The sequence below is a fragment of the Mus musculus genome, chromosome 15 (assembly GCF_000001635.26).
Source record: "Mus musculus strain C57BL/6J chromosome 15, GRCm38.p6 C57BL/6J".
Taxonomy (NCBI): domain Eukaryota; kingdom Metazoa; phylum Chordata; class Mammalia; order Rodentia; family Muridae; genus Mus; species Mus musculus.
The window spans coordinates 96666826-96738201 of NC_000081.6; the positions used below are offsets into that span (position 1 = coordinate 96666826).

The 71376-nt window shown below is 45.8% G+C and overlaps 1 protein-coding gene and 1 non-coding gene across 3 annotated transcripts; one reads left to right on the forward strand and one right to left on the reverse strand.

The window, feature by feature from the left end:
* Positions 1-4967: 4967 nt before the first annotated feature.
* On the forward strand, positions 4968-5075 carry Gm22045. Its single transcript, XR_003951725.1, has one exon. It is a non-coding gene; the product is annotated as a U6 spliceosomal RNA (small nuclear RNA).
* A 15491-nt stretch (positions 5076-20566) lies between these two features.
* Slc38a2 (solute carrier family 38, member 2) lies at positions 20567-32903 on the reverse strand. Of its 2 annotated transcripts, NM_175121.4 has the most exons (16): positions 32583-32903; positions 31790-31992; positions 31357-31438; positions 31097-31212; positions 28611-28684; positions 28391-28483; positions 28188-28269; positions 26731-26813; positions 26456-26514; positions 26192-26350; positions 25693-25772; positions 25489-25589; positions 24854-24978; positions 24472-24616; positions 24284-24381; positions 20567-23403 (listed from the first exon to the last, which is right to left on the reverse strand). In NM_175121.4, exons 2-16 carry the CDS (start codon positions 31903-31905, stop codon positions 23302-23304), a joined length of 1515 nt encoding a protein of 504 aa, NP_780330.2. In that variant the 5' UTR covers positions 31906-31992; positions 32583-32903; the 3' UTR covers positions 20567-23301. The 2 variants fall into 2 exon arrangements, with proteins under 2 accessions (NP_780330.2, NP_001342562.1); NM_001355633.1 differs by lacking the exon at positions 31097-31212.
* Between the last annotated feature and the right edge of the window lie 38473 nt (positions 32904-71376).

A 71376-nucleotide genomic window follows, 5' to 3' on the forward strand; every position in this document is an offset into this window, starting at 1 on the left:
AGGATTGTACAAACAAAACCAGAACAGCGGCATTATCGATGGACCTGGACAGGGACGTTTCACAGGGTGCCCCCTAGCGGAGAATTACAGGAACAAGAAAGGCTGAGAAAGACAGAATTAGCCTCTCAGGGAAGAGTGCCCTAATTGGTTGTCTAGTACAGAGTGAACATCACTGGCAAACAACATAAACGGACACAACAGGTTATTTCTATATATTTATGTATACATATACACATATGTGCATGTGTGTAACAATAATAAAGAGAAAGAGAAAAGAAGCTAGCGATTTGAGAGTGGGAGGGACATAGGAGGGGGTTAGAGGAAGGCAAAGGAAGGGGAGAAAGTGATGTAATGTTATTTTAATCGAAAAAAATATATAAAGAAGTAGAAAAACCAGATTCTCCAATCTGCAAAAAGGTTTAACGGTAAAAGAGAGAGTCTCTCATAAAAAGAAAAAGAAAGGAAGTTTGAAGAAAATTTCTCTTTGATTAGAGATGTAATCTAGTGAGAGGTTCAAGAGTGGAAGAAGCCAGCATTTTCCTGGATTATTAAGATGCCGCTAGTGGAGTAGAAGCCCTTGATGGTGTGGGGCAGGACTCATCTGTGGCAGCCTTTTCCTACAAGAGCTCCTTGGAAGAGCAGGTGTGCCCAGCCTACTGAGAGTGAGGAGATGACCTAGAGCAGGGGGTGCTCAGTGGGCAGCAGAGTGATGGCTTTGGTGGACCAGGAATGGCTGAGGTGATAGCCAGGGAGGTGAGGAAGCTCTTCTGGGGCACCACTTACAACATGGGGGCCAGCGGGTTAGCCTCTTCCACCCCCTCCCTAACCCCTCCCAACCGTCTTCCTTTGGATTGCTCCTCCCAGATGATCTGTGGTCATGGGAACCAGAATTCTCTGTAACACAGCACCACCAGCCTTTAGGAAGAAGGTTCTGGAGAGGAGAGATGAGACTAGGAAGCACCAGGAAGCTGTCTCCTGGTTCAGACAGCCGGCCTCATGGAAGAATCATTTGAAGCCAGGCTTGGGCAGAAATTTGCAGGTAGCTTTGCTGACTCTGAGCTCTAACGTGAGCCATCATGTGGTTGCTGGGATTTGAACTCATGGCCTTCAGAAGAGTAGTCGGAGCTCTTAACCACTGAGCTCACCAGCTCTCTGAGCTCTAATGTAACAGCAGTTTCACCCCCAACTTACTTCCACCCCTTAGCTTCTGGCAGGAAGTTGTGTTTTTATTCCCAAAGAAGTGTATACACACTGGGGGAGGGGATGAAGAGAGGCAAATTAATAGTGATAGTCAATAAATTAACAAACCAGTATTGGGATGTGCTTGGTGACTGCTGCCCATCAGCACATAGGTACAAGGAAGCAGGCAGGATTGTGGCGCACCCCTTTCCTTACTGTGGGTCTCCCTACTTCTGGCTGAAGGAACTTCTAGAACATTAGAGAGTCCAGGGCTTTTTCCTCCCTTTGTTTCTCCTTCTTCTTCTGGGATCGGACACGAAGACTAGAGCGTTCTAATGGGGGCGTTGGGACATCTGCATGTCCAGGGCAGGATACGTGCTCAGAAGAAAACCTAGGAAGGCTGTACACGTTCACCGGGAGCAATGCTCTCGGCGCAGAAGTAGCCACTGCAACCAAAGCCAACAAGCCAAGGGAGGCAAAAAGCCTAACAGTGCTGAAGGGAGGAGGGTGTGCGGTGCAGCTTACCACACAGTCGGGCTGAAGCCCTAGGTTCCAACACCAACGAGAAAAGCACAAAGTATGCAGAGAACTAAGCATGCAAGATCTATTGGCTGGGTGTGACTGCACACTCGTGATCCCAGTCCTTGGGAGGCCGAGTCAGGACGGCAGGATTTCAAAATTACCCCCTGCTGTGTTAAGTTCCAGGCCAGGCTGGGCCTCACAAGACTGTTTCAAAAAAAAAAAAAAAACCAAACAAACAGAAAACTCATGTGTGTGGGGGGTGGATGAACCAAAAAAAATGTCTCTGAAAAACATTTAATGGTGGATCTTCTAGACTCAGACGTTAGAACCCTTGCCTTATAGGCAGGCACAGTATTGGTAGGTGCTCAAAGGACTGAGAGAGGATATGCAGAATATCACACACTAAACACACACACACCAGAAATACTTGAGACAAGGAAAGCTATTAATAAAGAGCTAGAAACTTAAAAATAAATGCCGGAGCAGAAAAATACAATAAATAATTTTTTTTAAATCACAAAAGGAATCAAAACCACGTTTGGGCAAGCAGAAGAAAGCCTTGGGAAACTTGAAGATAGGAGAAGGGAAATTGCAGAGACCTGCACTTAGAAAGGAAACATTGAAGAAATCCCTAATGAGGTCAGAAATAAAATCTGGAGTCGAAGGACCCAACCAATACCACACAAAGAACACAAAGGCACAGCTGAAGTAAGCTGGCCAGGCAGCTGAGCTTCTGCCAAAGGCCGTGCTGGTTGTCACTGCAGCAAGCACACAGAGCCAGAAACGCAGTGGTCTTTTATCCTAAGGTGAAGAAACTGTGTCTTACATATTTTTTTTGAGGCTGACTAGTGCTTTCTTTCTCTTTCTTTCTTTCTTTCTTTCTTTCTTTCTTTCTTTCTTTCTTTCTTTCTTTCTTTCTTTCTTTCCTTTTTTTTAATCCAAGAAAAGGAAATGAAGGAGATGAAGCAAGGGATTGGCTGCTCTTGATCACTCCTGGCCATCAAGTGTCAGTAATGGGTGGGAACACAGCAGGGCCATCATAGACAATAAGCTTGACACGGTGGGAGAGGCAAAGTAGTATCTGAAGTCACATTTCCTGGGGTCCTTCTTTTGATATAAAAATTTAGATTCCTTGTAACTATGTCCCTCAATTATCCCCTCTTTACTACACCAGCAAACTCTTCTTCAAATTTTACCATCAATTTTAGAATAAACTTTTTTTTTGTCTCTTTAAAAATAGGTCATTTTGATAAGGAACAGAAAAGAGATGGCTCAGAAAAGACTGTTTCTGTAAGTCTCTGGGCTGAGTCTGGAACACAGGTGATTGTGTTCCGTCCTGCAGAATCATGACTCAAACGTTACAGACAAGGATAGTAAAATGACGTCACTTTCCTCTTCCGGTGGCTGGACCATTGTGCAATGAGATTGTAAAGCGGTCTTCTGTCCCTGAATTTTCAGCTAGTTCATTAGGGAGGCCGTTGGACCTTGGAGAGCTTCCATAATGGTCCCTTCTTGGTTGAGGCACATGGTGTCCTCCCAACATTACACAGACTCCTCCACATTTCTTATATTTTTAGTTGTGAGCCTAGCCTCTAACAGCTGAGCCATCTCTACAGCCCAACTCCACATTTCTTATCTCAAGTTGTATCTAACATTAACGTACTCTCCCAAGCCATTTTGCCCACAGGGCTAAGTTGTTCAGCTATCCCTTCAACAGCATCCCAAGTATAGTTAATAAACCTTTTTTTGTGATAAGTATAGCTAATACAATCTACATATTTAAAAATGGTAACCACTCAAACAAGGTCTGTTCAAAACCAGCTGCTACTTGGTTTCTGACTTTGAATCCATTTGGGGCCATCTGGGGTGCTCCTATAGTATCTATGTATACATGGTGATCCAATGAGCTTGCTGGAGCCAGTCCCTCTCCTGAGTGGTGTTGGAATGTCTACATGCTTAGTGAAAAGGATGACCAAATGGATTAAAGCTCAAGCCATGCTCCAACCTCCAGGCAAGACTTCAGAGAAGCAACCTCCACAACACCTCCAGATGCCTGCTCCTGTGACCCACCAGGGCTACCTGTTAGTCATCATATTGGATAACTATGCTTCTCTGTACCCAGTTACAACGTCCACTGAGTCAGTTACTCCCCCCACCAAGGGAGCGTATGAGAAGTAATTAGACCTGGGAGAGGATGGCTCTATCAGGGAGAACAGAATGGACAAGCCCTAGGCGTCTTGGTCTTGGAAGAGTGACCATGCGGTACATGCCATTCCCGTAGTCCCATTCCAATGGAAAGAGGACTACGTGATCCTCGGGTCTCCATGCTCACATGCACAACAGTTGCTTTGTTGAGTGAAGGGAATGTGTTTCCCATTCAGCCAAACATTTGCCTCCATACCCTGTCTCGGGTCTATTTTAGGTCTATAATTATAGTGATTGTCACCTAGGTGGGGTCATTCCTAAAAGGCTTGGGAACATTGACTGGTATGGGGGAGGGGGAAGGAGTCAGAAGTAGAAGAGGAGAAACTGGGGACAAGATAGGATCATTGATTATCTCCTTATTCACCAAGTTCTGGCCTTTGTTGCCAATGAGACTTCACTCTTCCCAGATTTTTTCCAAAGATGTGGACCACTCTAAGGGTGTATTTGAAGTCAGATAGATAGTTCCTTCCTTTTCTTTCAGGTGTTTCAGGGCCTGGTGAAGAGTGAATGATTCACACTTGTGCTGATCAATTATTAGGCAATTTCCACGACTCACAGAGGACTAAGTCTCCATCCATCATGGGGTGGCCATTATGACTCTTTCTCTTGATTACTCAGGAGGATCCAGCTATGAAGAGCTGGAGTCCTTCCTGGACTCGAGCTTCTCCAAGATCAGACTGGACTAGGGTCTGATGTTCTATCAGTTCTAAGCAGGAATGTTCCAAGGGGCTCACTTCCTACAGAGAATTCACCGAACGGAGGAAATTGTTGGCTGTAAAAGATCAGGTCATCTTTTCTACAAGGACAACATCATATCTGAGAACTCCGCGGTCAGCTGACATTTTTCTGCCCTCTGGTTGAGGATAAAACTAACCCGGTAGGAGACACGAAGTGTCAGGGAACCTCAAAAGACAAATTTCTCTTTTCTTTGGCTAACGAGATGATGGCTGCCATTGACTGGGTACATTCAGTCCATCTTCTCAGGACAGGGTCTAGGAGTTTAGACAGGAAAGTTATAGGCTTTCCTCCATCCCATGTTCCTGAATTAAGATCGCAGAGTCATGCTCCCTTTGGCAGCACATATACTAAAATTTGGAATGATACAGAGAAGATTAGCATGGCCCCTGAGCAAGGATGACATGCAAATTTGTGAAGCGTTCCATATTTTTTCCAAGGCCCCAGGCACATATGTAGCAGAGGACTGACTGCTTAGTCTAGCCCCAGTGGGAGAGGATGGGTCTAATCCTGTAGAGACTTGATGCCCCAGGGAAGGGGGATGTCAGGGGGGAGATGGGGTGAAGAACTCTGGAATGGGGAGACCGGGAGGGGGGGCAACATTTGGGATCTAAATAAATACAATAATTAATTTTTAAAAATCTCAGGGCCAAAAAATAAGAAAAGGTTTTTCAAGTGGAGGTAGCAGTAACATTGGAGCTGAAATAAGAGATTGCTAAAGATCTTGGGTAGGCAGGCCTGATCTCCTCTGGGTGCCAAAAGAGACAACTGGATTTGCTTTCTAATATCTTAAGATAGAAATCCTTGGTTCTAAGGACATAAAAGTCTATCCAGCATCTGGAGAGATATCTCAGTGTGTAAGAGTATTTACCCTTCTTACAGAGGACCCAACTTCAGCTCCTGACCCTTACCTTCCTTTACTGATTAAGTGTCCCAAACAGTAAGCTGCATTCTCAACAAATTACAACTCTTAACCACTGTTGATTTGAAAATTAAGGAGCGCAAAGGTAGTCCAAGTAAGCTCTTTCCGGGAGGTCTCTCACAATAACAGATCATCTGTATATTGGATGACGTGAACTGGAAAGGGGGATTCTATTCTGTCTGACAGTTGTTCTAGAATTTGTCCACATGGGTTGGGACAGTCAGTAAGTCCCTGGGGAAAGAACTGTCCATCTATGTTGCTTCTTTCCTGGGGATCTTCCACTCAGGGGCAAAGGGCATGCTGGTATAAAGCCTAGGTTGGATCCAGAGACCTAGACAGCTGGTGGTGAGGCATATGAGGTCATCGAACACCCACACAACTGAGGATTGGGTCTCCATCAGTTGAGCATCTCATTCACTTTCAGCTTCTGGAGTGGACAAGGCAATAATTGTCATTCCCATGGACACCTTCTTCCTCTTCCTCTTCTTTTCATCTCTTTCCCCTTCTCCTCTCTTTCTTCTTCTTCTTCTTCTTCTTCTTCTTCTTCTTCTTCTTCTTCTTCTTCTTCTTCTTCTTCTTCTTCTTCTTCTTCTTCTTCTTCTTCTTCTTCTTCTCCTCCTCCTCCTCCTCCTCCTCCTCCTCCTCCTCCTCCTCCTCCTCTTCTTCTCCTCCTCCTCCTCCTCCTCCTCCTCCTCCTCCTCCTCCTCCTCCTCCTCCTCCTCCTCCTCCTCCTTCTTCTTCTCCTTCTCCTCAACCTTATCCCCATTTTCCTCCTTCCTTTTTTTGGTTTATTGAGAAAAAACCTTTCTGTGCAGCCCTGGCTATCCTTAAATTCACTGAGATCTACCTACCTCTGCCTCCCAAGTGCTGCGATTAAAGGCGTGTGCTACTACCCTGGAGCCGTGGCTTTTTCTTACCTTGGCCTGTGCGTAAAGTCACCTAGTACATGCTTGCTTGGGCTCTGGCCTACATTGCTGACAGACTTTCTGTCTCTGGACCATTACTGATCTAGGAAGTACTGACTGCCTATACCATGGACCCACCATGATAAGATCCTGGGACATGTCTCCCCAAGGTTAGGGTTCTTGAATTCTTTCCAGACCGAATTAGAATCCTGGATGAAGCTCCAAATTGTTAGAAATAAAACCTGAGTGTCAAGCACCCTACATGCAAAGAACGTAAGTGCACTGTTTAGGTTTGGTCAGCTTGACCCAAGTTAGAGCCACCTGGGAAGAGGACCTGGGAAGAGGACCTGGGAAAAGGACCTGGGAAGAGGGGTTGCCTCCATCAGATTGTCCTTCGTGCATGTGTATGGGCTGATTAATTGATTAATTAATCAATTAATCTTGATTAATGCTTGATGTGGGAAGGCCCAGCCCACTGTTGTCAAAGCTACCCTTGGACAGGGAGGTCGTTGGCTGTGTAAGAAAGCAAGCTGAGCAAGCCACAAGAGCAAGCCAGTTAGCAACACCTCTCTATGCTTTCTCCTTCAAGCTCCTTCCTTGGATGATGGACCATGACCTGGAATGTGTAATATCCTCTTTCCTCCCCAACTTGGTTGGTGTTTATGCAGCAACAGAGGGTGAACTGAAATGAACTGGATAAAGCGAGAGTGAGCCTGGAAGGCAGCTTCTGTCTTTGCAATGGGCTGGGTGCTTCCCTCAGGTAGCAGGCGCACTGAGCAGGGAAGAGACACATTTTCATCCTGGCCTCTCTGTATGTATCTCTGTGCTGTATTCTCTCTGGCTGGCATCTGATCTCACAATCTTCCAAAACGGACTAACTTTTTTTTTGGGGGGGGGGGTTGCTCAAAGGAGAAACTGATATGTGGGTTGGTTGCTCCTGGCCACTGAGTTTTGGAACTGCAGTAGTTGTGTAATCAGAAAGTTTTTACAAGGTGGGGAAGGTTTCAAAATAGCATTACAAAGGTTACATTCCAGGGATCAATCTCAGGTTTAAAAAAAAAAAAGTAAATATTTCCCTCACAAGCCAGGCTCAGCCACCATTCTTCAGTAAGGTATTTAAAAGAATCAAATTGACAGCAACAAGCACAAGCAGACATGGGGATTCAGTCTACTTTGTCATGTTGGGAAGAGGGACAAAGAGATGGACTGACCACCTCCTTCCCTGCCCCAGTTTGCTTTTGGTGTCCTGACGTGAGATTTGGGCTGAAATAGAAGGCAAGTCATATGGGAAGGTAGGGTTACAGTCAGGTTCTGCTCCCATTCACCGCACTGTCTCAGTCCAGTCTCTTCTACAAGGCAATCAGACAAGGTGCAAGTATTTCCTGCAGGCCAGTTCACTGCTGTCTGGGCCCTGGCCTTGTGTGAGATTGCTGGTGAAATTCCAGTTTCTTGGAGTCCATTCTTTCAATGGCCTGAGAGCCAAAGGGCAGGTTCAAGTATCTCTACAGAAGATACCAACAGATATATTGGGGATTTGTAATGGATTTTATAAAAGAAATAATGCTTTTGAAAATTAAACGTGGAAAATACTCGAATTTCACTCAAGTTTACCCTAGTGTCTCAAACTGAGCGCATAGGCAACTTCTCCAAAATAGGTGGATGGAGTTAGAGGCTTTGTTGTTGTTGTTTTTGTTGTTTGTTTGTTTGTTTTAAAAACCCAGAAATGAGATAATCAAAAGACACACCCCGGTGTATGTGCACGTGTGCACGCACGTGCGTGTGTTCCTATGTGTAGGTATGGGTATATGTGTGTCACGGCAGACATGTAGAGATCAGAGGATGGCCTTAGGTACCAGTCTTTACTTTCTGACTTTGGAGACAAGGTCTCTTGTTCACCTCTGTGTGTGACAGACTAACTGGCCAATGAGCTTCTGGGGATTCTTTTGTCTCCGCCCACCCGCATCTCCCATAGGGCCACAGTCCTTTCCCTCTCGTTGGTGAAGCATCTGAAGCAATGTGTGTTCCTTAAACATGATGGATGGAAGTGAGAATTCTCCTTACTAAGCGTTATGCTGCTGGGTGGAGCTGGTGCACACTTTTGATCGCAGCACTTGGGAGGCAGAGGCAGACGGATCTCTGTGAGTTCGAGGCCAGCCTGGTCTACAGAGTAAGTTCCAGGACAGCCAAAGCTACACAGAGAAACCCTGTCACAAAAAAAAAAAAAAAAAAAAAAAAAAAAAAAAAAACCAACCAACCAATCAACTAACCTACCAAATAAAATGAAAGATGTGGCTCTTGAACTTAAATTAGTCCCTAAGTAATTGCTACTAAAAGGGAGTGGGGTGGGGTGGGAAGGCGAAACCAAAGGGAGATTGGGGAAATCCGTGAATCCCTGGGGAGAATGATATGATGGCTGTACTTTAATTCCTAAACGAGTAAATCATGTAAACACGTAACAAGCAGAAGGAAAGATAACCAGCAGGTAGCAGACGCACAGAAGCAGCAAGCGCACAGTAAAACCTCGTCACGTCGGCGCTTACGCCATCTAGCAGAAATGCCTGGGCTGTTTTCCTGGAGTTCCCACAAGGGGTTTCCAGAAAGACCAGTGTTCCCTTCATAGCTGTTCACCATTAGCTGTTTGCTTTCTCCTTTCTCCCAGACACAGCCGTGGGGGGCAGAGTGCCCCAGGACAAGGCCTCGGAAACACAGAAGATAAACACGAGTCTGAGATCTTGCCCTTGGCGTCAGCTCTCCACACGGGTAAACGGCATGTGGTATTTATCCGTACTTTATATTACAATTAAGGACAAATGAAACCCTATGTGCAGCTAAAGCTTTTAAAGTGTGCATAGTGACATTATCCATAAAGGCTAACATGTAAATGCCTCTTGACTGATGGGCAACAGCAAACAAATTAAACACAGCCGCACAGCCACACGAGGAATCTTGAGAACACTGTGTTTAAGTGAAGTAAGTTCTCTGGAACGGTGAAGATCTATACCTATTAACAGTTGCATTATGCCACACTTACACCAAAGCCCACTGAGCTGTACTCTTTAAATCATTGAACCGAACGGTATATACTGTATGTCCCAAAGCAACTGTGAAGGTGGCTATTGGCAGAAGGGACTCACTGGATTCAGATGACAAGAGTCCTGAGTTTTTGAGAGTTAAGCTGACTAATGGCTCTACTGGCCTAGAAACAGAGAACTGTTCAGAACTGAAAGCAGCTCTCGACCCAGCCTCTGAGTAAGGGATCCTGCTAAGCAATCGTCCTAAGCCACAATAAGGGCATATTTACAATTCCCGTGTCTAATGAAGCCAAGTGCATATCAGGAAAAACAGTCGTGCTGAGTGTTTGCTCAAGGGCTGTGAAAATAAGTGGTCTGAGGAGTCTCCTGTGGAGGAGGGACAGAGTGAGGACTCAAGAAATATGCCCTACCTCGTGGTGACCAGCCTTCCTGCAGTTGGCCTGGCAGGATTTTTGGCATGGTGCCAACGCTGACTTCCAAAGCGAGCATTTGAAATCTTCGTGCTGCCCTTGGCTCACGCGTGTATAGTAGTCTATCAAGGGCTGGAAACCTTTCTTTTGTTTCTCAGGACCTGGAGAAGTATTAGATCCAAATCTCATGACATATTATAAGATTTTTATCTTAGGTTTTCTTTCTTTTCTTTTCTTTTCTTTTTTCTCTCTTCTCTTCTCTCCTCTCCTTTTCTTTCTCCTCTCCTCCTCCTTCTTCTCTCTCTATCTCTCTCTTTCTCTCTCCTCTCTCACCTCTCTCTCTTTCTCTCTCACCCCTCTCTCTCTCTCTCACCTCTCTCTTTATTATCCCCTCTGGCTTTCCAAGCTATGCTCAGCAAAGACATAGGCTTTATCTTCCTGTCCAGAGAGTATCCATCTTCCCCTTGAATTATACTGTCAAGTCTAAGAAGCTGAAGATAGCTATTATTCGATGGTCATTGTCAGGATGGCTATAAAGGAAAGAGGAAAGGAAACAGGTGCTGCTGGGGAGATGGGGAGGTTGTGGCTCTCCTGCATCCCTGGTACACACGAGCGATGCTGCTGCTGCAGAAAGCAACTCAGCAGTTTCTCAGCCCTGTGGAGTGGTGTTGCCCAAACTAGGAGCTGATCTCAGCGGACTCATTAATGTTCTCTGGTGTATCCCTTGCTGACACACCCATGTGTATTCTACACTAATCTAATTAAATGAATAATCAAGACTGACCAACACAGTCCACTGTAGGTCAACTTGATATCCAAATGCATCTTAAACCATGGCCTCCACCTCTGACCCCCCTCAAGGCTCACGAAGCAAACGAACCCCAATTCTGAGTCCTTATGATTTTTACAGTTCTAACACTGCTTAAAATCAAGGCTTCTCTGGAGTTTGCAGGACAAGCCTTTGTTTGCTTTTGTTACTTGGGACAGGGTCTCGGTATGTAGCCTAGGCTAGCCTTGAGCTACAATCTTCCTGCCTCACCTTTTCAAGTACTAGGACTATAGGCATGCAATACCATGTGTGGCAAAGCCAAGTCTTACCTGTGAGCCTCTGTTAAATTTAAAAGTGGAGCTACATGCTTCCTACAGCAATGGTACAAAGTAGACCTTTCCCTTCCAAAGGGGGAGAAGAGGAGAATCCTAAAGGAGGAATGACCCAAAGCAAGACTAAAGACCAGAGGGAAATACACTAAATCTCGTGGTTCCATGTTTTGGCATCCAGGACATATTGTGGAATAGGTACCCAAGGCTGGCCATTCCTGATTGAAGTCTACACGGCCTATTATTGTGGCCTGGCTCTGTTGACCACCCAGAGTTTCCTCTAGCAAACATTCCACGTTCTGACATCTTTAGCTGCCTGGCTGTAGGAATCCTGGGCTTGTTACACGTGGGCTGGTCCAGCCTTTGCTTTGAAATCTTGGTAGAGGGCATGGCAGCCCCAGAGCTCTTGTATTTTAGATTTCTGCACAGCCAGTATCCTATGGATAACATCAAGGTCTGCCATCAACTCGGGCTTCTTAGAACACAGTTGCCATAGTGTCTGAGGACCCAATGGCTAAGCACATGGAAACATCTCCCTTGTGGCCCTGTGTGCTGAGTACTTAAGAGTTATTGTTCCATGCTAGAGACTGAGACAAGTCAAGTTCCAGACATTCTTGACATGAGAAAACCTTTCCATTCTTAAAACTGGGGACAGGTAGAGCCCCAGCAATTCCTGGGATGTTAACATTTTTCCTCCTCTTGGAGTCAAGAAGGGTGAAGTCCCAACAATCCCCAAGACATGGACAAGGCTTCCATAGTCTCTGTTACACTGGGAAACAGTACTTGCCTTCTTTTTAATGGTTTTAAATTTTTTCCAAGCAGTGCCCTCCTTAGTCTCAATTTTTCAAATGCTCCTTTTCTAGGCAAAATATAAGCTTTTTTGTATATTTATGTTCTATGTTTTTCTTCCAAATTCTCACTGTAAATTTGTGTAACTTGTGTAAAACAATAGCCACTCCACTGCCTGAATGCCAGAGTGCCTTGAAATTTTTCCTTTGCCAGATCAATAAACCTTTTATTTGATTGATTGATTGATTGGTTGGTTGGTTGGTTGGTTGACTGATTGGTTGTTCATTTAGCCAGTTTTTCAAAGACGGGGTCTTGCTAACTAGTCCAGGCTTGCCATTAGCCTAGGAGCCTTTTGTCTCAACCTTCCAGGAGCTGGGGTCACAGGTGTGTGCCACCACGCTCAGATTAGTCTGTGCCATTTAAACTCGGCCTCACAGTCGCAGGACAGAGAGGAAATGCAGACAATCATTTGTCTTGTTCCCAAGTCCTAGCAGGCACGACCTCTTATCTAATTCCCACGAGAACCCTGCTCCCTGAATCCCTGCTCCCTGCGATCTTTCCCGTCTGTGTTCCTGTAGGTATCGTGCTCCCGGCTCCCACAGAATCGCTCACTCTCCAAGTTCTGCTTAAAACAGCTTGAGCTTCTATCCAGCCTGTTTTCTGCAAACTTATCAACATCTTTCTATCTAACCTTTTCCAACCCTGAGCACTTGGTCAGGTGATTCCAGGAACCGCCTCTCTGTGCTAGCTTCTGTGATTGTCACTTTCCTGTTGCCTCGACAGAAATCTGAGGACAAAGTACCAAAAAAAAAAAAAAAAAAAAAAAGCAGGCAGGAAGATTTTGCTTTAGCTTAGTTCCCGAGGCATGAACGGGGTGTTTCAAGTAATCACATGACAAGGTCACGTTAGTGTTTAGTTTTCAGAGCAGGGCCCCACCTTGTACCACAGGCTAGTCCTCCACTCATGATCCTCCTGCCTCAACCTATTAAAGGTTCTGGGAATCACAAGGTGCATCACCATGCCAGGCAAGCCGGTCCCTTTAATACGAGAGCAGGACAGGAAACAGCTCTGAGACACTGAGGCACACCCTAACATACCAGTCCGTGTCAGGTCTCCTTCATCTTCTATATTCAGTGTGGTCTCTTCTCTAACTGAACTACACTGAGACTTTCGAATGGTTCCTAAATGAGCAGCTATTCAGCATCTCAGACGAACCTGCCGCTTTCATAGCACCCTTGGGACAAGAGACCAACTTTGGAATTTGGGAATGGAAAACACCTGTCTTCCTCCATGCCTGGGTGCAGGGAACTGATGAACTCAGGGTCCCACAAGCTTACATGCACCCCATCTTGTCAGACAGACTAGAGGAGGGGTGGATAGAGACAAACGTTTACTGGCACATGTTAGGTCAAACTGTATGAAACTTCATTTTACAGTGAAGGAAACCATAGATAGGAAATTGTCAGCTTTCTGTGGGTCTGTGTTTTACAGCTGTGTCAGGATTGCTTTTGTGGACCTTAGGCATACACATGTAGATGTACACATGTAGACGTACACATGTAGACGTACACATGTAGACGGACACATGTAGACGTACACATGTAGGATAAACTTTTCCTATAAACGCCCGAGAACCAGAACAGTGATGGCTGCATTGATTCACCGTGGTGCTCAGCCAGCACAGACACTCTGCTCCTCCTCCTCCTCCTCCTCCTCCTCCTCCTCCTCCTCCTCCTCCTCCCCCTCCTCCTTCTTTTCCTCCTCTTCCTCTTCCTCCTCTTCCTCCTCCTCCTTCTCTTCCTCCTCCTCTTCCTCCTCTTCCTCCTCTTCCTCCTCCTCCTTCTCTTCCTCTTCCTCCTCTTCCTCCTCCTCCTTCTCTTTCTCCTCCTCCTCTTCCTCCTCCTCCTCCTTCTCTTCCTCCTCCTCCTTCTCTTCCTCCTCCTCCTTCTCTTCCTCCTCCTCCTTCTCTTCCTCCTCCTCCTTCTCTTCCTCCTCCTCCTTCTCTTCCTCCTCCTCACCTTCCTCCTCCTCTTCCTTCTCTTTCTCCTCCTCCTCTTCCTCCTCCTCCTCCTTCTCTTCCTCCTCCTCCTCCTCCTTCTCTTCCTCCTCCTTCTCTTCCTCCTCCTCCTTCTCTTCCTCCTCCTCCTTCTCTTTCTCCTCCTCCTTCTTTCTCCTCCTCCTCTTCCTCCTCCTCCTTCTCTTCCTCCTCCTCCTCCTTCTCTTTCTCCTCCTCCTCCTTCTCTTTCTCCTCTTCCTCCTCCTCCTCCTTCTCTTCCTCCTCCTCCTTCTCTTCCTCCTCCTCCTTCTCTTCCTCCTCCTCCTTCTCTTCCTCCTCCTCCTTCTCTTCTCCTCCTTCTTCTTCTCCTCCTCACCTTCCTCCTCCTCTTCCTCCTCACCTTCCTCCTCCTCCTCACCTTCCTCCTCTTCACCACCATCTTGAAGACCTTGTATAATCATCCCCTCCTTTGTCCGTGCCACAGCAAGCGTGCTGCTAAGCTAACAAAACTAATGAAGTTGCTCTATTCAATGGAGCTGTTTTTAAACTTTAGAAGGCTAGGGTACTAGGAATATGTGATAAACTGTTTAATTAAAGTTTATTACAAAGCTGAACTGTAGTTTATTTTCAGAGCTACCCAATACTCCACTGTGTGAGATTCACAGTGACAGGCACTTTAGTGAATATCCCAAACAACCCAAACCATGGATGCTTAATCCCTTAAAGGTGAATGGATTAATATCACGGATCTGAGTCTGGACTTCTTAGCTCCAGGTTCTACTCCATCATCACTTAAAAAAAATGTCTCAAAATGCATTTTCTGGAGTTGGAAAGTTGGCTCAGTAGTTAAAAACACTGACTGTGCCAGATAGTGGTGGCGCAGACCTTTAATCCCAGCACTTGTGAGGCAGAGGTAGGTTGATTTCTGAGTTCGAGTCCAGCCTGGTCTACAAAGTGAGTTCCAGGCCAGCCAGGGCTATACAGAGAAACCTTGTCTCAAAAAACAAAAAACAAAAACAAAACAAAACAAAACAAAAACAAACAAGCAAACAAAAAATACTGACTGCTCTTCCAGGGGTCCAGGTTTCAATTCCCAGCACCCACAAAGTATTGCACAACTATAGGTCCAGTTCCAGAGGATCCTTTGGCCTCTTTGGGCACAGCACACATGGGGTGCAATCAGAACATAGACATAAGATAATTAAAAAATATATTCTTAAGGGGGTGGAATGAGGCACTCGGTGCAGTGCTTCTACAGGGTGAGCACAGAACCATGGGAGTTCTGTTCCATCTTGTTACAAGGCATGCCAGTTGAGGTGTAACCAGGCTAAGGAGCTTGCTGGATTTCACACAGGAACATAACAGCCAAGGAGAGCTTGAACATATCTCTCCGCAGCCACAAAGCCACGTCGTTTCCCGACTACCACGAGAGCTTTCTAGAGAGACAGGGCATAGGGACACAGAGCTCAGAATGACTGATGCCCCTGGAGTTGGCAACTCTTCTCCCACAAACCCTGAAGTAAAATCTGTGAGAGCTTGTTGGAACCTGGTGTCTTTGGGGGCAAATCTCTGTCTGTATGTACTTTCTTTTTCTGAGAACAAAGAGCGCTTTTTAAAAAATGTAATTCATTGTCTCTCTCCCCCACAAGCAAGAAGGAATGTAAGCTCGCTCTCTTGCTCTCAGTTCAGGCTGCCCAAACTAAGCATTGCTTTTTGGAGCAGTTTGTGAGAGAAGAATGTTTCCAAATGTATGAGGGCCTCACATTTCCAGCAGAGAGAGATTTTCATATTCCACATATTTCCTTCTTTGGATCTTTCTATTTAGGGATCTGTTTAAAAATACAATCCCTCTGTCTGGAGCAGAAGGGGTTGTGAACCATGCGTTCCACCTCTCCCGAGACTCCAGTCACTCGGAAGGGAATGGCAGAGCAAAGGAAAGGAAAAAGGAAAGAAATAGGTTGTTTTGGGTTTGGACTATAACATGAATCCATTAGAGACTGCCATAGATCAGAGAACCTACCATAATGTTTAAAATTTAGCATAATGGAGAGGCCATGTTTCCTTTTGAGGGAAAAGAATGGTTGTTATTAGGGATGCACCCTTGAAACAGGCACCTTTGGTATAGTTGGTTCCTCTCATTGCCTATTGATCAGATACCTCACTTCAAAAAATTAGGTTGGTTGGGGCTGAGGAGTTGCTCAGTGATTAGGAATGCTTATTGCTCCTACAGAGGACCCAGGTTTGGTTCCCAGCTACCACATGTGCAGACACTCACACTCAGGCACACACACACATATATATTTAAAATAAATAGGTGAGTACTTAAAATCTGTTGGTTAAGGACAACTAATGGCTACTTAGAGAGGGAGAACTGGCCTTCTCCAAGGACGAGCCTCCAAATTAGCTCTCCAACTCCATGTAGACATTCCCGACATCATTATATACAAAAACCACTAAGGGAACTAAGCAGGATGCCTTTACATATTTATCCATATATATAACAATATCAACTAAAGAGGGCATCGGTTAGAGGGGATCAAGGGGACCGTTGAAGGAGTTGGTTGGAGGGATAAAAGGTAAGGGGAAACTGATGTATTATAGTTTAATTAATTAAAAATATATATTGGTGTGAGATTTTGCTAAAGATTCAGTAATGTCAAAATATAGTCTTGAAAGTATATGTGTGTGTGTGTGTGTGTGTGTGTGTATACTATACACACACACACACACACATATATACCTGTTCTGCCATAGAGACACCAGGAAGAAATTTTATATCTACTGAACAGCCAGCTTGCCCAAAGGGAGACCCAATTTCCCAGGGAGCTTTGGGGTAATCTGAAAGCTATTGGGTGGTGCTGAGTTACAGATAGGAGCTAAGGATACATCTTGCAATAAGGGGACCCAGTAGATCCACACTTAGGATTCTAACCATCTTGAGGGCTTGCTCTAAAGGAATTTGGAGCTGGGAATGTACTATGCTTCTGTAGGGTTGCTGGTGAAGGCAGCCCTTTATACTCACTATGGAAGGATGTTGTGTGTGTGGTGTGGGGGATGGGGGGGCCTGAGGTCAGACATTAGACTTCAGCATATCACGTCTCCTTTAACCTCTATAAAAGATTGGGCTTGGGGGTTGAAGAGATGGCTCAGTGGTTAAGAGCACTTAAGAGATTCCCGAATTCAATTCCCAGCAACCACATGGCGGCTCACAACCATCTGTAATGGGATCCGATGATGCCTTCTTCTTGTGGGTCTGAGGAGAGCCACAGTGTACTCATATAAATTAAATAAATAAATCTTAAAATTAAAAAAAAAAAGATTTGGGCTCTACTTCAGACATGTTCAAATGACTCAGCTAGAAAAATTGAACTTACCAGAACTCCTTTCATGATAAGGAAGCACTCTATGGCGTTAGAAAAAACAGCCAGAGAAAGAACTTTGGAAGAATGAGTGTGAGAGACACCACACACACACACACACACACACACACACACACACACACGAGCAAAATTCGGAAGGAAGCACTTTGGCCAGTGCTCTGTCCTCTCTTAGAAGGTAAGTTCTGGGGACCAAGTCAAAGTTTTTATTTCCTGAGCTTAGGCAGCTCTGAAGGCAGTGTGGAAGCCTCCTGGGTGTGGAGAGGCAACAGTCTGTTTATGGTATGGAAGGACAGACAGACTCCCCCAGTTCACAGCCCAGCTTGAGGACCATGGGAGGAAATGATGTCAGACGGGACTCGTTGAAGCCCCAGTTAACAGAGAGAGGTTCTGGTTCTCCAAAATTGCTTCTTCCTAGAGATGGCAAGAGCCAATGTTGGGGCGGTGGGGGGGGGCGGGGGAACAAGCAGAAAGTATTTGTGGCATTTGCTGAAGTTGAATCCCAAGAAGTGAAAGCAGGTAACCGACTGCCAAGACTTACTACAACAAAGTGCAGAGTAGAACCAACAGGAAAAGACACATAACAGAGGATTCTGGGAGCCCCGCACAGACATTTCTTGTAGGAGACCACACAGGGGAGCTCTTTTCCGGTTTCACTTGACTACGTGGGATCCAAGTGGGAAGCCTCTCGAAGGAGTCACAAGGCTCAGTGGGGGAGGGGCTGCTGACAGAGCAACTCGCTACTATGTAACAGCAAAACCAAGACCCCACCCCCCCACCCCCCCAACAATGAAGCCAGGTGCACATCATTAAACCTGCTGTTCATGAAAAGCCGCCTGATAGAGCAGCATGGCAGATATCTGTTACTGCAGGGTGACTATAACAACATCCTCAAGGTTGACATAAAAACCTTCCAGTGGCAACAGTCCTAGGAATCGCCAGGGCTCTTAGCAGCCTCCCTGGGTTAACTCGTTCTTCCCAGTTATTGAGGGACAAGGTTGACGAAGATTTGAACAAAGTGCTTAAGTGGTAGAGGTCAAAGATAGCCTCCACCACCCTGAAGCTGATCACGAGTTAGACAAGAAAGCCTCCAGCTGTAATTACATTTTTAAAAAATTGCTCTCTAATTTTACGGCATGTGCTGTATTTATCTTGCAAGGGTTTAGTAAATTCTTTTTTTTTTTTTTCTTTTTCTGGTTTAGGAAATTCTTGCTAAAAAAAATTGAGGCTCATTTCAACTGTAAGACTGAATAAGGGGGTTCCGATTCGTTTAACCATTCCGGGGAGTTCGAGGTTGAAATGTGGATAAAATCATGAAATGGGAAGTGTAGGGTTTATGGGAAAATGGAGGTGGCTGCAGGTGGTGCAGTGGTGATGATAGGTCAGTCACAAAAGCCAGCAGGTGTCCTGTGCGACTGTCTGCAGAAAAGGGAAATACAAAGGACAGCTTGCTGCTGTCAAGGGACTGTTTCATCAAGACATTTACCGGGTGATGTTCTTCTTGCTAGGGGCCACCCACACAGCTGGGGACTGAAAGGGCTTCCACAGACCCTCAGTAAAGTTTAAAAAAAAAGAGGAACACAGGTTGTTAGTTTCTCGCCCATCATCATAATCCCAGCTGTGTTAGTCAGGGTTCTCTAGAGTCGCAGAATGTCTCTCTGTATTAAGATGACTTACAGTCTCTAGTCCCAGTAACTCAACAGTGGATGGACCGTTGTGAATGGGAAGTCCAAGAATCTAGCAGGGGCTCAGTCCCACAAGCATAAGTGTTTCGGCTGGTCTTCTGTGGAAGCTGGAGTCCTGAAGATGTCAATTCCAACAGAAGTGCTGGCAGATGAAGGCAGACTGTCCCTCCCCCACTGTCCTTATGAAGGCCTCCAGAAGAAGATGCAGCCCAGTTCTCAATGTGTGCATCACCATGCCTGGACCTTTAAAGTTTTAAGTAAAGCTGTCCTTTACTTAGAACTTTCTTTGTAATGGCACCACCAGGCTGGTTTTGAACTCAGAGATCTGCCTGCCTCTGTCTCCAGAGATGGAACATGCATACCACCTTGCTTAGGGCCTAAGCTTTTCATGGCCACTAAGCTTCAAGATCTGAATCAAAAGCCTGAATTCCGGCCTCAAGGTCTGATCACAGGTGTACTGTCTGCTTCCGGATTGTAGTTAATTTTGGATACAGTCAAATTGACAACTGGGAATAGCCATCACAACACCCTTTCTCTGAAAAGTATTCACACCACAGGGCCTGCTCCTGGCAGTTGTGCTTTTGGTCTCCGTGCCCTGCCACCTCTATTTGAAGAGGTGATGATGGACCCTGACCCTGTACTGGCCAACTTGTTCATCTGGAGAAACTCAAGTTGAGGGCCAAGAATCTGACTGCTTGGCTCTATAGTCAACATCTCATGCTTGTCATTGGACTCGAGAACAGGTTAGTTTGGATATTGGCAAGGCCACTGACGTACACATCTGCATAACCCTCCCAGGGACCCAATGTTCTACCTACCACATCTTGCTTATGCCAACTTGCAGGTTATCATCGCTTTTCTTCCAAGTCATCTCTCCAGGTATGAGGATGTCTGATTCAATGTCTCAAAGGGCTTTGAGGAATCACTTAGAAATGGCTGGCTCACTGGTTAGTGCCACTGGACACTCTGTGGACTTCCCCCCCCCCCCCATGCATTACCAATCCTAAATGCTTAAACTGTAGCCTAACAAAGCACTAGATCAAAACCAACATCAGAACCAACATGACAGAACCCCACCACTACTTCGACGTCAACTGCACACAGTAGATGTCCAGTGGATGCCTATTAAAACCTTAGCTCTGCATAAGCCCTTAGCCATTTTGTAATGGCACTGCAAATTTGGGACATCTCTCAGACCTGTGCCTTTGGAAGCCTTTTGTTTTATTAAAACCTGAAAGGACTGGGTTATACCTAAGCTAAGTTGCCGTTCAGGTTCCTAAGGAAGACCATGCCTTCACAACCATCAAAACCTGACTTCCTCTCACACCCAGGATTCCTTAATGTCCAGTGTGCATCAGGACTGCTTTCGAATGCCAGAGAGCACTGCTGTCAACTTGGATGCACGACAGGTTACCACCAGCATGGTTAAGCCTGGATCTCCACCTCCCTAACTTTGTTTTTTTTTTGAGACAGGGCTTCTCTCTATAGTCCTGGCTGTCCTGGAACTCACTTTGTGGACCAGGCTGGCCTCGAACTCAGAAATCTGCCTGCCTCTTCCTCCCGAGTGCTGGGATTAAAGGCGTGCGCCACCACACCCAGCTCACCTCCCTAACTTTTAACTCTGCAAGCTTGGTAGAACAGTTTCTTCCTCCACACGTACCTCTGGCCCTCAACTCATTACCCAGAAGGAAACAAAAAATCCTACTGAGGATTGATTAATCATGTATTTATTTTAGTTCAGTTAAAACAAACATACATTGTTTCATTGAAACCGGTGTAGCATTTACTCTCTGCCAACAGGCCACAGAGGCATGTTGGCCTCTAACAGTACAGCTGGGACATTTACACTATATACATACAAGGAGTCCTCTTTCATTGAGATCACACTTGACATGTTACCAGATAGCCATGTGGTAGCTACTGCATTTTGAAAATTTAGACCTCATTTAAAGCTTTAGATTATCTGAACTTAAGTTGATGTCCAACCAGTTTATTGCAAATACAATTTAAACAAGTTATTTTCAATTTTAGTATTATACACAATGTCAATTTCTTAAGATTGAATTCTCTGTACAAGTAATTTGGAGACATATATAATGTGAATTCATCAAAATGCAGTTAAGAAACTTAGGGGAATATATACACTTGAACCCAATTCCAACAGTATATACAATCTATTTACAAATACATATGGACAATATATGTACAGTTTATCATAAATATTGAAAAATAGGTTAGCTTTAATGGATTAATGCTGCTCTATAAATAACAGTACAGTTATTGAAACGTTCCATGGAAGACAGCGATGTGAATTGAGGTGACGGGACAGTGGTTTTAATACTGAAGACTGCTCAAGGCTGAGAATTCAGTTCAGGAACCTCAAGGCGGGTAAAACAGCCCCAAGCTTTGGAATTTGGCCTGAAATTCATTTGGAACCTTGCTCCCTCACAGGAGGTTTGGGAAGTCTCTCCACACTGATCGGCTGTGAACAGGATCCTGGTTGTCATGGCACCTCTCAGGATGCCTGCCTCTCAGCATCCCCTGGCATATGGTAGCCAGGACTCTTTCCAGGACTTCAAGCGGAGGTGCAGAGTCTTTGACGAGCAGGTGAGGTTCTGGACTTGATGACAAGTAAGCAGCATGGGGGAGTGTCTTCTCACTGCCTTTGCGTCTACACAGTCCCCAGGGGTTTCATCTTGGGACAGAACTGACCATTGGTTGTACCCAATGTATGTAGCACTACCAGACGTCTTCCAGTCTGCAAGAGTCTTTAATGGCAGACATACCTTGCCTATGAATTCAGTCACATATACAATACAAGACTGTAACAAAAACCATGTGTGTCACATTTCTTCTGGCCCCTGCCTCAAACTCAAAACATGTAGTTTCAAGAGCCAGATAACCAATTGACGATTCTACTTGCTTCCCTCCACCACTTAATGGAATTATGTATATTAATTAGACCTTAGACAATACGCTTGATGAGCAAAGTACCTCATTATTTAAAAATATGTTCACCATACACCGTTAACAGACAGTAAATGTGCTCTTAAAGCCAAGCTTCCAAGTAATGTCTTCACGTTTAACTGGAATTGAAATGGAAAGGTAAGCATGCGGCTGGACCAGACACCGAGGACAGGCAGCTTGTCCCGCCTCCCCTAGCTGATCATTTGTTCGATGTAAACAAATTGATTCTGCATCTCATTCAATGAGATGATGATCCAGTTCGAGTTTTTAGGAAGCTTGCTGCATGAGAAACCTTTCTGAGGAGGGCCTGCAGTGTACCTGCATGGTGCAGCCTGGACTGCCAACACAGCAGGAGCACCACTGAGCTGCGTGTTGTCAAGTAAACCACGCTTCCAGTAGATGAGCCTTTGGAAGTTCTGCTCTCTATTGGACAGTTTTGGCCTATTGCCATCAAACGCCCGTTTTCACTTTTGGAAGCAAGGTTTTAAAGGATGGGCCCAAAAAGCACGACCCAGAGCTGACACTGTAACTCTGGAGACCGATGCAACTGAATAAACCCTGTCTTACCCAATTGCACTATTTGGTACCTCAAAATCAGTTATTTCATTTCCTACAGAAATCTCGGCACTGTTTCCCAGACTAATTGAAGACATAAACATTTTAGTTGTAATGAACCAATTATTTGGAGGCAAAGAAAGCGATGAACGGAGTTCACCTGACTTGGTGCAGCAACGACCAACTATCCTTCAAATGAATCTGAATGAACAAAAACAAAACCATGCTAATCCATGGTGCAATTTTTTGTAACATTTTTCCCGAAAATGATTTTTGGGTAAAAAAGTATTTGGCTTATAATGCCCACAAAAAAGGCAAATAATTTCATAATACTAATATTCATTTTTAAATATCAATGAAATTGTTTGATGGAGTTTATTGACAACTGGTTCTGAGTAAAGTTCAAAAATGCAATTTCTTCAAAGTAAAATAGTGCTTCTGAGGTCTTTTAAAGTATTTTTTGGTACAAAAAATAAGTGTATTTTCTCAATGCTTATTTCAATACTTTGCTGTAAATTAAGAAGTGTTTCTCACATCGAATGGTTCCGTTAGGCACATTCAAGTAAAATCATAAAATATCCAAGTTAAACAATGAGACAGCCAAACATGTGGCTTTGATAAAAAGTTAAAAGTTCGTCCATTCTCTGGAATGGAATAAACTTGTCACTTCCCTTAACCCAAGGCTCGTGGTTTTGTCGTACTATCCATTCCCTAACACACAGATAGCTTCTTAAAAAAAAAAAACAAAAACAAAAACAAAAAACCAAAGAGAAAGAAAAGTTCACTTATTCTGAATCCAGAAGAACCAGCGAGTAGACTGCACTTCAAAAGGAAGTGACCGGGACGCATCAGGTGAGACTGAGCAGGCTGAGTCGACTCAACACGGTAGGCAGGCGGATGGACCATCCAGCGTGAGGGGAGCTGTTAGTGCCCACCTGCAGCGGAGGCATCGTGGACCCAATCCAGCACAATCAAGCCCATGCTTCCAATCATCACCACTATGCCACTCAGGAGAAAACACAGAGCCTGCAGGAGGCAGAGAAGACTCATCAGTAAGGCCCCAAGAGTTCACATCACAACACTTACAAATACTCTAATTTCACCTGACTGTTCTTAAAGTCATCAAACCATTCCTGTGTTTCTTGTAGCACAGAAATCCTGTATTGCTGAAACCTTCTGAGTTCTGTAATTTTTCATTCTTTTTTTTTCCCCTCAAGCCAAAGTTCTCCCTTTGAAAGTTAGACTTTGTGTGTACGCAAGCTTTCTTTCAGAGCAAATTAAGTCACAAAAAAAAAAAATCAAGCCCAGGTTAAGTCCTAGAGTTGCAGGGACCATGGATGGGCGTCATCTTTCTTCAGTGGTCCAGACACTCCTGCATCTGTAGTTCCTTACCCACATCACTAAACTCACTGACGGAAGGAGGTAACCTTGGGTTTGCAGGTGCCCCCTGGGCTCAACTTCGCTCATTTCTGCCAGATTACTCCTAACCTCATTCTGCAAAGCAGAATAGCTGTGGACAGAGGGCTGGCAGGCTGTTTCTCAAGCATCCCTTGCTAGGGAGGGGGTTCTAGTTCCAAAGCTTGTGGCTGGTGCTAAGTGTACCTTCCACTTTGAAACAAGAGGCTACCAAACCTTAGAATAAAGACGCACTACTGAACCCCCTCAGAGCAGGGCCCCAGGGTTCTCACTCTATACAGACCTCACCTTCCTGGAGCCTATACATCCTTGCTATGCATATGTGCCCATACACAGGGCTCCAACAACTACGTCAGTACTTTCGCACTGTTCTTTAATATCTTCCTTGCAGTTACATCATCTAGCGCACTGCGAGTTCCCACTTCCCCCGCCCACTCCTTTGGTGAGTACTTTATTGCTAAAGCTTTCAGGCACCGGTCATCTCACTCACCCCAATCTTTTGCACGGATCTCATTGGTTCCTTCTTCACTAACTTGATGTAGAAGGCAGACGGGAGGATAAAGATCAGCATGGCAGCCGCCGACGCCCCTGTAAAGCGAGGTTGTCAGTCATTTGAGAACTCAACGAATCTGTACTTTTAAGCCTTAAAATATTCCGGGCACGTTGATCAAAACTCACCAATGAACCCGAAGATGTCCCTAATAGTGGGGACAAAGATGACGAGCAAATTGGTGAAGGACAAGATGGTCACGGTGATGATGCTGTGCCGGAGCCAGCTGAACTCTTTTGTGGGACACAGTAAGTGAGTGACGGAACTCCGGATCTGAAAGAAAGTCAGGAGGCGTTTATTAGTTAACAATCCAACGTGAAGTAACACCAAGAGCTTGCAAGACAATGAGAAGCATCGACGGAGACAATGATTCTTTTCTAGGGAACGGATACCCCTGCTTTCTGCCACAGGATGATGTGGAATCTACATCGTACTCTATTCACCCGTGCCCAACCTCTTTACCACACCCAGCATACCCATAGCTGTCGCAGAAGTCAGTTAGCTACTTACAGGGAAAATAACTACTGGGACCGTGAGGGTGACAGCCACCAGCACAGCCAATCGGACAACAAGGAGAAGAATGTCAGTCCCCACGATCTCGGAGTAGGTATGCAGCAATTCCGATTCCACGTGTCCTGTGGGGACACAGACCAGAGACAGACTTTCAGTGTGGTTTCCTCTGGGGATCAAGTGGCAAGGCTAACTTACAGTGAAATCTGCACTAGAATTAGGGGCTACTCACAGAATGACTGTAAACTAAGAGGCTAAGGAGATTAATCTAGAATTATGGTTAGTGCAATTAAAGTAACATTGGAGGAAAAGAAATTTTCTAAACACCGAGATTTAGCCACATGACCTCCAGTGAGGTCTAACAGGGGCTAAGCGGCTAGATCCCAGTCTGGCTGTGTGTGTGTGTGGTGTGTGTGTGTGTGTGTGTGTGTGTGTGTGTGTATGATATGTTAGTTACAGCTGAAGTTCGGAGCAGAGAGAGCCAAGAATATCACAGAAAACATCACGGCACGGCTCACACCCACTTCGGAATCTGGAACCCCCAGGAATGGCAGATTAAACCAGATGGGAACTTTTTACAGTAAGACTACACATATAATAACGTCAGCGTCCTTTTCAAATTAGGCACTACTTACCGTAAAAGGTCAGGTATCCAAAGAGAGCAGCGAGCAAGTACATCAGAAACATGGCGAAGAAGGAAATCTTGGACACGTTCATCATCCGTCTCCGGCTGCGGCTGAGGACCCACAACAGAAAGCACACGTGTGTGTTTTAGCACGCTCCATACCTTACGGCTTTAGCGTAGGCCAAACAGGGTTAAAGGATAAAAGATCAACTACCTCTTTAGCTCTTCGTAGATGGGAAGAACAGCGGGATGGCAGACAAAGGAAAACGTCAGGATGGGTACTGCATACACAGTCTGAAAGAGACACAACACACCGCTGCATTTACACCTGTGTCCACACCCTACCAGTTCACACCACCGGTACTCACACTGGCAATATACCCTTGTCAGTTCCCAGCTAAAAACCTCTGAGGATCTCCACACCAAACAAACTAATGACTAACTCCCATCCTGTAACAGTTCAGCACCTATGATCTATCTGTATCTGACCCTCTACCCCCGAGATGTGCCCCGAGGCACATTATTTTGCCTGCTGCCTTTGTCTAAGCTAGAACATGAAACTTCGCTAGTTCTCCAGTTTTTTCCCCCCTAAAACCCACCTATCATCCAGCCTCAATTTGTCTTGAGACATTTTTACATCCCTGCTACGCAGGGTATCCTTTTATCCTCCTGTCAACATTTCTTTCCAGAAAACAGGACTGCCGCCAAGTTACCTGCGAGTTGAAGATGAAATAGCGTGGCCTGCAAGCATCGTCTGCGGTGCTATTGAATGCCAACGCCAACGCTGCCTGGGTAAAGGTGCCGTTCACAGTTTCGTTGGCCACCAAAGCAGCTTCCACGGGGCAAGGGATCTGAAACTTCTTGCAAATCACCTGAAAACATAGTTCACACATTTGTGAGCAAGACTGAGCAGTTTGACAAAGCTTTAAGATGTATTTCCTAAAAGAAAGAAACAAACAAACAAACCCACTACCTACCACGATCAGGAAAAATATCATACAGAGCAGAGAGAGGCCGCTGGTGTACCCCAAGTATCCTGGAAGGGAACAAGGGCCGCTTTAATCAAACAGGGATGGACAGAGAACACGAGACACTAGAGCCATGTATGGAGTGTTAACAGTTGGGGGCTTTAAACGGGGTGTGTGTGCCCTGCTGCCACCCCCAAGAGCAGGTGCTGAGAGCCTTCGGTCGTTCCTGGGAGAATGCTAGCAGCTGCTGAGGGCTCACAGCCGTCAGAACCATGTCTGCTTACCTAGATTTCTCAGCAGTGACAATGGAAGAATGAGGACAAGGGACACCAGAAGGACCAGATAGTCACCGTTCAGATACCACAACCTGAATGGGGAGAGAGAAAAAAGCCAAGAGTGAACGGACGGCACACACCTAACTCGGCCACCACACGCACCGCATGCGAAAAGGACAGCTTTGATGGGGGAAGGAAAAAAAAAAAGCATCCCTTATTTGAGACACCACCGATTTTGTGACCATTTGCTTCATGGAGCTTCTACGCCACTCTCTGCTCTGGGAAGGCTGCCAGCTGATTCCTAACATAAAACACTTCTTAAAGCTTGATACTAGGCACAGGGAACAAAGCCGCTCTGTGCAGCCCGGAGCTTATCTGTAGGACTTTTGAGAAACACTGGACACCAGGCACTGCCGTTCTGGCTTGGAATGTCCGACAACGAGAGGGAGAAGGAGGAACCCCAGCAGGATTCGCCGGACACTTGTTAGGGAGACGCCTGCTTGCTCTTAAGCATTTCCACAAGGAGATTTTCAGGCTGAAGATTAAAATAAAATGCACAGGCCACTACTCTCCCCTAAGTGAGACTGAGCCGAACCCCAACTCAAGCAGAACTTATTTCAGATTATCCTAGTACCACCTGGACCCAACTTGACTCAAAAAAGGGTGGGGGTGACTTCTGCGTTCTACCACCATTTCTTTTTTCTTCCTAAGATACCAAGGCCTATTCTTGCCATAGGTGTTGGTGGCCCACACTTGCACTTTGTGTCCCAGAGACAGAGGAAGGCAGATCTCTTTGAGGTCCAGGCCAACCAGTGAGAACCTGTCTTAAAATAAAGCCACTCCTCTAAAAAGCAGTGTTTCCAAGCTCCATTTAACTCCCTGTGATTTCCACTCCACTCCTGGTAATAATGAGGACCCCACACAGAAAAGTCACCCTGAAAGGCAGAAGTCTTCACGGTAAGTCTAAAGGCAGAGTGGAAAGCTGCACGTCTCTGCTTTGAGGCAGCAACTGTGCAATGTGGGCAGCCAAGGAGCCCTGGCTATTTACTTTGGACCCTGTTCCTCCAGTGGGATGGAAAACTTTGCAAAAGTTAACCTTTTTTTCTTCTTAAATAGTAAGTACGGCTGTACATTTTCTGGTTTTCTTTAAAAACCATGTAAGCATGACTGGTTTTTATAAGGAAAAGAAGTTATTGTAACCAGCTCTCTATTCAGCAGCCAGAACAAACGTCACTACCAACGAGAGATGAATTCGGACAACAGAAAAGTTTCAGGTTTGTGTATTTGCTAGTCCGAGCTAAGAGCAGGTTGCTGCAGGAGTCCTCCGTTTGTGGGACACTCCTTGTCATAAGTATTCTCCACGGGGATACTCCTGGGAAATTCATTGGTTACTGTTTATAATATCCAACTTTGACCAAAACGTTATCTGCAAATTGTTTCTATGGATAACCTTACTCAGCACCTACCCATTTGTATCTTCAATGTTCATTAATGCCTTGATCACCAAAGGTAACTCATATTTCACTATGAAGAGGTAGCTTGACATAGCTGGAGGAAAACAAAATTAAACCATTACAAGTGCAAAATGGGGTCTGTGACACCGCAGTCACGTTGTCACCACCTTGTGCTACTACATGAAGTCTACCCAAAGTGACCCTTTAAAACTTACCCCCAATGTTCTGCATGGTTATCGATCCGGAGGCTGCTAGCTTTCCAGCCAGACCATACGCCTTATGTCCCAACTGTTCGTACAATAAAGATCCTGCATAGAAGAACACAGAGGAATCAAGCGACCTGAAATCTCTACCCAAATTAGGATACACATTCAATTACTTGGGGAAGGAGAGGGAAGAGGAAAAAAAAATCCATCAATCAGAAAGCTACTGTACCTCCTTCGTTGGCAGTCTTGAGGAGGAGATGGACGGAGTATAGCGAAAAAATTGACACGAACGTCAAGAGAATTCTGAGAAGAGGGAAAGGCACTCGGTTATTTATAAATATGCCGGGCTGCGCACTCACTAACACTTCCTGTCTCACACAGCTCCGGTGCGGCTCCCTCTCCTAACTCGTGACTGACACTGGCTTGTAGGTTATCAGGTGAGTCTCATCGTTTTAGAAGCAATGTCCACCCTGACAAAATGTAGGAGGAGTCTCAAAACCCAGAGGACGAGAAACTATCTATACGCCTGCCACGAGTTTCTAATAGTTTCGTTTAAAAACCTGCTATCAAACCTAGTCCACGAGGCCTTCATCCCACTCAGCTGAGATGGGTCAGGGAAGGCCGAGAACACATGGATGAGAGAAGGAAGGCAGGTAGAGGTGGAAATAACAGCCATTTAGTAGGACACTATAAAAAAAAAACTGTACTGAACTGGAGAAGGGACAGCTGTGTAGACAAGACTCCGCCCCCTGCAGTGCAGGATACTCGACACTAGAACAAGTGAATTGTCAGCTCCACCCTCCCCCTTGGACTGGCAGAGAAAAATGAAATGGAATAAGGAAGGACAACCAAACGGACCTAACACCACTGTCTTCCCTGAGAGCACAGGTTGCCCATCAAGTCTAGAAGGCAGACAAGGTAGTGGCTAAAAAGAAAAAAAAAAATCAAAAAACAAAAACAGCAAACGTGCAAACGAGACAGCCACGTAAATCTTGACCTTGTACGGGCAAACTGTACAGTATGTGAGGTGCTGGCAAAAAAACAAAAACCAAGAAAAAAAAATCCCATCAGTACATAAAAAGCACGGGATATGACGTCCATCCTAAGATCAGCCTTAGGACACCTGGTTCTGGGGTGACACTGTCAGCCTGACCTCTTGGGGAAAAGGCTGTTTAATTAAAAAAAAAATTAAACAAACAAAACCCAGAGCAAATTAGGTGCCGTGTCTTACAGAGACGACAATGCCTTTGGAGAGATCACTTGCAACCCGAAGATTAACTCTCTGTAAAAGGCTGGCTGGCCATTTCAGCCTGTGGCTTTTGGCCCATTTACCATATTTTGCGATGTTAAGTTTGGATGAATTAAAAAAACCACACAATCTTGGTATCATTTAGCCATTTATTAAAATGGTTACTACAGCACCAGAGTAAGCTGTTAGAGTGGACTCCCCAGAGCTCAAGGGTGACACCGTTCAGTTTTACTTTCAGTTACGAAACAGAGTTACCAATGACCACATTGGTAGAATTTCAAAAATTGTTCCCAGTTTTTCTGGCAAGAGCCGGGAAAGGGTTCCAAATATTTAACTTTGATTCCGGCCGTTCAAATTCCCAACAAAACCTGAAATTTCAGGATGTTCTGTACCAAGGCCACGCACGTTTTTTTTTGCAAGGACCCCCCCAAATCTTCATCTTGATGCTTCTAGTTACCCAAAGCCAGACTTTAACATCTGTGTGGGGTCTGACAAAGCAGAGCTTTTCTCTCAAACATTTTTTTTTATTATGCCGGGAGAAAGTCATTTGAGTGCTAGATCCCCATCAACTAACCAAAATTTCTCAACTGTCACAAAAAGGGACAGCTGTCGAGTGTGTGCACTTCCCATTGGTGCAGAGGTTATGGTGAAGTCAGAGGCGCCTCCACACAAACTGTGTCAGCCATGATCTACAGGCAGTTTGAAAATCTCAACACAGAACTACACACTCAAACACATACATGCTTTTGTATTTGGAAACAGCCTTTTTTCCCCCCCTCTTACTACTGCTCTGATGGCCCGGGGAATCGAACTCAGAAATCAATCTGCATGCCAGGCAAGCCAAGCAGCCTAGTGCTGACCTCTAGTCTACCACTCTTCCATCATATCAACCACGGGTAAGTGACCCCCAAATGGGTAACCCTCCAAAACATGACTTCTGGAGGTTCAGCCAACTAACTTAAAAAAAAATTAGTAGACTCTTACTTAGAAGTCAGGCACCAATCCTATGTATCCGGAAAGACTTTTTAAAAAGTGAATTTGCTCTTTAGCATCCAGAAAATTATGACTCACTTGCTCTTAGACAAATATGATCTGGGCTAGGTAAATACCACCACACCTTATACACCTCCAACCTTCTTTTCCTTATGTCACAGGTTCTAGGGCGAGACCGTCAACTTATAAAACCCATCTATTTTACAATTAACAATACCTTCTGGAAAGGCTGGCCTTAACCGGTCAGTTTTAAGCGCTATCCCACGTTCTGTCTAACTTGCTTGCACGAGGACGTACAATAATAGCAGTAAAACAGAGATTCGGATTTCCCATACTTTCAAGCTTAAATTATTTTTAACACCGACTACTTTGAACCGCAAGTTGCTTTTTTTTTTTTTTTTTTTTCCTGGAGCCAAGAATATGTTTATCATATTAACTGCCCTGCACGGCAGGCACCACTTACACATACTTACATAAAAAGAGCAATTCCAGTATTAGCCATGGCATAAGAAAGCCCAAGGATTCCACTGCCCACAATCGCATTGCTCAGATTAAATACTGACATTCCAAAGGAAGTAGTACCTGGATGCTACACAGAGGGAAACGATAACCAAACATATAACAATAATTAAAAGGAGAAAAACCAGCTTCGGGCAAGTCAGATTTGAAATCTAAAAGTAACACTATTCTTTGACTCCATAAAGCCAAGCACATAACAGTACTGTTAACTTACAAAGTCTGTTTCGTACTTCTTCTTCCCCAAATTTGATTCAAGTAAAAAGTTCTGGTTTTCGGGATCCACGTCGGCATAATGGCTGCAAACACATAATTTTTTTTTTTTTTAAAAAGGCCGTTGTAACCCAACTGAAAGATACGAAAACTATAGTTTACATCATGTAAAGCCCTTCAGTTCTGCTTAAGTTAATGCATGAACTAGGTGTTCTCGAAGGTAATACCATCTGTCATGCAGTAACAACCGGGTAATTTAGCAGGCTACTCTCTCCGGGGCTGTGAGCCAGGGGAGACCGAGGCTTCGGGTGAGCCTTCTGGTTCCTGGGTGTGCGCGTTAGCCTGTAACCGATGAGCAATCCCTCCAGCCCCGAGGCACCCGTGTGTGCAAGCTGGCTTTTTTTTTTTAATTTGCAAAGCACATTTCTTTTTCCCACCTTTTCAGAGCAGCCTGCTTGGTGGGGTATGAGTAGTTGAAGTCACTGTTGGAGCTGTAACTGCTGCTGTCCTCATCCGGGGAGATGTTGAACCTTCCCATTTCGGTCTTCTTCATGCTGCTCGGGAGGGACGGACGGTGTGCGGCTCGCTCGCGGCGCGGGCTTCCTTTTGTCCTTGGCGGCGCACTGGCCCTCGAGGCTGCCTGCGAAGGTAGAAGGCGGCGCGTCAGGACTGCGGCGCGCGCCCGCCCGCCCCCCCCCCGTACCACGTGACGCCGCCGAGCGGCGCAGCGCGGCTGATTCATCCCCCGCCAGGCGAGTGGAAAAGTACCAGGCGAGCGAGGGGCGGGGGCGCGGCGAGGGGCGGAAAAGTACCGACGGCGGGGCCGCGAGAACAAAGATGCGCCCGCCGAGGCGCCCCTCCAGCCGCCCCGGCGCTGAGCCCGGTCCCCCTGCCCCAGCCGGGGCTTGTTTACAGGGCGCACGCCGAGCCTAGCCTCCGGCAAGCCGGGGACTGCCCCGGGTACCCGGTCACCCGCCCCTCCTCTACCCCGGGAGGAACTGATGCAATACCGAGGGGCGATTGATTGTCAAGCCCTCGCGCGGTTCGCCTTGCCCCACGCCCGGACCGGACGATTATTTTCGAGGCACAAGACCCGATTGCAAGCAGCCGAGCGGCCCGTGCGCGATTCCCCCTTCCCCCTAACGGGAGGCTGTGGCCGGGTGGCCGCAAGCCCCCGCTCCCGCCGCCGGCGCCGCCCGCGTCCCCGCCGCCGCCCCTCCCCCGCCTCACCTCGGTGCTCTCCCTGCGAGCTGGCCCACCTCACGGCAGCGTCTCCCGTGGGCTGTCTCGGTCACACACCAGAATTGTAAAACGAGGGAAAAAATGTAACAGTGACGGAGTCCTTTTCTTTTATTTTTTTTAATAAAAAATTTTTAAAATTTCCCCGTAATCCAACAACAGGCAGAAGAGGTGGATTTTTTTTTCCTCTTTAATTATTAAAGAAAAATGAAAAAAAAGAGCGGGGAATGGCGATCACGATCCTCCGGCGGAGATTGAGGGGTAGCGGCGCGGGCGACGGCGTGGCGCGGTGTGGAGCAGCTTCCCGAGCGCGAGTTATAGCGGCGGGGCGCCGCGTCAGTGGGCGGGGCGCGGGCGTTCGCCTTTGTGTATCAACAGCACCTGGGCTCCGCCTCCCTCCCGGTTGCCCCGCACCCCGAATCGGGGGGCCAGCCGCACCCCGCTTCCCCGCGGCTCGGGGCACTGCAGCCCCGTGGGTGGCCGCCACCCGCGGCTGCTGTAATTACGGAGCCGGATCCCTTAGATTCCCTCCCAGCCCGGTCTCCAACGCTGCGTTTCGGGGACGCAGCCGGCGAGTGTGCAGTACCCTACCCTCCCAGCCCCCCCCCCCATAACCATTCCCAGCCCGTGACTTAAGATTTGATTTACGTGAAGGGTTTTTTTTTTTTTTTTTCTCCCGCAGAACTTGGGCGGGCGCTGCCACGCTGCCCAGAGGGCCGGTTTGTGTTCTCGATCTTTCCACCTAGATGTGCTTTCACTCTCCAGTGCTAGCCTGGTGGTGAATGAGAGGCGGCTCGCAGTTGCGTGTCGGCATAGACTTTTGGGTTGCACGTGCCACAGCGTACTAGGGAGGGTTTGCGTTTGACCAGCAAGCCAGACACACCTTTAATAAAAGAACCTCGGGCTGGGTTCTTCCGAGGCCGCCCAGGGGCGCCCTGTTCCCTCTTGGTGGACACTTTCCCTCCTGCTACCACCCCACCCCTGGTGCTAGCGTCTCCCCGGGCTTCCAGCGAGAGCGCCCTCGTTGGAATGTAGGCCTGGAGCTTTCTCTACAGCCCAGATCCCTCGGTGGTGCTTTTGGTCTTGCAGAGCCGGGCGGCTCAGGGGGACCCCTAGACGAGAATATTCGGTGCTGCCGGAATGGCGAGGGCCCTTCCCTTTCGGTTGAACAAAGACCCCCGAGGAGAGCGAAATGCTGGTTGAATGAAAGAATAAACAAACGAGTTTGACCTGGTGCTCTCTTCCTTTGGGGGACGTGGGAGAGATTGGGCTGGGCATAGAGGAAAGGGTTGGGTGTGATCACACTTTTTTGCCTTCAATGTTTTCCTGAGGAAATCTGCAACACTGCCTATTTCCGTGGCACGAAAGTCTTGGGGTACCTTCAGCCCGTGTCAGTGTTCATGATTGACAGGGCAGGACCCTATTTCCCCTTTACACACTGTGTTCTTCATCCTAAACCTCTGGTCCGGTCAGCCATACTTAAACAATAGCCTTAGAATGAATGCTGCACGTCCCCTCGCCCCTCTCAAGGGCGGTGGTCACTCTAGACCTAAGGAGCCAGGAACGCCTTTTTTCGGCTTGCCTATAATTAATGCTCCCCTCCTCAGTCCTACTTTTGCAGTTCTGTTTTCTAAACCATGTGGTGTCCGGACTTCATAAACCTGTGCTGTCTTGCACAGTCCTCAGATTGTTCGAATTTGTTTGTAGTCTTGTATCGACAGTCTCCCCATGGAGACCGAACTCTCCTCAGAGGGGAGGTTAGGAATCTGACATATAATCGTAGCTAAAAAAGTCTTGATTACCTTACCCCGCCCCCCTCCCAACTGCACACCCTAGTAACATCGGATAAACTCCTGTCAGGAAACGCTTGGTGGTGGACTCAGGAATCCTGGGAAATTCCTTTCTATCAGGTTTCAACTGATAAAACTCAAAAGATCTTAAACCACTTTTTCATTCTAGGTAAATCTCTTGCCCTGTTAGAGGTATTCAGGAAGTTCTGTAGGTTATTGGTTATGGCTGCAATTTGGAATACAATTAGACCTATTGTCCTTTGGACTTTTTCCATGGTTCATACTGCAGGATAGTTAAGGAGAGAGGTGGGGAGGGAGAGAAGGACTGAGGGGAAGGGAGAGGAGAGGAGAGGAGGGAGAGGGAGAGGGAGAGGGAGAGGGAGAGGGAGAGGGAGAGGGAGAGGGAGAGGGAGAGGGAGAGGGAGAGGGAGAGGGAGAGGGAGAGGGAGAGGGAGAGGGGAGAGGGAGGGAGAGGGGAGGGAGAGGGAGAGGAGAGGGAGAGGGGAGAGGGGAGGGAAAGGGAGAGGGGAGGGGAGAGGAATAGATTTGGAGGCTTGTAATCTTTATCTGAATTTCCGGATGGTCAGAAACTGAATAGTACGTGACAATAACAATGCAAAGCAAAAAGGTGATTTTTCTATCACCACTTTGATTCTTCCCAGTAGTGAATCGAAAATGCGCGTTACTAGGCCTGGAGAGATGACTCAGTGGGTAAGAGCGCTGGCTGCTCTTCCAGAGGCCTCAGGTTCAGTTCTCAGCAGCAACATGGCAGCTCACTACTGTGCCCTAACCTGGTGAACAGGGAGACACAACTCTATCCCAGACACACTTACTCTATTAATGGCACGTCCTTCTAAAGCGGCCTGGTTTGTGTAGCGATTTATACACTGGAACTCTAACACTGCCATATTTAACTCCATCTGGGGGGTGGGGGGTGAATCGAAAGCCGTCTTCTGTCTTCTGTGGCCGTGGCCACAGCACACACCCGGTGCACAGACGTACACACAGGCAAAACTCCAATACACCTAAAAATAAATCTTTTTAAAAAAATTCTAACACAAGAGTTTTCCCACTGAGACCTCCACTGGGTTATTGCTGTTGTCCTGTGTCTAGAAGGCAGGAGACACAACTGTATCCCCAAATGTGGCAAAGCTGACGTGTCTGCATTTTTCAAACTGCAAAAGAGAGATCATGTGGTTGAGACTCAGTGGGCACCTACCAGCTTAACATTCTTCTTTAATGAGTAGGATATAAGGGGGAGAAAGCAGCGTCCCACCCTTAGCAGTACTAAGCACTTTGCTGTGAAGCTTGTGTGTCGACTAAATAGGCTGCGTTTGGGGTTGTGATGTAAAATGTACTTGCAGGGGGCTATTTTTGAACCAGAATTTCGAAAACATGCCTGGGCTGGACTGGAACCCGGGATCCATTTTCCTTTTCCCTGCCCCCTTTCCTTAACACCTGGAGTTTGGATGACAGCTGGAACCCCGGACCTCGGAATTTGCTACCACACCTGTTTTTGTGATGTAAAATGTATTTCTTGCTGGGACCCAAGAAGTCTGAAAACAATCTGGTAGCCTATTCCTTAAGAGAAAGGTAGCCTCACAGTAGCTCTGGATTTTTTTTTTTTTTAACGTGCATTGTCCGAATAGATGATGGAAAGTTTTGTGGGGTGATTTTTTTTTTGTTTTTTGTTTTGTTTTGTTGTTTTGTTCGGTTTTGATTTTTGTTCACCACCCCAACCCGCAGCCACGGTTTCCATGTGTTTAGCACAGCTGTCCTGGAAATCAATCTGTAGACCTGGCTGAACTTGAACTCAGAGATCTGCCTGCCTCAGCCTCCCCAGCTGGGATTAAAAGCGTGTGCCACCACCATCCAGCGTGGTTGTTGGGAGTTTTTAGTGAGCGTGGATAGCTGCCATCTATAGAATTATCTGACCATTGTTGCCTAATAAAATAAAGTTTTGTTTTACTAAGGAGAGCCACATTACTAGGCTATAATTAGCTAACCTTCCCAGCCTGTTAAACAGCTAGAGTTAAGAGTGACCCTCAAAGTTTGTTTATTCAGTGCTTCGCCTGCAGTTTGTTCCCTCTGTCTTCCATTTCAGCAAGCTACATTCTGAGTTAGGCATCTGTAGTCACCCTGATTTGGCCTGTAGTTCCACCCTGTTAGTGATGGACCCAGTGACTCTTACTTTCTGGTCTTCTATCTTTTGGAAATCCTTCAGACTGGGCCTAGTGATGTGGCTCTCCTCAGCAAAAATAGCACATCACTTCTTGTTTGAAAAAAATAAGAAATACTAATTCTCTCTCCCTCTCTCTCTCTCTCTCTCTCTCTCTCTCTCTCTCTCTCTCTCTCTCTCTGTGTGTGTGTGTGTGTGTGTGCGCACACACTCTCACAGGAGCCAGAGGGATGGAATCCCTTGGAGCTAGGGTTAGTGACGATTGTGGGCTGCTGACAAGGGTGCTGAGAAACTCTAGTGTTCTGAAGGAACAACACACGATCTTCAGTGCTGAGCCATACCTCCAACCTCCTCACCTCTAACTTGGTTACTAAAGGACACCGACTTTCATGGAAGCTGCAGAGATGGCTCAGTGCTTAAGAGCACTTGCTCATTCAGAAGACCTAGGTTTGATTCTCAGCATCCTCATGGTGGCTCACAACCATGCACAAGCCCATCATGCAGGGGATCTGAAGCCTTCTTCCAACATTCCTGGGTCCCAGGCGTATGCGGGCAGCTCCTGCTCTGTTGATTTTTGAGGTGATTTTGTCTGCAGGAGAAACCTTCATCACAGGACTCCGGTAAGCCTAGCTAGGATTCTTGACTCATAGAAACAAGTGATAACTCTTCATTGTTTTAAATCACCATGGCCAGGTATAGTTTACTACTTATCAATCGATAATCAATAGATACTCAGTATTCTCCTTTCATACTCTGTGCTTTTGCCAAGATGCACTACTTACTGTTTTCAACTACAACCCATTTTCCATTAAATCACTCCTATAGTTACAATGTTCTTCATGCGACTTTTCTTTTTTTTTCTTTTTTCTTTTTTGGTTTTTCGAGACAGGGTTTCTCTGTATAGCCCTGGCTGTCCTGGAACTCACTTTGTAGACCAGGCTGGCTCAGAAATCCGCCTGCCTCTGCCTCTCATGCGGCGTTTTGCAACTTTCTAACGTATCTAAGACTTTTTGTATTTCCTCATCTTAAATGCCACATCTTTCGTTAGCTCTTCTGTATTCGATGCTGTCTACAGCCATACCACCCTGAACATGCCCAATCTCGTCTGTGTGTGATGATTTCATTTGAGAGTGATCTTATTCTAGAAAGATGTTTGGACACTCCTTTTAGTGATGTCTGTAGACTGCTACTTCTTTTTTTCTTTTTCTTTTTTTGTCTGGTTGGGGCTTAATCTAGTTCCATCACCTTATCTCTCTCCTGATTTCATCAAGGCAGGAACAAAGAGTTTTGAGTTTCTCTAGAACAGAGAGTTTTGAGTTCCTCCAGGTTTCTCAAAAAACCTATTGGCTAACATGGCTGAGGGGCAGCTCTCACATCCCTTACAAAGCACAGCAGAGCTATTGATTTCCCTATCAAAGCTGCTCCGCGTCTCATCTAGCAGTGATTGATAGAGAGGCTCAACCCCCAGGCAGCTGCCCACCCTGGACTCTCATCCTAAGTCGGTTTTACTCTCAATTCAGCAACAAGTAGACGCTTGCCACTTCCGGCCTACACTGGGTGCTGGCCTGCATGTCCATGTCCTCATAGCCCGCACCCTACCTAATCTGTGTGTCGACTTCCATTCTTTGTGCTCACGGCCCGTTTCTTACCCTGCATTCAGGAAAATCTTCTCTAAGCATGAGTCAGTTTTCTTGCTTCAAGGAAACCATTTGTTTCCCTTACTTAAAGCCCTCTAAGCATTCCTTAATTGCAATCTGATAAAATTGTGTTTCTTCTTTGGTGTTACCTACCTAGATGGGCCCTTTGCTAAACTCAATCTTTTCTACTCTACCAGTCCTTAGTGTAGCCTCAAAATGTTTTTCTAAGCACTGTGGCCAAGGTTGGCACTCATTATTTTATTTTTACTGTATTTCTATATGAAATGAAAACATTATGCTTTTTATTGTTGTGGGGGGAGGGGTAGTTATGACTCTCCTGAAACCCTCTGTAGACCAGGTTGGCCTTGAACTCAGAGATCAGCTGTCTCTACCTTTTGTTGCTGCGATTAAAGGCATGAGCCACTATGCCTGAATTGCTCCTTATTTTTAAGTGTAGATTAATTTATTGGTTGATTGATTGATGATGTCATACATAAGAGCAATGTATCTCGATCACATCCACCCCAACATTCGCTTCCACTTCCCCAGGCACTCCCAACATGTCCCCTTCCCTCATTCATGTCTTCTCTTGCTCTCTTTCTGTAACCCACCCAGTTCAGTGTGTGCTGCTTGCTGGATTGTTGACTGACCCTGTTGGTGTGTGGCAGGCAACCACAACAGCAGTGTGTTCGTGAGTTCGGCAAATGGCCATGACGTGTGCAGAAGACGCACATTGCACACCCCCTTCTATTCTCTGGCTCTCAGTCTTTCTCTCCACTATTCTACAATGTTCCTTAAGTCCTCACATTTGGAGGGTTGGTACAGATGCTGTCTTGTGAGGCCTGCTTGTATTTGTTGTTTATTTGTTTCTGATTCTTTCACGCAGAGCATCTTCCCTCTTGGGTCTCTTTCTTCGATGCTGCCCCCATACTGAAAAGACTGCTGGTCCATTTATCTTTGGGTCCACACTGCCTCATATCCTACACGATACATTGGATTCCTCACACTCATCTGTCACATAAACTCGGATGGACTGCTTGTTACCCACACTCTTCTGTTTCTCAGACCCACTCTTCTGCAAGACACAAATATGAAAATAATTGCTAAGACTTGCTTTCTAATGGCTTTGTTTGGTCTAATTAAATGACAGCCTGATCCCTTTGTCTCAAGACAGTGTTACTCAAAGTTAAAACTTAAACGCTCGCCTAGCAGTGGTGGTGCATGCCTTTAACCCCAGCACTTGGGAGGCAGAGGCAGGTGGATTTCTGAGTTCGAGGCCAGCCTGGTCTACAGAGTGAGTTCCAGGACAGCCAGGGCTACACAGAGAAACCCTGTCTCAAAACACCAAAAAGACAAAACAAAACAAAAAAACTTAAACACGATAGCATCATAGAAAGATAATAAAATTACTTTCCTCCCCTTCTTCCTCCAAACTACATCCTTTCCTTTGTTCCCATGAGTTCCATATTTTCTTGTTTTATTTTTAAATTGTCCAGTAAAATTATATTATTTTACGAAGAATGTTTTGAAGGATCTTTACATAGTGAAAAGTCTCAAGCAAGCTAAGTAACATCCTAATTGTCTCACCTAGTTCTGTTTTGGGAGCAAGAGCACTTGATATCTCTCTTCGATTTCCACTTGATCGTTCAAGGACATCCCATGCTCATCAGGTTTGAAAATGTGGCTCCTGTAGCTGTGGCTCCAGGTCCTCATGCTGGACAGTCCAACAAGCACAGTCATTACTGAGATACCTTGCTGTCTCCAAATTTAATCTACCATCTCCAGCTCCTGTTCTATTCCTTAGTTCTATAAACTCAACTAGTTTAGACTTCAAAGAGATTGAGATTATGCAATGTTAAGTCTTGGCTGATTTTACTGATTAAAATGGCTTCCAGTCTTATCAATATTGTCATAGTCTATGTTTTCTCAATATTAATCTCTTCTGGATCCACTAGAAAATTCCTTTCTGGATGGGCGGTTGCAGTGCATGGTTGTAATCCCAGCACCCAGGAGGCAGAGGCAGGTGGATCTCTGTGAGTTCAAAGGCAGCCGAGTCTACGAAGTTGCAGGACAGCCAGGGCTATTACACAGAGAAACCCTATCTAGAAAAACCTAAAAAAATAAAGAAAATTCTTTTCTTACCCTGTCCATATCACTTTGTATAGTCTATTCTTGGGATCATGTATAGAGGGTGCTCCGTGAAAGACGAACTTAACATCTACAAAATGGCTCCTCAGCCCAGAGTAATATGTTACACGTTGCTGATCAATTAGAGCACACTTTCAAGTTGGAGGATACTTCATTAGATATTAATTGCTGTGTGACAAAATATTCTAGCTTACTGTCTGAAAACAATTTTTATTATTTCTCAAGATTTCTGCCGACCAGGAATCCAAGAGTTTAGTTGGGTGCTCTGGCTTAGGGTTCAATACAAAGCTGCAGCTCCCTGCTTTCTTGATAGAAGCTGAAACATCTCCTTCAGCACCCTTCACCCTGGGGGCAATTCCGCATGGCCCGCTGCTTCCTCTCTAAGGCTCCTCCAGAAGCTGTCACCAGGACATGCCTGCTGGCTCTTCCTGGTGCAGATGATTGAGGAGAGACGGAGGCAGACACTGCCTTCATGAACTGACCTTCAATGGTACCTTTCTCTCTTCTGCCATATTGTATTACCCGAAAAGACAAGTTCTGATTCAACACAGAACGGTGTTACTGTAGGTAAGGGTGGGTGACAGGCAGAGAGAACCACTGGGCTATATTCTGGATGCTGGCCAACCAGAATTTGCCAATCGGTGAGCACCAGATTCACACAGGGGTTGTCAACCACCAGACACAATTGCAACAAACATACTAAGCAATGAAAAGTGGCTTAGATGAGACTATATATAGCACATAGCAGGTCTGCAGAGATGCTCTGAGCTTAACTTTTAGCCACCACAGTCTTCTCTAAGACTTCAGGGGGTAGCTTTTTGTTTTGTTTTTTTATTCTGATCTCTTTAATATCCTGGGGGTGTCCTCCATGAGGATTGCAGGTTTATGATTATAGAGTGGTTTCAGGGGTCAAAGGGCAGACATCCACAGGGTGGGGTTGGGGGTGAGGGATGACAGGTGTCAATTCTGTGAGTCAGTTTCATGAAGAAAGATCACATTTCCTGGAAGTACTGCTGTGATGTTTCACACTCCGTTGATCAGCATCAAGGAACTTAATAATGTCTAAACAGTATGTTATGCAGTGAGGCCATGATTTGTAAGCAGTGTTGTGTGCAAGGCATGTTTTCCTCCGTAAGAATAAAATTCTGGTGCCCCTTAAGACACTTAGCCCTAGAAGACCTTTTCAGGAACATTCAGATTTACAGACATTTTAGTATAAATGTTTACTGCTATTGAGACTTTCAAGGGATCTAGTACCAATCGTTTCTGTCTCCTCTCTAAAAAATGAGGAATGGCTGATTTTTTTTCTTTTTGTCATGCTTCACTGCCATTTCCTCTGGAGTCCATTTTGCTAGGTACAAGAAAGAATGACAGCAAAGAGAAAGTGTTCATGGACCTAGATCTTCCACCAACACCTGCTAATCAGCAGTAACAGGGTTGAAAAGTCCACATGCCCACGGGTTGACAGAATGCTCACACTTGGAACGAAAAGCTAATCGAGAAAACAAGGAGCCAGCGCAGTTATAGAGGTCTAGGTTTTGAATACTGTGCTACATCCGATTGCTTTAAAAACAATAAAGACTCAGATCATTACAATTCTCCAAAATCTGTTTTTAAAAACGGGTTACCCGTATTTTTGTTCAGAGGAAAAGGCAAAGATTTATCAATATATTGTGCCTACTTTTGGGCCTCGATGACCTTCTTGGCCTTCAGTCAGTTTCGTGTTCTTTCTTCACCCAAGGCGAAGAAATAAAGATTTATTAACATACCTGCAATTCTGGTTCTCAAGTGGGTTGTGGGGGCTTCTATGGGCTTGGTTCTGAGATTACTCACAGAAACTCCCACTGTTTTGGCTGAAATCTTTGGCACAACGTGGTCTCATGTAGATGTCTGCATCCGGTTTCCAGTAAAAACCTCTCTGAGGACAAGTGGAGAGCTAACACCCCTCTATTCGCCTCCACATTAGGCAACACTCACCCGACTGAACCAACCCGTGGCTAAAATGGCTAAATTTGTTTTCTTGAGGAGAACCACGCACACATGACACACCCCTTTACAGCCAAAGAATGTCATGGTCGGTGTGGCCATTTGTCACCTCTGGGTGAGGTCAAACTCCTTACAATTGCTGCCTCAGGGGTAAATTCCGTGAGGCATATTTCTGGATGGGGGGGAAAATGAATATTATTTATTTTCCTGGGGTGGGTGGGTGGTGGTGATCCAGATCGGGCTTTGTCTAGGCGACCGTCGGTCCCCTCAGCATCCCACCCCAACCACTCCTCCCTCCATCCAGCTCCATCCAGAAGACGTGGGACCCGTGTGGAGCTGAGGTGACGAGGTTGAGGCCGCGGCGCCCCGCAGACGAAGGCTGAGGCGCCAGGGCGCCGCTGCTCGCCTCTCAGGATGCCAGGCGGCCACACATGAGTTGGCCTCGCAGGCACCCCGGGCCAGCGGTGGCAGCTCCGGAAGTCATGGCCGAGGGGTACGCGGCGCTTTCCCCCTGGGGAGGGCGGGGCTTACGCAGCGGTTTCCCCAGGGAGGGCGGGGCTTGCGCAGAAGCGCGGGGCGGAGGCGGGGCTGCTCCCCAGGGGCGGGAGGAACCCGCGCAGAAGCAACGGGCGGGAAGGGGGCGTGGCCTACTCCGCGCAGCCTCAGTAGGTCTCCTGAAATTTTTCCACTGAGGCTGCGGGCGCGGAGGCCCCGCGAGGCGCGGGCAGCTCGTGCGCAGACCACTTCTGCGCAGACCGCTTCTGCTCGTCCAGAGCCCACGTGATGGCGACTCACTGGGTTCCGCCTTCTTTTGGTGCGCGTGGCGGGGAGGGATGGAAGGGACAGGGAGCCGCGGTGGGGAGCCAGTGACTGGGGAAACCTAGAGAGTCGTGATCATCAGGGGTAATCCTCCGCTCGGGGAGGCCGCGGGGGAGCGAGGCCGCTGCAGCATGTGCACGTGCCCGCGCCTGGGGCCGAGCCCGCACCCCGGCGAGCAGGGACTCCCCAGCTCGTGGGTTGTCTTGCTAAATCCCCAGACCCACGAGGAAAGTCCCCGAAGCTTTGCGCGGTGCTTCCACATGGCTCCCAGTGAGCCTTTGAAAGTGGCTTTCAGAGTTGTTCTCCTGCTCCTTTGTCGAGAAGACGTTACGTAGACATTCCGCCCTCATCTTGGCCCTAGGGAGGAAGCGGGTTTTTTTGTTTTTTGTTTTTTTTTTACAGAAATGCTGCGATCGTTTAGTCTCGTGGCATTTTAGATTCTTTCTAGTAATTGTGTGTGTGTGTTTATCTTTTGAGTCATTCTATCAAAGTCTAGGAAGGAGAAAAAAACCGACAGGGAAATAAACACAAAGACAACATACTCGCCTCTGAGTTAGGAAATTACAACTTTTCTTTACCTGCTGACTTTTTCCTGGGAAGAAATCTTCGAGGTGAATATAATGTTGAGTTCAGATTTCTCCACAGCCCTGCCCGGGGCCCTTTTCTCTCCTAAAGTGGAGCAAAGGTCAGAATGGCGAAAGCTACTGAACCTGGTGGATACCTCCTCCCCCCACGTTTGTTCTACCTTCACAACTATGCGTTTTACTTTTGACTTGTGTTTTTAAAATTTTCCTGGAATTAGAAGCATTGTAATTAATGAGTCTAGATAATACTTAGCTCTCAGAATAGATGCTATTTCGAATTCCTTATTGTTTAACACCCCTCCCCCCACTCTTGAGTCAAGGTTCTACATAGGTTCAGGCTACCTTTGAATTTTCTAAATAGCCTTGGTCGATCTTAAACTCCTGATCTCCGACTTTCACCTTCCAAGATGTGTTCCAGATGTGCCACGCAGCTCTCAGGCTTTCCAATCCCTTGTACATATGCATATTTAATTCATTAGCTCTGTGAGGTAGGGGCCGCTTAGAATTCATTATTTACCTATTACAGTTAAAAACATGGAGAAGTTGAGTAGCTTGCCAAGGCCATACAGTTTATAGAGTGACCGGATTTTGACTCCACAGACTGTCAAATTTATGCTATGTTGCTGGCCTAGAATTTCCTGGGGGGCTGTGTAATTCAGCTGTGAAGAGCGCACTGACTGTAGCCTGCAGAGCACTCCGATTCTCAGATCTGATTCTTAGGACCCATGGCATGGCCCACAACTGTAACTATACTTCCAGGGAATCCAGTGCCCTATTGTAGCCACCTCAGGCATCAGGCATGCTTGTGGAGCAAAGACATATACAAAAAGACCAAACACCAATACTAAAAATAATGAAAAGGCTTTCCTGTTAATAGGTTTAATTGTATCGAAATATTTAAATTTACATTTTAGTTTTTTTTATTATTATTATTAGCTTTCCTGAAGTCCATTTTAGAGAGGCATCTAAGTTTAATTTGGATAGAAAGCCACACAATTTAACAAGAGCTGTTGAAGAAGTCATGCGTTCAGAGCAGTGGTACATTTTTCTTATGTAGAAGTTTATTGAAGTGTCTGACCTAGGAACTTATTTTCTCCAGGGAGAAAATAACTGTAACTCCAGCTTCTAGCACAAGGAGAACAATCCAGGAAAACGAGGCTCTTGGACTTTTGTCATTCGGTAAATTTATATTGATTGATGCGTACTAAAGAAGTGAGCACCCTTGAAAGGGTCAGTGATGTCATGCCAACCAGAAGGAAATATTCCAAGAGGCACATGCATATGAGATAGATTCGTATCTATATGAGTAGGCGGATACATCTGCTCCTTCTTCTCTTTCTTTCTCGAAGCTTCTTTTCCTGACTGATCTCGGCTGGGTTAGAAGCTTTTCTTGTGTGCTGGCACCTTTGGAAGTTATTACCACAGAATTTTCGTGACCCATCCACGGGCCTTCTGATTAAGTACCATGAACGGCAGGCATACTTCCTGCTCCACACGTTGTCCCGCTGCTCATCACGGTTGTCTGTCCTGAAGTGATAGGATTTATGGGGCTCAGCGGTTCTTGTTGAAAAGATGAGCTAACACAATTCGTCGGCTCCATCTTACTAGAATGTGATACAGAATTCACTTCTAACAGAAGCCGTGGGGTGAATGCACTTGGGTTTGTAGTTCCTGCTTAATTTTCATCCACAATAAATGACGTTCCCCCACCCCAGCTTCCTCCTTCTTCACATTGCTTTATGACTATTCATCTGTTCCTCCACCCATCCATCTACCCACTCATCTAATCATCCATCCACCCATCCATCCATCCATCATGCATCCATCCCCCCACCGTTACTCCTATAGTTGATACTGGGGATATATATTGAGTTTGTATATACTTCATTGTCCTGTCTTGTGTTTCGCAAATGATAGTTCTGTTTTTATATGGCAGCTTTTAGAAATACTTCTGTGTATGTGTGTGTGCCTGAGTAACGTATGTGTAATATGTAAACAGGTCAGAAGAGGGCTGAGTACAATTGTGAGCCACCATGTGGGTGCTGGGAAACAAGCCCAGAGCTTCTTAGAGCGTAGCGCATGGTTTTAACTGCTGAACACTCTCTTCAGCTCTACATATGATTGTTTTTTGTTAAATAAGAAAAACAATCTTGTGGATGCTCATTGTCATCTATAGGATGGAACACAGGGCCCCCAATGGAGGAGCTAGAGAAAGTACCCAAGGAGCTGAAGGGATCTGCAACCCTATAGGTGGAACAACAATATGAACTAACCAGTACCCTCAGAGCTCGTGTCTCTAGTTGCATACGTAGCAGAAGATGGCCTAGTCAGCCATCATTGGGAAGAGAAGACCCTTGGTCTTGCAAACTTTATATGCCTCAGTACAGGGGAATGCCAGGGCCAAGAAGTAGGAGTGAGTGGGTAGCAGAGCAGGGGGAGAGTATGGGGGACTTTTGGGATAGCATTTGAAATGTAAATGAAGAAAATATCCAATAAAACAAAGCAAAAAAAGAAAAAGAAAAACAATCTCTGAATTTTTTTAAATGTCCAGTTACCTAGCTAATTTCCAATTAGTGGCCTGAGATTTAGCTCTAGCCTACGTACAACATCTCCAGCCTCACCTCACAAATTAGTCTTCAGACCAATACAGCCAGATTATTTTCCCATTGCTGAAAGAGACTTGATTATGAATGAACTAAAACAAAAACAAAAACTTAAGTTCTCCACTGACATTAGCGACAGTTTAAGAGCTCAGCTGGTTTACCTATTTCTCTTACTGCATGAAGTGCTTTGGGCAGAGCTAATTATTAGCATATTTATTTCAACTTAAAAATTATAATTTATTTGGTGTGTGTGTTGCTTGTAACAGGAGAGAATGTGAAGAAAATAAAGTGCTCCCAAAAGCTTGAGATATTTGAGCTTTAGTTAATACAACGTGTGGGAGGGAGTCTTAGCTTTCCCTCTTGTTGGTTGTGGGGGTTAAGTTTGTTGGTCATAAAATATGGAGGCAGCCACCTTTATGTGCTGAGCCATTCACCAGTCCTTATTTCCTTTTTGAATGAGGGTCTCAGGCCAGGCTGGCCTTGAACTCACTCTGCAGGAAGTGGAAGGTGACCTTGAGTTCCTGATCGCCCAGCTTTACCTCCTGGGTGCTAGCACTACAGCTGTGCACCGTTGAGCTGGCTTCTTTAGCTTACGTAGATCACAATTACTCAAAAGTGTTTGCATGTTCTCAGCACCTTTGAGAATACTACATTCATATTTCCAATGTCTGATAGCTCATAAACAGCCAACATTGCCCTTTGACAGCACTGTTTTAGTCAATGAGCATTTAAGCATATTTACGGGGGGGGGGTGAATGGTTTCAGAATATTCTTCTCTATTCTTTTCAAGTGAAAATTCATCCTAATTAACCTTTGTGAATCCTTTTCTTTTTTTTTTTTTTTTTTTTTTTTTAAGATTTATTTATTTATTTATAGCTGTCTTCAGACACACCAGAGGAGGGCGCCAGATCTTGTTACGGATGGTTGTGAGCCACCATGTGGTTGCTGGGACTTGAACACTGGACCTTTGGAAGAGCAGTCGGGTACTCTTACCCACTGAGCCATCTCACCAGCCCGTGAATCCTTTTCTTTTCTTTGATTCCTGTTTAAAAGAACTGGGATGGGCATGAATCTCTGGACAAGTTTGACATTCATTAGATTTGGCTGTGCCGATTAGACTTACATATTGGGAACCCCAAAAAAAACCCCGGCCCTGTTGGTAAAGGACAAATGCCAGATAGTTTTAGGCAGACCAAATATATATTTAATGACATCATACATGAATGCAGACAGTTCTCAGTTTACAAACACCCTACTTAGAAGCTTCCTAAAAATAAAACATACTGTGTACCTTTTTAAAAACTCAGGGCCAGAGAAATAGCTCAGCTCTTCCAGAGAACCTGGGTTCAATGTCCAGCACTCACCCAGAAGCTCTCATTAGTCCCTGATTTCAGTTCCAGGAGATCTGCTGCCCTCATACAGACAGACAGACATGCAGGCAAAGCATCAATATACATAATATAAAAATAAATATATCTCAAAAAAAAAGGAAAAAGAAGTCCTCCTTATCTCCCAGAGAGCCTCTGCACAAAGATTAGCAGACTGAAAAGCAAGGCCGGGGATGGCTCAGAGGGTGAAGGGGTCTGCTCACCAGCTGGAGCTGGATCCCTGGAACCCACATGCTGGGGGAGACAACCGCTGCTGAGGGCTGTCTGAGAACCACCAGCATCACCACCTGTGTAGGTTGAGCTGTGGTGGTCCAGCACAGAAGCCGTGGGAGACTGGGGGAAATTGGAGGTTATCCCCACACTAGGGCCCATTTGCTTATGTGGTAACCCCCTCATAAAATTAGTTTAGCTGTGACTCCACCCCCACCCTCCAACCAGGGCACTCTGCTTCCTGCTGTGGGTACCTGTGCTCCCCGCCCCCCCCCCCCCCCCCGCCCTCTCTCTCTCCCTCTCTTTTATTAGATATTTTCTTTATTTACATTTCAAATGTTACCCCCCCTTTCCTAGTTTCCCCTCCGAAAATTCCCTATCCCTTACCCCCTCACCCTGCTCCACCCCCCTCCCCGCCCCCGCGCAAGCTCCCGGCTCCAGTTTCACCAGTACTTCAGTTCCGCTTCTTCCATGTTGGCTCTGTGGCTTTGGGGAGGTTTGCTGGTTTCTTTGTGCGCCAGCTTTCTAAACTGTAAAAGAGGAACACATTCTAACTGGCAAGAAGTAAAGACAGAATTAAAATACAGATTAGAAAAGTTGGCGTTGGAGAGATGGGTCAGCGGTTAAGGGCACTGACTGCTCTTTCAGACAGACCTGGGTTCAAGTCCCAGCACTCACATGGTAACTCACAACTGTCAGTGACTCCAAGACCTGGCACTCTTACATAGACATACAGGTAGGCAAAACAAAAACAGAATGCACATACAATATAAATAAATAATTAGATTGGAAAACTCATATATCCAAGAGATTGTGAATGATCACCATTTGATTATTATAAGTAATCATAAAAATCCAAGACCTGTCCCCTCTTCTAAGATCAAGTTGCTATTGGTCAAGTGCATGTGATAGGAACCTGGTTCATCAAAAAATTTCAGCAGCCAATAGCTTGAGTTGGTTACCAGTGTAAGGGGTGCCCTGTGGTAAGTCAAAGATTTAATAGAGGGGACTATGGTAAAACAGAACAAAGCCAAACACCAGTTCCAGTCAGAAGGCACTTTGGGTAGACAGCACCGTTTCCTTTGCTTGCATTTTCTCCCTCCTTCCTCCCGTTTCATTGATTATTCCTAAGGCTAGCATTTCTACTCGACATTCAAATTCATCTGACATAGCATGTTTTTTTTAAAAACCCTGCCTGGCTACTTCGGTTTTCTAGAAGTCTTTTGCTGATGGAGCTTCAACGAAGGGCAGAGTCAACGTCTAGTTGGTGGCTGGAGGACAGCCTTCAGTCAACATGTAGTTGTTGGATGGAGGAAGGCGGTGGCAGGTTACCGAAGCTGTCTTTGGTCCCTCCAAGCCAGAGGTGGCAGCTCTTGGATTTGGCCAAGTCAAGCAAAGTGAGCAAAAACACAAGGTTGGGTCCTGGGTGTGGGTAAGGAGGCATCAATCATTGACTGCTCTGACAACCTTAGAGTTAAGCCGAATACCACAGAGTGACCAAGGGACTGTGTCCCAGTGTCACATCCTAAGTGGCAGCAGGAGTGAGACTTGAGTTGGTAGTCAGCTCTGGAACTTGTTCTTTTAACTACTATAGTAGCAAACCTCAGACTCTCTGGTCTCGGGAACACCTTGTGTTCTTCAAAGTTATTCAGGACCCAGAGAGTTTTGTTGATATACCAGAAATTAAGACTGAGGAACCAAATAGTTAATTCATTTAAAAATAGCAATGAACTCATGCTAACATAAATAGTACTTTAAAAAGGAAAACAGGGTTTATCACCATGCCTTGCATAATCTTCAATAGATTGGATGTTCTTGTCTCTCTTCCCACATGTATTTGCGGTTCAGCTAAAAAGCTTTGAGTCAGGGCTGGAGAGACTGTTCACGGTTAAGAGTACTTGTTGCTCCTGCAGAGGACCTGAGTTTGGTTCCGTTGGGCCCCCAGACTCACACTGTAACCCTAGTTCCAGGGAATCCATGCCATCTTCTGACTGAACTGAATGCTATGGTACACAACACACATGCAGTCAAAACACTCAAGTATATAAAATAAAAACAAAACAAAAAGCCAGAGCCAAAGCTCTGAGTGGCGGGGGGAGTAAACTAGGAAGGATTATGAATTATTACGGAGGCTGGGGAGATCACAAATTGTGGGTTGGACTGCTGGTTAGTGGCAGGGATGGAGATAGAAGCCAGGTCTCCTGCCGACTCATGCCTACCCATGACACGCATGGACATTGGCAATCTAACTTCTCAACCATTAACCTTGCCTCCTAAAGGACACAAGAACATTCTCTCCTCCCCAGGTTGCCTCTCCCCCAAACCTTGGTCTGCTCCCTATTTGGTCAGGCCTTGTTTCACCTTACTTCTTAATTGCCCTTTGTTTCACAAACAGTGAAGAGCTGGGCTTGATACTGGAAAGAGAGAGGGTGAGACTATGAGATCTGGCAGCTCCGTCCTGTGTGAGAACACCACCTAGTCCCTGTTTTAGGGATGAGCATGTTTTGGTCCCCAGGTTTTCAAGATGAGCACATTCCTGCCCACACGATCCCTGGACAAGCTGTTTTGGTATTTTGAACTTGCTACTGAAAAAGGGTGAAGTCCAGGACACACAAATAGTAGGGGGTGAACCATGGTTGGCTGTGTGAACACCTCATTATACAACAGTTCCCAAAGAAAGTAATTCCAGATGTGCTATCAGTGAGCACCCAGGGCTTATGCTTTTAGACCGTTAGGCTAAAATCTCCACTTGCAGGATTTGAGGAGAGCCCAAAGTTAATTAGTGCACTAGTAATTCTTAGTTACTTCAAAAATTTGGTTCTCTATTTAATTTATATTATTTCAAGTTAACCTCAAGAGAGAGGATCATGACTGGAGTTATATAAAACACATGCATGTATGTATACATGTTCTCACACATATATCTTTGATAATAATAATAATAAAAAAAAGTGTTCATGTGGTGAACGGGATTAGATGATTGCGTTCTGTTTCCTGGAAACTGCATTTAGAAAAGTTAGTACTTGTATCTAAGAGGCAGTAGTCATTGTAATGCCAAAGACTCAGCTTCATGGGTAAGTCTCAGCTAAGGACCTCTCTCTCTTTTTTTTTTTTTGTAAAAGAAGATTAAAACATTATCCTTATAAGCTTCATAGCCTTGAGACCAAAGGTAATGGATGCTTTTTCTGATTATTTACATTTTTGAGAGTATGGGATGTTTGCAATTGCTTGAGCCTGCAGGGTGTGTGTGTGTGTGTGTGTGTGTGTGTGTGTGTGTGTGTGTGTGAAAGAGAGAGAGAGAGAGAGATACACAGACACAGACACAGACACAGAAACAGACAGACACAGACAGAGACAGACATAGAGACAGACAGAGACAGACACAGAGACAGACAGACACAGACAGAGACAGACATAGAGACAGACAGAGACAGAGACAAAGACAGAGACACAGGAGAGAGAGAGAGAGATACAGACACAGACAGAGACAGACATAGAGACAGAGAGAGACACAGACAAAGACACAGACATAGACACAGACACAGAGAGAACGTTTTGCTTTCAAATAACTTAGATTTGTCTGAGGAAATGATGTTCTCAGATGAATACAGTGGAAATGTTTTTAACTGATCTCTAAGTACCTTAGTTAACAATATCATATCCTAGTATACTCCTTGATATGATATTAATATGTGGCTTCAAGGAAAAATATTGGACAGTACAGTCTTCAGTGGTCCCCGTTCGTTGCAACTAGAGGGATTCCTACAGCAAGACACCTAGATGTGCAAGGCACTAGATTTAGACTTGATCCCTGCTGTTCCCTTTCCCTAGTTATGTCCTCTGTTTCACAACTGCAAAGGGTGTGTACTAATTCCCGAGAATGTGCTGAGCCTGTGTTGGTGAAGAGCCAGCCTAGATCCGGCTTTTGTAGTGTGTACTGTAACCCTAGACACTCTGGGATGGGGGTGGGGTTGAGAGATTGAAAACTCAAAGCTAAGTAGTGAGAATCTGCCCCCGACCCCAACTAAACATCCATCTCTGTGCCTGACATGCCCATCACATCATATGACGTATCAGAGGTGCTAACGTTATCCTACAGCCACACACCCTATTAGCGTTGGAAGTTAAATTGAAATTGGTCTTCAGAATTCTCCTTGGGGCCACTGCTGGAGGATAGGAGAGTGGGGAGAGTATAGCAGTGGAATGCTCTGACATTGACTTATGGCGGGCAGATGTAGAGATTGGTAGCTTACCGCCAAACAAGTTATTCACTGTATTTACAATGGGAAAGGAAGACTCTTGTTGTCTCTGGCCAGGAGAAGGACTGTAGTCTATGTGTAGACTGTGCCACCTTTGCGGGGAATAGAAGATTGTGGATTTCCTTCAGTTATTTAGGAAGTTATCCCCAACAACCAGGCTGGTCCAGTAGTCTACGCAATGGCGTGTGACAATTAGCTTTGTGCTGGAGACTTTTGCTCGGAAGGTACTTTTCCACCTGGCTCACACAGCCCCAACCAAAAGTCCAGGGAGAGCTGGGCATGGTGATGCACGCCTTTAATCCCAGCACTTGGGAGACAGAGGCAGGTGGATTTCTGAGTTCAAGGCCAGCCTGGTCTACAGAGTGAGTTCCAGGACAGCCAGGGCTACACAGAGAAACCCTGTCTCAAAAAAACCAAAAAAAAAAAAAAAAAAAAAAAAAAAACCAAAACCAAAACAAAAACAAAAAAAAAGAGTTCAGGGAGAAGCAAGGAGGGTGCAGACTGGCTTCCAGCTCACAGTGCTCCTCCACCCATGACTGTGTGAGTATACACTCTACCCTCGGAGTGCGCATGCGCGCGCATGCTCCATCCATGCAGGGGCTGAGAAGACAGGTGCTGCAGTTCTGCGGTCACTCCCGTTCATTTTACGACGTCTCAGTCTTCTCAATGTAATCAGAAAAAGAGGTGGTTATACTTTGTTATCGAATCTAACAATGATTATTATTTACTTTCATCCCCAAGGGTATTGCTGTTCGCCTAGGACTTCCGAAGTCTGATTAAGCCCCTTATTTAGGTTTGAGGTCCCGCATGAGTCAGGAAACAAGGAGAAAGGTAGTGGAATAGATCATTTTAGTTCCAAGTCACAAGTCTGTGTGGCCATTGCTGCTTCCTGCACCCTTATGCTTTCAGATCTGAAGATGTGCATTTTCCTCCTAGAGGTCTGCAGCTGTGGCTGAAAGTGAGACCGTTGGAAGGCCCTGGCCATCGCTGGTCAGTCTATCGACACAGAGTCCCCAGCAGCCTCATGAGGTCTGCGGGGTTTGGGTTCTCTTTTTTCTCATTTAATATTTCTTTTCAGTATTACCACAGTTGAATTTCTCATTGGACACGCAATAGGTTAAAATCACATTTAACTTTGGACTTAAAGAACGTTAGCAAAAAGTCTGGGTTCTTTGGCAGGGCCTCCCCAGATCCCTCCGTAGGTTCCGGGAGTTGGGGGGGGGGCAGGCATCCGGAGATGAAGAAAAGCTAGTAGTGTCCCCCTGTGGGTGGAACACCATCTGTAGGAAGGCACCCAGGGGTTTAGTAGTTCAAGGTGTGTTTTTCAAGTCTAGGCCTACGGGAGGTCTGCCTTTGTCCCTGTCAGTGGCGTCTGCTTCCTGCCCACATCCTGTCCATTCTGAATGGGGGGTAGAAACCCTGCCATCTCAGTCACACACAGCCTTCTAGTTTGCCTTCTACTGCTGTGCATGTGTGATGACCAAAGGCTACCTGGTCAGGAAAGTGTTCATTTCATGTTACAACCTATAGTCTAGTCTGTAGGGAAGGGAGGTCAGGACAGGAACCTGGAGGAAGGAACCGAAGGAGAGGCGGGTGAAGGAGTGAGCAAGCTGACTTGCTTAGCTGGCTTTTTTGTATAACCCAGGACTACCTGCCCAGGGGTGGCCCCACCCACAGGGAGCTGGGCCCGCCCACATCAATCGTTAATGCATTAATGAAGAAAATGCCTTACAGACGTGCCTACAAGCCACTCACTTTGACAAAGCATTTTCTCAACTGAGGTTCCTTCTTAGATGATTAGCATGTGTGAAGTTGATAAAAACAAATAAACAAAAAACAGAAAAAAAAAACTCCTGGGGTGGGGGGAATAACTGTGCCTCTAGTAACACTTGTTCAAATTATCAAACTTAAAGTAGCAATCAATTAGTTAATTATAATAATTAATTATTATGACAGGCTCTCATTATGTAGCCAAGGCTAGACTGGAACACAATATTATCTTGGTTCAACCTCCTCTATGTAGGTTAAGACCAGCCTATGTCACTACAGCCGGCTTTAAACTTTTATCTAAAGCACCTTCTAAATGCATCACCAATGTAAGCACTCTGATCCTTTGAGATGGCCATGACAATGCTCTCTGCTCTTACAAATTGGAAAACCAACGTTTACAGATCCATAATCTGTGTTCTCCAAAACCCAGAGGAAGGGAACTAGACTCTTCTCCTTTATTGGTTAAAAAATAGCTCTGCCTCTGTCTCTGAAATATCAATAATTTGTCTCAACTTATTTTGAGAATCTTTTGTAATGATGTAAAATTCTTAAGAGTTTTCAGCTCAAGTCTTGTACACACATACACACACCAGAGAGAGGGGGGAGAGAGGGGAGAGAGAGAGGAAGAGAGAGAGAGAGAACACAATAATTATTTTGCTCTTGAACAAAGTTTGTAGTAGCTCGTGTATGTCCAGCTTCTCAGAGCATCAGGACCTTGTGTTTCCACTTGCCCTCACTTCCCATGGGTTCCAGATAACTGAGGACCTTTTGATTTTTCAGGACGTGTTGGAACTCAGCTTAACTTTAAGCTAGTTTTAAGAATACCCAGTGCCACTGATGCAGTAGTGGCATTAATGTCAGGAAAGTAACCAACCCATTTCTGATTGGTTTTAAGGTCTACTTCACAGGATGGAACTCATGTCTTGTATGGTAAACCTGGCCAGGAACTCTTGTCTTCAGAGGTTACACCTCAGAGGAGAACCAACCACTATTATTTTCCTAAATAGACACAGGATCAAACTGCGTTCATCTTTATACTCATAGATTAGTGCAGCTTTTAATCCTCATCCAAAAAGTTTCCTGCTGGTGATACAAGGCTTCAATCCCGTCACTTTGGAAGCTGAGACAGGAGGATCTCTGTGAGTTCCTGGCCAGCCTGGATTCTGGGATAGTCAGAGCGACATAATGAGATCCTGTCTCAAACAGAACAAAACAACCCACAAAAGAAAGAAGAAAGAAAAGCTTTCTTTTTAAGGGATAGCAGTTAATACAGAGATTCACGACTAACCAGAGTGCAGAAAACACCTGAGCGTGGAATGCTCAGTCCCAAATGGGACATCTGCTTCCCCAAGGCTTGGGAAATATTGTGGGAGAAGATGTGGAAAGATGACTGAGGAGGACTGCTGATGAACAGAGTCCTCTGGCTGTGACTCAGCCACCATGCTCATGAATGCACAGTAGCTGTTGTTGTTGACCGAACAAAACTTGTCCAAGATCAAGCCAATCAGAATTCCAGCGTGGATGGAGAGGACCGCCACCTTTAGCGGAAGAGCTGGTTGTTAGCCTAGGGAGAGTCAATTGTGATATAGGTTGTCCCGGTGTTGTTTGTATTCTGATGTTAATTCTGCTTCCTCAAGGGGGCTGCCCCAGTGGATTTCATGTGAACTTTCTTCCTGTTTTATCTGGTCAAATAAAGGCTAGAGCCTGTGATTGGGCAATGGAAGAGAAAGGTGGGGCTGAAGGTTTTAGAGAGTGGGGGAAGAGTAGGGAACTGGAGAGGGAGAAGGGAGATGGCGCAGAAGCACCTGACCCGGAGAAGCTGCAAGTAGCCAGGGGTCTTATAGCTGGGGAATAGATTAGTACAGTGATGGATCTAGACATATAGCTTATAAATATAATAACTGAGTTGTGTGTTTGTTATACGGGCTTGTTGGGGTAAGAAATTCTCACGACACGATTGTCTTCAGGAGTGTTGCTCTAGGAAGGTCGCTCATGCCCCCGTGTCTAATGCTGTGCCCATGCATATATGAGCAGCATTAACTTGGGAGTTTATTGGAGAAAAGGGCATGAAGTTGGGAGGGTGACATGATGAGGGCATCTGGGAGAAGTTGGAGAGAAGGGGATGGATAGAGTCAAAATACATCGTGTACATGTATAAAGTTCTCAAAGGATAAGTGAAATATATTAGAGAGAAAAAAAATTATCCAGTGCCTGGAGCTGGAAGCATGCCTGAGAGGCTGAGGCAGGAGGATCATGCTTAACACACAAAAATATTTAGCAATGCCTGTTTTAGAGTGTAATAATTTAATAATTTAATCACAATTGGCCATTTCTGTGTAGCAATTAAGTTGGCAGTCTATGTGATGATTCGGAGACTGTACATTTTACGATTAGCCTTTGTATATGGAAGTTCAGCTGTGTCATCTGTAGCATAAAACGCCTACGACGGCATAGCAGCATTTCCACGAGCCTATTCTAAAGTTTCCATAGAAGAGCAAGGGACAAGAATAGTGATGGACAAAAGAAGATTTGTACTTCTGCAGACACAGACTTGTGAAGCTGTGGTGACTGAAGTGGGACAGCAACAGTAGAGGCATAGCCATGTGTTAATGCAGCAGGATGGTTGTTTAGGAAGCAGAGCCTGGGCTAGGGTGTGGTTCAGTGGAAGAGACCTTGTGAGGCATATGCAGAGCCTTGAACTGAGTCCCCAGATCTGCTAAAAAAAAAAAGCAAGCAAGCAAGCAAGCAAATGATCTACTTCCATCAATCCATGGAAACTCGAGATATAGGAGAGATGATTTAAGGACGTATGTTCTGTGATTGATTCCGTAATGGATTCTGGTCACAGTGTCTAATGCCGAGAAGCTCAGTAAACAGGTGAGGCCGGAGACAGGGAGGGAAGGAGGCAGGAGGTTTGGGTTCCTGGCTTTCTGCTGTGGGACTGCTTCTTCCTCGAGGTTGCCATCTCAGGCTCCCCTAAGGGTCTGCCAACGCCAGTGCAGCCTTTGTGATCTCAGATTAGTCTCTATGTCTCAGATTCTACTGTGGATGGAGAGTTTTCATAACTGATGAATACGTTCTATGCAAAATTCACAGTGGTCTCTCTTAGAATAGTAAGTGCTAATTGAATATTTAATAAGTCTTCTAAGGCATAAACTGAGATGTATTGATACACTATGGGTAGCATAAAATATTAGTTATTACTGGATGTGTCGAGTTCCGTTGGCAAAGAAAGATGAGACCTGATGCCCTGGAAAGATAAGATGTTTATGTCAGGCGTAGGTGTATTGACAATATTGGAATTTTGGTTTCTTTTAAAAACATAGAAATATTATAAGAATGTGTTTTCGTTTTAATCCCAGATGTGGGGGATACAGAGCTGCTTTAGACTGATTATAGCACTTGACTGCGATTTGCCTCATGCCCTAGCTGAAGCACAGTTTTGCCAGCTGCAGATAGTTCCTGTGATTGTGTGATGTTTGGCATTCTGGGAACCTTTCAGAGGGTATATAAAAGCTAGAGCCATGAGAGATGACTGGGTGCTTGTTGGTCATTTAGGGAGGTTGGTTGCAGCTCAATAGCAACCGTGATCAAAGAAGAAGCAAAAAGAAAGAAAGCAGATTCAGAGATTTTCCTAATTCCTCTTTCCCCTCTATCCTTGTTTCTTTCCTATCTAGTGTTAACGGTGAAACTGGGGTGGGGGTGCGGTAAAGGATGAGAAAAAGAAGAACACACAAAGTAGCAAAGACCAGCCACACATATAAATATTCTAAACACATTTCACAGGACTATCAAGAAATTGCTGTTCTTTTTAAGTAGTAAATATTCATCTGCACTAAGCCAATCTTCTTATATGTATTCCCTCAAGCATAGGAAACATGTGGCTTGTCCTAACACTGGGAAAATGTGTGGTTACCTTGGCAACAGTATCTTTGTTTCTGCTTCCAAGTACCACCAGGTGATTTTAAGTCTAACAGCTATGCAGCATCTATGTTTCCAATGAAGAAACAAAATTCACTCATGTATCATCCCATGGAGGATTCAATAAGTAACAAACTTGCAGATTTTGGAGAAGGCAGAAATGAAATAGTGTTACATGCCAGTGGAGGCTATTGAGGGTTTTAAAAAATGATTTATTTATTTTTACTTTATGTGCATTGATGTTCTGCTTGTATATAGGTCTGTATAAGGGTGTCAGATCCCCTGGAACTGGAGTTACAGATAGTTGTGAGCTGCCATGTGGGTGCTTGGAATTGAATATGGGACCTGTGGAAGAACAGCTCCTAATCTCTGAGCTGTCTCTCCAGTCTTGGCTATTGAGTTTTAAAAGCCCTAACTCTGCAGTCTTGGAAGCATACCCACACCAGCTAAGACCCCTCGTTACGGCTGTAGGCCTGTGAGAGAGGATCTCCCAACTCGGGATTTCACCTAGGCAGCAGCCTGTGAACATTTTCTTGCCCCTTACTTGAAATTTATTATTAAGTGGAAAGTGACACTCTGTTCCAGGAGGCATCTAAGCTTTCTGACATTGTATCTCTTGCTGTGTCAAGGAGAGTTATATGAAGAAAGTGGTGTCCATTGTTTCTCAGTGCTCCTAATTTCCCCTGCAGTTGAGCGTCTCTTTGGATGTTTTGTATTTTTTTTAAAAAAAGGTTTATTTTTACTTGTGTGTATGCATGCGTCTGTGTGCGTATGCTTGTATGTGTATAGGTGCCCATGGAAGCCAGAGAGCTCACCAGAGCAGATGGAGCAGCTGTGGCCTACCCAACGTGGTTCTGGGGACTGAATTAGACACTTCCACAAGAAGTTCTTAACTGCTGAGCCATCTCCCCGGCTTCAGCAACCAAATGTTTTAAGAAATGGAGAGTGATGAAGTGGACTAGGCTCTGCTGACTGGGGAGCTAGAAAAGGCCTGAGAACTGACTATAACATGTAGCAACATGGAGGCCACTGGTACCTTCAGTAAACCATTTCCTTGAAGTAATGTGGGTGGAGGATGTGGAGGCTTCAGGGAGGAATGGGAGAAGCTGGACCAGGGCGCCTGGAGGCTACTCATTAGTCAAGCATTTCTCTGAAAAGGAGAGAGGGGTGGTTGCTGGAGGGGGATGTAAGGGGGATGTTTTATGCAACAGCAACACTCATCACCGCACATTTGTTCTCGGGGCGTGAGAATAAGGAACCCAGCGATATAAGAACAGGAGAACGATCGATCACCAGAGCAAGGGCAGGCAGTGTGCAAGGCTCAGGATTGCTTCTAGACAGGAGGATGGCCCCGTCCATCTTTGTCTCAGGAGGGAGGCTGGGGTGTGGGCTCCAAGGCACATGCTTGGAGGGTGTGTTCGTGTCTCTCCCATGTGGCTCCTCAGGCCTTTCACCACAGAGTGTAGTTGAGAGCTGAGGGTACCCCCTTTCTTTTTTACGCTCTACAGGCCCCCAGAGCAAGGCATCAATGCCCAGCTCTGCCTCCGTTTTCAAGCCACACAGGGAGACATGCATGTTCTCCCCGGCTCTGTTCTTTACCTCACCACCTTGTTTTCTTTTTCTTTTTAAAGACTTATTTATTTTATGTATGTGACTACACTGTAGCTGTGGATGGTTGTGAGCCATTATGTGGCTGCTGGGAATTGAATTCAGGCCCCACTCGCTCCAGCCCAAAGATTTTATTTATTATTTTATCTAAGTACACTGTAGCTGTCTTCACTCACTCCAGAAGAGGGCGTCAGATCTCATTACGGATGGTTGTGAGCCACCATGTGGTTGCTGGGATTTGAACTCAGGACCTCTGGAAGAACAGTCAGTGCTCTTAACCGCTGAGCCATCTCTCCAGCCCACCACCTTGTTTTCTTAAAGTAAGCACCATCTTGATATCATCCGGGAGCCTTTTAAACATTGGCTTGTCAATGATTGAGCAGGAAGTTCAACCAGGTTTATTCCTTTCTGGATCCTTTCACGAATGTCAGTTTGGAGCAAGGAAACAGGAACGGGATATTGTATTTCCAAAGACCTTTCTGCATTAGAACCCGTGGCACCACAGGGATGATTGTGTGAAGGCAATCTGTTAAGTCGCACAGGGATGCCTGCCATATGGAAGGGGCTCCAGGTGTGTGTGATGTACAGATGGCCTCAGCTTTCCATTTGCTGATTAAGGAAATGGTGCATCAGCAGAGCACCAGGAAATGCCTCTCTCTCTCTCTCTCTCTCTCTCTCTCTCTCTCTTTCTCTCCCTTAGGATTTCTTTCCTCCACGCTTACCTTAAAGTAACCTATGTCCATTTTTACCTTGTGTTCTTTAGGTCTGGAGAGAAGCAGAGCTTATGCGCTTGTGGTCATTGCTCCTGACCAGAGACTCGATGCACTGGAAATCATGACAGGGCCTCTGACCTGACTCCACTGCTGCTCCACTTTCTTCAGTCATCTATGTTGGCATTGTTGGTTAAGATTTGCATTTAGAAATTTCTGCATTCATCGTAGGAAAGCATTAACACACACACACACACACACACACACACACACACACACGACAAATAGACTCGAGGCAGGTGAGCCCATTTTGTTCATCTTTGGAGGGAGTTCTGAGAGAAGAGATGTGGGGGGTTATTTAGCCTGAACACAGCTCCTTGGCATAGAGAGGGTTGCCTCTGCATTTGTCAAATACAGTCACTGGGGCACGGGGCTTTGAAAGTCTCAGGCAGTTTCTCAGTCTATGGTACATTCTCAAAATCTGCTAACCAGGGTCTATATTTCAAGGGAGGTTTTCTGTTTGCACAGATGCAATTTGTGTGCAGTCTGTGTAGAGGAGTGTGTAGTCAGTTAAAGCTCCGATCATAACACAAGGCATTATTTAAAAGGTTTGAGCTGGCTGGGCGTGGTGCTCACGCCTTTAATCCCAGCACTCGGGAGGCAGAGGCAGGCGGATTTCTGAGTTCGAGGCCAGCCTGGTCTACAAAGTGAGTTCCAGGACAGCCAGGGCTATACAGAGAAACCCTGTCTCAAAAAACCAAAACCAAAACCAAACCAAACCAAACCAAAACGAAAACAAAAAAAAAAAGGTTCATTGACCCAGGGAGAGGAGAAGGTCCTTGAAGAATGGAAACAACGCCTGTCATGGAGTCTGTTCAGATGATACTTATAAATATGTCTTAAAAATTAAAGTTGACGTTAGATGGTATTTTGGAAAAAAATTTTAATCTGGGCACAGTAGCACACACCTTTAATTCTATCATTCTGGAGGCAGAAGCAGGTGGATTTCTGAGTTTGAGGCCAGCCTGGTCTACAAAGTGAGTTCCAGGACAGCCAGGGCTACACAGAGAAACTCTGTCTCAAAAAACCATAACAACAACAAAGATTTTTAGAGTGTTTGAATATGCGTAAATGAGATGTTTTCAGATGCTTCGGTGACTGCGGCAAGCAGTCCTCCTCCTCCAAATGTTCCATCCCTTCACAGAAAGAGTGCTCGGGGGGGGGGGGGGGGCTTTGCAGGCCTTTGCAATCTCACCCCCTAAGTCTTGCTCTTTTGTGGCAATATTCAGGCCAGGGTATGAGGAGAACCAGTCATTCTGGAGTGTGGAATGACAACTTCAGGGGCATTTCCACACATGCTGGATGGGTAGGGGTGGGGGAGAGGGTTAGGTGAAAGCTAGAATTAATCACATGAATTATGGATTTATTTGGATCCTGGGCTGCTCCTGGCCCTAATCAGAGCCAGCAAATCCTGCAGCCAGCTTCAACACTGCCACAGTTTCTATCCCACTCGAATAAAAGTTCAGGCCGGAGTGCAAACCACAACCCTCCCTTTCTTGGTTTTTCATGCAAAAACTATTTTAAGATAAATCTAAATGTCAAACCTTCAAGCACTGTGACCGAAGAGGCTTCATCTCCTCCAGTTCCCAGCAGCAGAGCTAAGAAAATTCCCAAAGCCATCCTGACGAAGGTGCTAACATTCCCTCAAGTCCCCTTTTCACTGAGTTCAAGTTTCAGGAGGAGCAGGACAGAAGGAGCACATGCCAACAATTGCCCCTTCATGCGAGGAGAGGCTCAGGGTCCAGCGTGGAGAGGCTCTATGCAGTGTCAATAAGCACAGTGCCCACACTGGTAGGAATATTCAACATGGCCCTAAACAGACACAAACATAAAATGCCACCCCAGACACAGCGATGGGTGTGCCCCTAGTTTGCCTGCAGGGAGAACATGGCGCCTTTTCCTGAGTGCTTTATTATGTACGAATTTCAGGTTGAGTTTTCATAGTCTGGGCGGTAGAAAACATAGTTTTAATCAGTTCTGGACAGCTGGACCACTTCCTGCAGGGCTTCTAGAGTGTTGGTTCTTCAGTCGACAGATGTTTACTGATAATAAAAGACAGGAAGCTATACAATATGAGTCTAACTTCAAAGATCTTAAAAGGTGGGAATATTCTTTAGGGGTTTTGGTAAGCCGAGAGTTTAAGAACTTTCGCGTGGCTACGTGAAAAAAGCAGAAGTCTGTAAAGAACGAGGAGGCCACATGACCAAATGAGAAAGGCGGGTCAGGCAGTCTAGGGAAGCCTTGAGATAGAAATGGCCAGGCCCGTGGCAGTACTCTACCTTTGTAAGACCACTGCCTCTTCAGCTGTCTAATGTATTTTAACGGACTTGAGAATGTGATGATAAAAATCACGAGTCTAGCTAAAGCTCCAAGGCTCTGTTTATATTTTAAGCCTCACACAGTTCCAGTTCCAGGGATGAGTGGCCAACAGTGATTTATGTTCCCATCTCCTCCTCAGGATCACATTTTGCTTTTTTGTTGTTGTTGTTGTCTAAACAAAACCTTCTTGGTTAGCATTGTGCCTGTGGCACAGGAGGCCTAACCCGGATGCCCAATGCTTGCCTGCCCACATTAGACCCTGTCAGGTTAAGACAGCATCTTCTATGAACCCTGGGTTTCATCTCTGGGCACGGTAGCTCAGTACTCAGTGATAAAGACAGGAGCATCAGAAGATCAAGGAAAGCTGTTGAGTGGCAGAGATGTTTGTCTGTACCTATTCCTAGACACAAGATAAAGGAATTTTGTGTCAAGAATTACCAAATTTCAGAGTATGAATTATGTATTTATTTTCATTCCTTTTCTTTCAGTTTTTATCACTCTGGTATATCTTACTGTCTTTCTTACATTATCTGTTGTTGTGTAACGATCAACGGTCAATGCACAGTGGTTTAAAGACCAGTGTCTGAGCTGGATTCTGTGGGTTGGTTGGCCTGGGGCAGACAATTCTCCGCATGACGACTGCTGGGCCATTCCTGTGGCTTGGGAGCTTGCCTGGGCTGGAGGTGCAAGATCGCGTTCCTTCTCAGAATAGCTCAGGCTGGAGATGTAGCTTGCCAAGCGTGCACGAACCCTGGGTTTCATCCCCGGTGCTATATAAACAGGGCATGGTAGCAGATGCCTCTCAGCTCGGTACTCAGCAGGTAAAGACAGGAGGGTCAGAGGCTCAAGGTTGGCTGGGGTAGGGATCCTGTTTGAAAAAAAGTGAGAGAATTAAACAACCATTCAATGGCTCAACTGTTGTTCCTTCTGAATTCCCATGTGATGCTATAGGAGATGAGGCACTTAGGACATAGTTAGGTTGTGGGGCCTCTGCTCTTCTTTATAAGGCACTGGGGACTCCTTTGTTATGTGGGTACACTGCAAGAAGGTGTTATTTAGGGAGCAGGGTGAGTCTTCGACAGTTATTAATCTTTTGGCCCCTCGGTCCTGGCCGTCCCAGCCTACACATCTGTGAGAGACACATTCTGCTGTGTACGCATCACCCAGACTCAGGGACTTCATTATAGCAGCAGGAACAGAACAAGATACAAGTGTATCTGGCAGCCAGCAGCGGTGGCCAGAAGGACTCACGGGCAGAGCCTCACCCATCCCTCCGCAACCACTTGGGAATGCGGTGTAAGCATTTCTGCATCATGGCTGCAACCCAAGAGAGTGAAAAAGGAAACTTCATGGTCTCCTGAGACTAGACTGGGGACTCAGGAAACGTCACACAATTGAGAGGACAGGTCTGAACTCAGAATAACCACACATCTTTGGGGAGTTTAGTGGCCACTGTGTTTGCTGATGGAGGGATCTTTGGTAAAGAGTTTATAAGCAAAACAAGACATGGGTGTGCATCTGTATTCAGCACTTTGGAGTAGGAAGATCATAAGTTCAAGTCCAACCTCAGCTACATGGCAAGTCTGCGGCGGGTCTGGGCTTCATGAAATCCTGTCCCCAAAATACTATGAACAAAATACACAGTGGTGTAAATGGTAGGAGCTGTCATATCAGATGTGACAAAATGGTGGGATTATTATTGAAGTGACTGATATTTGCATTAACAAGGTTCTGCACTAACTTGACAAGTGGATTTTGCATTGCACAGTGGTCAGCTGATAAGTTTTAGAATCCAGTGCGTGCCACCAGGATGCTATATGCAAAGAGTTTTTCCTCCTTTTTGTTTTGTAAACACATGATAGCTACCTGCTCTTTTATTCCGGTCAGGGAAACAGGTATGTAAACAGGGGGCTATAACACAAGAAGCGCGTCATAAGTGGAGGGCTTTAAATGCACAGTTTTGATGGCGATGCTAAAGTTTGAATGTACGTTGGTTTTCTCTAGACTATGGTTCTTAGCCAAGATGCTGAATCCCTAAGATCTAAAAGCCCCTTCAAGACCCTTAAAACTGTTTTGTGAAGCAGAGATCAAAGCTGTTATGAGGGCCGAGGAAAAGGCACGAAGGTGGGGACACATGCGAAGGGCGGATGATGGAGGAGGAAGCACCGGCTTGAACTGGAAGCCAGTTAGAGGTGGGGAGGTGGACATGGGGGAAGGAAACCCTGAGGGGACAGGAAAGAGTGCAGGAAAGACAGAATTCAAGCCTGACCAAATCCTACCTGCGGGCTCTGTGTGTGTGTGTGTGTGTGTGTGTGTGTGTGTGTGTGTGTGTGTGTATGGGGGGATGGGAGACGGTAGAAGTCACAGGAGTCAGAAGCTGTCCGAGACCACAGTTCCAGAACTGGGTTCCGTCCACGTTTCAGCTGAGAGCTTTGTGACAGACTCATGCACACCCGCAACTGCATTCCTGCAGCCCAGCCTACCTATGCTAGACACCTTCTGGGGAGCGTTGGTGAATCTGGATGCCCTATGCGGGATCACAAAGTTCCAGTGTGGCTGGTGGGGGTGGGAGAGACTATGCCAGGAGAAGTAATACTGACGACGGCTAATATGACCTCCACCAAAAGCTAAAGCTTAAGGAGGTTGGAGTGCTACTTTTCTAGGTTGGCATGGCCGCTGAAGAAGCTTTCTGGAGGCAGCGCCACATCTCTGAATCACTGGACAGAGAAGAATGGAGAAGGAGCTGGTTCTGTTTAACTTAGGCAGGAAAAGTTCGCAGCAACACCAACCACCGAGATCTAAGTGGCCTCTCCTGACACCAGGTAATTGCAAGTAACTTTCCCCTTCCCACCTCCATCCACAGACATCTGGATCTTTCTCTCTGGGGGCAAGACAATAAAACGGGTATTCTGTATGAATGAAAATCCATCCTGGTGGCCAGGATACCAGAGGAGAGAGCTGTGAATGTGAGAGGGAGAGAGACCAGGGGAACGTCAGGGGTAGTCATCCACTGGCCATTGATGGGATTGGAACCCACGCCCATAGTCAGTGGACAGGAGTGAGTCAACCATTCCAGTGATGCCTTTCTCAGGACCCCACGGTATTCTGGGTGATCTTCAGGATTGATTATCATGCCAGAACTTTGAGAGAAGAGCTGATTGTCCTGCCTTCAATACTTCTTTCTATCTGGGGCCTAGAGAGGTGGCTCAGTGGTCCAGAGCACTGACTACTCTTCTAGAGAACCAGGATTCAACTCCCAGCATCCACGTGGCAGCTCACAACTGTCCCTAACTACAGTTCCAGGGGATCCAACACCCTTACACAGACACACTTGCAGGCAAAACACCCATGCATATAAAATAAGTAAATACATCATTTAAAAAGGCTTCTATTTGAAAGAAGGCTTTGGGCTCAGGATTTAGTTTAGATTGCTTGCCCCTTCCTGCATACGGTTATCCCCCTCCTCAGTCTATAAACTGGGGTGTTGTCCCAAACACAAATGTTGTCAGAGTTCAGCAAACACCCGCACCACCTCCCTGAATCACCGAACAGAGAAGAATGGGAGGAAATCTGGGACAGTGCCTCTGTGCCACCATTTCCCATTCTGCTGTTTGTCATATCCCTGCATGATGTGGGTCCACGGGTTCAAATCACCAATATGCTTATGATAGTGTCAGAGTCATTTTTTAACACTCAGCGCCTCCTTCCAAGAGTTACTATAAACCCTTCCCGGGAATTCCCAGGCCACTGTCATCAGGCTCTGCTAAGTTCATTCCCCTGAGCAGACTTAAAAGTTGTGTCTAGACTCAAGGCAAGAAGTGAAAGGACTGGGGGTAGGGGGTCACTTGTGTGGGTGACAGGTGACAGCAACATTCTCGCCGCACACAGGCAGCACTGACAACCAACAGTGGCCGATGGTTATTTGGAATCTACTGGTTCCAGCCATTGCTCTAGCACCTTCGACACATGGCCAGTTTAATTCACACAGAAGCAATCGGTGTACTACACTTGTTCTCAACAGTGAGGAAACAGACCCTGAGTGGGGTCACATAGCTTTTCAAATAGAGGAGCTGAGCACTAAGTTGAGGCTGACACGGGGGGAACCACACTGACGGGAAAGGTGAGGTCGGTGAACTTTCTGGAAGGTGAAAACAATGACTTTGGGAAGAGACTGCTCCATCTCTGCTGTCACCGATGACTCTGAGGGCAACCAGTGTCAATCCCCAGCCTCTGGCCTTGCAGCTGCCCAGATGGCTCCCTGCTTCTGTGAGAAGAGGCCTGTGACATGACAGAAACTCCTGTTGGAAAGGGGACTGCTCTGAGACCTTTCTCAGCTGCAGCCGTACATCCCAGAATCCTGAAACGCAGCAATGGCGAGGGGACCCCTGAGCCCCTCACTACACAGACATTGACATTGGGCTACAGGGACACTTCTTTTTCCTCTCCTGGGAAGAGAGATGATTTCAGGGAGCAGTTGGTTGAGCAGGCATCTGGAGCCCCATTTCTTTGGATCTTTTGTTCCTGACAGACAGGAATCACAAAGATGAAAGTTAGATAAAAGATTAAAGACACAAGCAGATTTTTATGGAGAAACATGTGAACAGGAAGGAGACCTTCAGGCGAGATTTATTTATAGTGCGGTGGGGACTGTATGGATCAGTGTTTGTGAGCAGGGAGTGTTCAGGAACTCTGGGGCTTAAATTCCTTTAATGTTCTTAATAGGTGCCTGGAGGGTTCCTAAGGAGGCTTTCAGTAAAGCCAGAAAGTTCTTCACAGAGGTCCTCATCGGCTCCCCTTCTGCATGCTGCCTTCTTGGGTATCCCTTGTTTTTACGTTTTGGGCACAGGCTCATGACTCTCATCTGGACACTTGGGTGTTGACAGGTTGACCCCGGGTACCTTCCAGAGGCATGGTCTCCTGCTGCCAGCTTTTACTGCAGCCTTCTCATTACTGTACCCAGGAAACTGTTCCGTTGTCACCTCTTAATTGTGCCTCTGGGTACTTTATGTCAAGGGTGACGTTTTCTTCTTGTCAGGCATACTATAGTATAGAACCGTCCTTGTTGCTCTTTATTGCTTTTAATAACTATGAAATCTCTTGCAAGATGTCGAGCACTTCATAAACACACCCTGGTGACACTGCTTTGCCCATCTCGAGATGGCGAAGGTCACAGACAATGTGACGGAGGAAGGAAGACAATGAGCACACTATTATAAATAGACACGCAGTTCAGAATGGGCCTTTTGGACCTGAGACCATGCATGAGTTGGCAATCAGGAAGGAAATGATGAAGTGCCATAATAATTTTGTATGTTTTTAGGAAATTCTCCAGATGTGTGCCACATACTTGCTATTATATTTAATCTGGTTGACATTTTATCATGCCAGAGGCTTAAAAAAATGTTGTAGTTGTTTTCTTTATATTGAAAAGTGAATTCAAAGCTAAGACTGGAGCAAAGTACAGTTCAAATAGTCACAATTTAGCATTCGATACACACACACACACACACACACACACACACACACACACACACACCTACAAACACACACACACACAGTATACATATGACAGGGTGTCATGTAGCCCAGGCTTGTCTAAGTACTGGAATATCGGGTATTAGGCTACCACAAAGCTTTCATCTTATATTAATTAATGAAATCCATCAGAAATGTGTTAAAACAGTTTGTTTTCTCTGAACTTTTTTTGTTTTTTTTTTTTTTTTTTGTTTGTTTGTTTGTTTTTTTCGAGACAGGGTTTCTCTGTGTAGCCCTGGCTGTCCTGGAACTCACTTTGTAGACCAGGCTGGCCTCGAACTCAGAAATCCGCCTGCCCCTGCCTCCCGAGTGCTGGGATTAAAGGCGTGCGCCACCATGCCCGGCTTCTCTGAACTCTTAGGACCACACACACACACGGGAGACCGCAATCCTCGGAAATTTATTCTAATGGTCAAACATTTGATTTTAGATTTGTTAACTTGTCCTCAAAGATATCACCAGATGTTAGTTTAGACTTGCCCATGGATGTGTTGCTAATTTGTGCTTCTTAGCAGCTGGTGAGGGAGAAACAGTAGTGACAGCAGTAAGGTAGTGACAATGGTGGGGTCTGGTGGTGGTAGACTTCTGTGGTCCTAGCAGCAGGGAGCAGGAGCAGGGAGAACTGGAGTCTTAACTTGGGCTACACATTAAGACCTTTTCTCAAAAAAAAAAAAAAAAAGAAAGAAAGAAAAAGAAAAAAGAAAAGAAAGGAAACGAAAAGAAAAAGGACAATGAAACCACCAGCAAAGCCTTTCAGTCGCTGTTAGTCCGCAGTCGTTAACCGTTAACCTGCCAATCCTGGTGTAGCAGGTGCTGTCACGGTAGTGCAAAGGGTCAAGGTTCGGCATAAGTCCCCTAGAATTCCAATTTCTTCATCTCGAAAGGAGGAACCTATTGTCAATTACTTTTATTAATGTTGCCTTAGTGCCCTTTTGCTGAAGATTACACAATCAGTGCGTGCCACGTACTTGCATAATGCCCGTTTTATGAGCAGTAGGTGTAGTCATCATGGGCCTCATTCTATTGTTCAGATAAACTTCCCACTTAGAGATTCAGGAAGCTGGAAATGGGCAGCAGGGATGTGCAAGGAGGCACCCAGCTCCTGAACCCCTGCTGGACGCTGGTTTCCCATTCTCCTACTGGTCTTTGGAGTGTTGCATTGTGGGAACGGAGGCCGAGTGAGTGAAGCTCAGTCTCTGGGGCAGGGCATCGAATTCTAATTTTGGGAAGAAGTAGCAAGCTCACGGGGGAAGCAGTTATTTATTGCAGGGTCCCCTTGGCACGTGTCTCTACTTCTGTACCATTTCAGCGTGTCATTCCTGTCCAGCCTTAGGGAGAAGGTCAGGGTGAAAGACCATTTTCTCTAAACCTGCTCGATCCTCTGGAAAATAAATAAAACCAGCGTGAAGAGTAATAACCCACCGGCTGGGTATCCGCTGCTGCGGCGGTCGTAGACCTGGATGCTCCGTCCGTCTCCACCCAGCTCCAGTCAGTTTGCCGGTTCGTGTGTACAGTTTTCAGCAAAGTCAGCTTGGGGGGCTACTGCCAAATCGAGGGCATCACCGGACGAAGCAGAACACGGAGAAGAAGTGACTGACATTGTGAGCATTTGCACTGTGCAACTCCTTGCCTCCTGCAAAAAATATATTAGTACGGGTGTTTATTTGAGGCTGACAGTTTCTTCCCACAGCACCCAGAGAATCGTGATTTTGCATTCTTGTCTTTTTAAATGTTCTGCTTGCAGTACAATGTTTGGGGCAGGGATGGATAAGAACTGTCCTCCAGAGGCACAAGTATTTGAACATGTGGCTCCCGGCTGGTCAATGCTGTTTGGGGCGTTTCAGGTGGTCCAGCCTTATTGGAGGAAGTGCGTCACTGGGGGCGAGCTTTGATGTAAGAGAGTCTCTCTCTACTTCCGGTTCAATCTTTTATGAGCCATGCTTGTGGTCAAGAGGTAAGCGCTCAGTTTTCTGCGTCTGTTCCCATGCCTGCCTACAGCCTTGCCACCGTGGTAGACTCTTCTCCTTTTGGAACCATAGAGCAAGTGACGCCTTCCTTCTTCCTGCCTTTCGTTAACTTTATCACAGCAGCAGACAAATAAGCCATGCAAGGAGTTTAGTGAAATCAAGTCCTCTTTGGGATTTGGTTGCAAGCGCTTCCCTCTGCTTCCGTCCTCGGGTTTCACTTGGTATTCGAGTCACCTGTTATTGGAGTTCAGGCTTCCGGCAGGCACACACAAAGGGCCACCTCTTCCCTATCTATACAACATCTATGTAACACTAGCCATTTCTCAACAAACCACCAGAATCCTTAGACAAGCCAATCACTGCACACTAATTTAGACTAGAGCTTGACCACTCCCTGACAAATGAACAGAGAGGAGAAACCACCTCATAGTTTTGACTTTAAGAGACATCAAATATTACCTTTTTTCAGTTGTTGGCAGACATGACAGACTTGAGGCACGGAATGAGAAGAAGAGCACAGAGGGGTGACAAGACATGGGGAGGACCTGGTGGTGTATATCCTATGGTTTATTTCCTCTGCCTTGGGCCAGTGAGTTCTACCATTCAAAGCTGCAAATGCCTTCAACTTTTTTCTTTTAAATATTTATTTCAATTATTTATTTTAAAAAAGCTAAATTACGAGGATGGAGTTCTCTAGGTTTTCAAGCCAGAAAAACGAAAGTGTTTGGCTAGTGAGAACTATCCCACCCTACCTTTCCATATTTTACTCAACTCTACTCTGCCCTATCCCACCCTACCTTATCCTATTCTGTCCCACCCCACCCCACCCCACCCTACCCTACCCTACCCTGCCCTACCCTGTTCTAGTTTAGTTTTGTCAGCCAGATGGAGTTCTGATATTAGTACCGAGCTAATTTACATGGCTGCAATTCTGAACTTCTCACATTCCAGACCCAGGACAATGGACAGCGGTGGTTTGGACGGCAGGAGGTAGAGGCCACTGTAGGGCATCCATCCGTTTGGGGGATCAAATAGGTCTGGAGTGATTCTGAGGTAGAGCGGCTGTGGCATAGGTCATATACGCTTCCCAGTTGGTTTCAGGGACTCGAGCCTTTGCCTGAGCATGGTGTTGAAGGAAACAGCTTTCTGTTCGTTCTCTACTCCCACAAGGAAGGCAGAGAATTTTATTTCCTCTTTCCTTCTCAGCTAATGCCTTTCTGGACTGCATAGGAAAGAAGGGCTGGTTTGTCATCGCATGAAGAAAGAATGAGAAGTGTCCTAAGGCAGGCAGG

Bases quoted from the DNA above. Each gene is read 5' to 3' on its own strand.
- Slc38a2 (NM_175121.4), bottom strand. From the start codon at position 31,905: ATGAAGAAGACCGAAATGGGAAGGTTCAACATCTCCCCGGATGAGGAC. The intron at 26,515-26,730 runs GTAAGCAGACAT...GTTCCCTTCCAG, and splicing joins GTCACTGCTGAGAAATCTAG to GATACTTGGGGTACACCAGC. The intron at 26,351-26,455 runs GTAGGTAGTGGG...CTATGTTTTCAG, and splicing joins TGATATTTTTCCTGATCGTG to GTGATTTGCAAGAAGTTTCA.